Here is a 72,089-nt window from a genome sequence, read left to right as displayed (position 1 = left end):
AATCGTGACGAGATACTCTGGAAATGAGAGAGAAAATGGTGTTTCGGACCGGTTCGCCGGTAAGTGCTTCAGGTTCATCGCCAAGAGGGCAATGTGGTGGATGGAAGGGATCACCTTCTTCTTGTCTCCAATTATTGAGGAGGCTACGAACCTATCCCCAATTCATCCAGAATAGATGATGGCTAATTGGTTGATCCATTCCGGTCACACTGCTTTTGGAGCTTGAGTGGGATTCCATATCGGAATTCGAGAGACTTGAACTAATGACGAATTCCATTTCGTTCGATTGAATAAAGGATTTTTCGATATGAAATGATTTTTCGGCTATCGGGTGGTATTCTAATTACATAGAATATCTATATATATAGCGCAAAAGATTTCGTAGATTACGGAGGAATTTACGAAATATGTCAGGCAAAGTTTACAGTAACAGATACGTTAAGATATGAATTAGCAGATACGCTAAGATATGAATTTTGTCTATACACTATTCATGCAATCAATGCAATAAGATGTGTCTAGACTAAGAATGATAAGCAAGTAATTTCTGACAAGAATGATGAGCAAAACTTTTGACATGCAGACACGGTCGAAGTCCAGACTCACTAATGCATCCTAACGACTATCAGTTAGACACACTAATGCAGACCTGGTTCGCTAAGACCACCTCTCTGATACCAACTGAAATGACCCGTTCATATACATTATAAACGATTCATAATAGTTGATTACATCGCGAGGTATTTGACCTCTATATGATACATTTTACAAACATTACATTCGTTTTTAAAAGACAAACTTTCTTTACAACGAAAGTTGACGGCATGCATACCATTTCATAATACATCCAACTATAATTGACTTAAAAATAATCTTGATGAACTCAATGACTCGAATGCAACGTCTTTCAAAATATGCCATGAATGACTCCAAGTAATATCCTTAAAATGAGCTAATGCATAGCGGAAAATTTCTTTAATACCCGAGAATAAACATGCTTTAAAGTGTCAACCAAAAGGTTGGTGAGTTCATAGGTTTATCATAACAATCATTTCAATATATTAATAGACCACAAGATTTTCGTTTATAAATATATGTACACTCGCAAGTGTATAAAAGTATTCAATAAGTTGTAGGCACCCGGTAACAAGCCTTAACGTTCATGTTTTACCCTCTGAAGTACACCAGATCAGGTGTGTTTAAAATAACCTCGAAGTACTAAAGCATCCCATAGTCAGGATGGGGTTTGTCAGGCCCAATAGATCTATCTTTAGGATTCGCGCCTACCGTACATAGACAAGTAGTTTAATGTTACCAAGCTAAGGGTATATTTCTGGTTTAAACCCACGTAGAATTAGTTTTAGTACTTGTGCCTATTCCGTAAAACATTTATAAAAACAGCGCATGTATTCTCAGTCCCAAAAAATATATATAAAAGGGAGCAAATGAAACTCACCATACTGTATTTCGCAGTAAAAATACATATAACATCATTTAACAAGTGCAAGGTTGGCCTCGGATTCACGAACGTATCAATATTGAGATTTAATATTGCAGGAAAGTACGTAGACGCAACGGAGATGATAAACACTAGATTGACCTCACGAGCATACCCATGAACCATACCCATCACCTCCATAGCTATAACCCATAATTTCCTTAGCTTCGACTCATTCAAAAAACTATTTTTCAAGTTTCTATGAAATAATGAAACCTACTGAATTCTATTTATAATAGATTTTTGAATTATTAAAGTGAATTATTAAAGTATGAATTATTAAAGTGAATTATTAAAGTGAATTATTAATGTATGAATTATTAAAGTGAATTATTAAAGTATGAATTATTAAAGTGAATTATTAAAGTTAAAGTAAAGTAAAGGTAAAGTTAAAGTATAGTAAAAGTATAAAAACTATGTATGTATAATACGCGTATAAATATATATAATATTAATTTAAATCGTTATATATATTTAATGAAATAAAATATAAATATCGTTATATTTATTATACTAGTTAAGTAATGAGTTGTCAAAAGTGATTCTAGATATTTATAAAAGTTATATACATTTTAATAATAAAGTTCTTTTTAAACTGAAAATGTTTTTGTACGTTTGAAAATAGATTAATAGATTATTATGGAAACCAATTTTCCACTAGCTTTTGTCTAACTTTCATAAATGACACTTTTTATTTTTATTTATAAATAGCTTTACAAATTATTTCGAATATCGTTAAGAGGAATAGATTTTCTCAAATCATAGTGGACCTCTCAACAGAGACTTGTATTTATAATTCAATGTTTCTGATAATTCAATCATTTAATATATATTTTTTTAATTTCGTCGATAATCATATTGAAACAAATACGTTCATATAAAGCATTATACGTTTAAATACTTTGTTGACATTTTCAATTTATAACATATACACATATACATACATATTCATATATGTTCATTTAATGGTTCGTGAATCATTGGAATTTGGTCGAGGTTTAAATGAATGTATAAACATAGTTTAAAATCCTTGAGATTTAACTTAACAAACATTGCTTATCGTGTCAGAATAATATAAAGATAAAGTTTAAATTTAGTCGGAAATTTCTGGGTCGTCACACAAACTTACCATCAAAAACCGTTATCCACTGCCGAGAATTGACGACTTATTTGATCAACTACAAGGCTCGTCAGTTTATTCGAAGATCGATTTACGTTCTGGATATCATCAAATGCGAGTAAAGGAGGATGATATTCCAAAAACTGCTTTTAGGACGCGTTATGGTCATTACGAGTTTATGGTTATGCCGTTTGGATTCACTAACGCACCAGCTGTGTTCATGGAACCTTATGAACCGAGTGTGTGGGCCATATCTTGACAAGTTTGTCATTGTTTTCATCGATGACATACTTATTTACTGAAAGAATGATCAAGAGCACGAAGAACATTTGAGAAAAGTGCTAGAAGTATTGAGGAAAGAAAAACTGTACGCTAAGTTTTCAAAGTGTGCATTTTGGTTGGAAGAAGTTCAATTCCTCGGTCACATAGTGAATAAAGAAGGTATCCAGGTGGACCTGGCAAAGATCAAAACCGTTGAAAAGTGGGAAACCCCAAAAACTCCGAAGCATATACGTCAATTTTTAGGATTGGCTGGTTACTACAGAAGATTCATCCAAGATTTCTCCAAAATAGCAAAACCCTTGACTGCATTAACGCATAAAGGGAAGAAATTTGAATGGAAGGATGAACAAGAAAAGGCGTTTCAATTATTGAAGAAAAAGCTAACTACGGCACCTATATTGTCATTGCCTGAAGGAAATGATGATTTTGTGATTTATTGTGACGCATCAAAGCAAGGTCTCGGTTGTGTATTAATGCAACGGACGAAGGTGATTGCTTATGCGTCTAGACAATTGAAGATTCACGAGCAAAATTATACGACGCATGATTTGGAATTAGGCGCGGTTGTTTTTGCATTAAAGACTTGGAGGCACTACTTATATGGGGTCAAAAGTATTATATATACCGACCACTAAAGTCTTCAACACATATTTAATCAGAAACAACTGAATATGAGGCAGCGTAGGTGGATTGAATTGTTGAATGATTACGACTTTGAGAATCGTTACCACCCGGGGAAGGCAAATGTGGTAGCCGACGCCTTGAGCAGAAAGGACAGAGAACCCATTCGAGTAAAATCTATGAATATAATGATTCACACTAACCTTACTACTCAAATAAAGGAGGCGCAACAAGGAGTTATAAAAGAGGGAAATTTAAAGGATGAAATACCCAAAGGATCGGAGAAGCATCGTAATATTCGAAAAGACAGAACCCGGTATAGGGCTGAAAGAATTTGGGTACCAAAATTTGGAGATATGAGAGAAATGGTACTTAGTGAATCTCATAAAACCAGATACTCAATACATCCTGGAACGGGGAAGATGTACAAGGATCTCAAGAAACATTTTTGGTGGCCAGGTATGAAAGACGATGTTGCTAAATACGTAGGAGAATGTTTGACGTGTTCTAAGGTCAAAGCTGAGCATCAGAAACTATCAGGTCTACTTCAACAACCCGAAATCCCGGAATGGAAATGGGAAAATATTACCATGGATTTCATCACTAAATTGCAAAGGACTGCAAGTGGTTTTGATACTCTTTGGGTAATAGTTGATCGTCTCACCAAATCAGCACACTTCCTGCCAATAAGAGAAGATGACAAGATGGAGAAGTTAGCACGATTGTATTTGAAGGAAGTCGTCTCCAGACATGGAATACCAATCTCTATTATCTCTGATAGGGATGACAGATTTATTTCAAGATTCTGGCAGACATTACAGCAAGCATTGGGAACTCGTCTAGATATGAGTACTGCCTATCATCCACAAACTGATGGACAGAGCGAAAGGACGATACAAACGCTTGAAGACATGCTACGAGCATGTGTTATTGATTTCGGAAACAGTTGGGATCGACATCTACCGTTAGCAGAATTTTCCTACAACAACAGCTACCATTCAAGCATTGAGATGGCGCCGTTTGAAACACTTTATGGTAGAAAGTGCAAGTCTCCGATTTATTGGAGTGAAGTGGAGGATAGACAGATTACGGGTCCGGAGATAATACAAGAAACTACCGAGAAAATCATCCAAATTCAACAAAGATTGAAAACCGCCCAGAGTCGACAAAAGAGCTACGCGGACAGTAAAAGAAAAGATATAGAGTTTGAAATTGGAGAAATGGTCATGCTTAAGGTTTCACCTTGGAAAGTCGTTGTTCGATTTGGTAAACGGGGGAAACTACATCCAAGGTACATTGGATCATTCAAGATTATAGATCGTGTCGGACTAGTAGCTTACCAACTGGAGCTACCTCAACAACTCGCGGATGTACATAACACTTTCCACATCTCAAATTTGAAGAAATGTTTTACTAAAGAAGATCTCACTATTCCGTTGGACGAAATCCAAATCAATGAAAAACTTCAATTCATTGAAGAACCCGTCGAAATAATAGATCGTGAGGTTAAGAGACTTAAACAAAACAAGATACCGATTGTTAAGGTTCGATGGAATGCTCGTAGAGGACCCGAGTTCACCTGGGAGCGTGAAGATCAGATGAAGAAGAAATAGCCGCATTTATTTCCAGAAGATACGTCAACACCTCCAACTGCTTACAATTTCGGGACGAAATTTATTTAACGGGTAGGTACTGTAGTGACCCGAACTTTTCCATGTTTATATATATATTAAATGAAATTGTTATTTACATGATTAAGTGTTTCCAACATGTTAAGCAATCAAACTTGTTAAGACTTGATTAATTGAAATAGGTTTCATATAGAAAATTGACCACCCAAGTTGACCGGTGATTCACGAACGTTAAAACTTGTAAAAACTATACGATGACATATATATGGTTATATATATAGTTAACATGATTTTATTATAAGTATGTATCTCATTAGGTATTTTAACAATGAGTTATATACATAAAAATGAGACTATTAATTTAAGAAACTCGAAAACGATATATATAACGATTATCGTTATAACAACGTCTTACTAGGTACATATGAATCATATTAAGATATTGATACACTTGGTTAATTATGTTAAATGATAAGTAAATATATTATTAAGTGTATTAACAATGAAATACATATGTAAAAATAAGACTACTAATTTAATGATTTCGAAACGAGACATATATGTAACGATTATCGTTGTAACGACATTTAACTGTATATATATCATACTAAGATATATTATATATCATAATATCAAGATAATATAACAATTTAACATCTCATTTGTTATAATAAACAATGGGTTAACAACATTCCACAAGATCGTTAACCTAAAGGTTTCAAAACAACATTTACATGTAACGACTAACGATGACTTAACGACTCAGTTAAAATGTATATACATGTAGTGTTTTAATATGTATTCATACACTTTTGAAATACTTCAAGACACTTATCAAAATACTTCTACTTAACAAAAATGCTTACAATTACATCCTCGTTCAGTTTCATCAACAATTCTACTCGTATGCACCCGTATTCGTACTCGTACAATACACAGCTTTTAGATGTATGTACTATTGGTATATACACTCCAATGATCAACTCTTAGCAGCCCATGTGAGTCACCTAACACATGTGGGAACCATCATTTGGCAACTAGCATGAAATATCTCATAAAATTACAAAAATATGAGTAATCATTCATGACTTATTTACATGAAAACAAAATTACATATCCTTTATATCTAATCCATACACCAACGACCAAAAACACCTACAAACACTTTCATTCTTCAATTTTCTTCATCTAATTGTTCTCTCTCAAGTTCTATCTTCAAGTTCTAAGTGTTCTTCATAAATTCCAAACGTTCTAGTTTCATAAAATCAAGAATACTTCCAAGATTGCAAGTTTACTTCCAAGTTTTCTAAATCCATTCCAAGTAATCATCCAAGATCAAGAAACCTTTGTTACTTACAGTAGGTTATCTTTCTAATACAAGGTAATAATCATATTCAAACTTTAATTCAATTTCTATAACTATAACAATCTTATTTCGAGTGGAAATCTTACGTGAAATTGTTTTCGTGTCATGATTCTGCTTCAAGAACTTTCAAGCCATCCAAGGATCCTTTGAAGCTAGATCTATTTTTCTCATTTCCAGTAGGTTTATCCAAGGAACTTGAGGTAGTAATGATGTTCATAACATCATTCGATTCATACATATAAAGCTATCCTATTCGAAGGTTTAAACTTGTAATCACTAGAACATAGTTTAGTTAATTCTAAACTTGTTCGCAAATAAAAGTTAATCCTTCTAACTTGACTTTTAAAATCAACTAAACACATGTTCTATATCTATATGATATGCTAACTTAATGATTTAAAACCTGGAAACACGAAAAACACCGTAAAACCGGATTTACGCCGTCGTAGTAACACCGCGGGCTGTTTTGGGTTAGTTAATTAAAAACTATGATAAACTTTAATTTAAAAGTTGTTATTCTGGGAAAATGATTTTTATTATGAACATGAAACAATATCCAAAAATTATGGTTAAACTCAAAGTGGAAGTATGTTTTCTAAAATGGTCATCTAGACGTCGTTCTTTCTAAAAATCATTAAATTAGTAGTCTTATTTTTACATATGTATTTCATTGTTAATACACTTAATAATATATTTACTTATCATTTAACATAATTAACCAAGTGTATCAATATCTTAATATGATTCATATGTACCTAGTAAGACGTTGTTATAACGATAATCGTTATATATATCGTTTTCGAGTTTCTTGAATTAATAGTCTCATTTTTATGTATATAACTCATTGTTAAATACCTAATGAGATACATACTCATAATAAAATCATGTTAACTATATATATAACCATATATATGTTATCGTATAGTTTTTACAATTTTTAACGTTCGTGAATCACCGGTCAACTTGGGTGGTCAATTGTCTATATGAAACCTATTTCAATTAATCAAGTCTTAACAAGTTTGATTGCTTAACATGTTGGAAACACTTAATCATGTAAATAACAATTTCATTTAATATATATATATAAACATGGAAAAGTTCGGGTCACTACAGTACCTACCCGTTAAATAAATTTCGTCCCGAAATTTTAAGCAGTTGGAGGTGTTGACGTATCTTCTGGAAATAAATGAGGGTATTTCTTCTTCATCTGATGTTCACGCTCCCAGGTGAACTCGGGTCCTCTACGAGCATTCCATCGAACCTTAACAATCGGTATCTTGTTTTGTTTAAGTCTCTTAACCTCACGATCCATTATTTTGACGGGTTCTTCAATGAATTGAAGTTTTTCATTGATTTGGATTTCGTCCAACGGAATAGTGAGATCTTCTTTAGCAAAATATTTCTTCAAATTTGAGACGTGGAAAGTGTTATGTACAGCCGCGAGTTGTTGAGGTAGCTCCAGTTGGTAAGCTACTGGTCCAACACGATCTATAATCTTGAATGGTCCAATGTACCTTGGATTTAGTTTCCCCCGTTTACCAAATCGAACAGCGCCTTTCCAAGGTGAAACCTTAAGCATGACCATTTCTCCAATTTCAAACTCTATATCTTTTCTTTTACTGTCCGCGTAGCTCTTTTGTCGACTCTGGGCGGTTTTCAATCTTTGTTGAATTTGGATGATTTTCTCGGTAGTTTCTTGTATTATCTCCAGACCCGTAATCTGTCTATTCCCCACTTCACTCCAACAAATCGGAGACCTGCACTTTCTACCATAAAGTGCTTCAAACGGCGCCATCTCAATGCTTGAATGGTAGCTGTTGTTGTAGGAAAATTCTGCTAACGGTAGATGTCGATCCCAACTGTTTCCGAAATCAATAACACATGCTCGTAGCATGTCTTCAAGCGTTTGTATCGTCCTTTCGCTCTGTCCATCAGTTTGTGGATGATAGGCAGTACTCATATCTAGACGAGTTCCCAATGGTTACTGTAATGTCTGCCAGAATCTTGAAATAAATCTGCCATCCCTATCAGAGATAATAGAGATTGGTATTCCATGTCTGGAGACGACTTCCTTCAAATACAATCGTGCTAACTTCTCCATCTTGTCATCTTCTCTTATTGGCAGGAAGTGTGCTGATTTGGTGAGACGATCAACTATTACCCAAAGAGTATCAAAACCACTTGCAGTCCTTCGCAATTTAGTGATGAAATCCATGGTAATATTTTCCCATTTCCATTCCGGGATTTCGGGTTGTTGAAGTAGACCTGATGGTTTCTGATGCTCAGCTTTGACCTTAGAACACGTCAAACATTCTCCTACGTATTTAGCAACATCGGCTTTCATACCCGGCCACCAAAAATGTTTCTTGAGATCCTTGTACATCTTCCCCGTTCCAGGATATATTGAGTATCTGGTTTTATGAGATTCTCTAAGTACCATTTCTCTCATATCTCCAAATTTTGGTACCCAAATTCTTTCAGCCCTATACCGGGTTCCGTCTTCCCGAATATTAAGATGCTTCTCCGATCCTTTGGGTATTTCATCCTTTAAATTTCCCTCTTTTAAAACTCCTTGTTGCGCCTCCTTTATTTGAGTAGTAAGGTTAGTGTGAATCATTATATTCATAGATTTTACTCGAATGGGTTCTCTGTCCTTTCTGCTCAAGGCGTCGGATACCACATTTGCCTTCCCCGGGTGGTAACGAATCTCAAAGTCGTAATCATTCAACAATTCAATCCACCTACGCTGCCTCATATTCAGTTGTTTCTGATTAAATATGTGTTGAAGACTTTAGTGGTCGGTATATATAATACTTTTGACCCCATATAAGTAGTGCCTCCAAGTCTTTAATGCAAAAACAACCGCGCCTAATTCCAAATCATGCGTCGTATAATTTTGCTCGTGAATCTTCAATTGTCTAGACGCATAAGCAATCACCTTCGTCCGTTGCATTAATACACAACCGAGACCTTGCTTTGATGCGTCACAATAAATCACAAAATCATCATTCCCTTCAGGCAATGACAATATAGGTGCCGTAGTTAGCTTTTTCTTCAATAATTGAAACGCCTTTTCTTGTTCATCCTTCCATTCAAATTTCTTCCCTTTATGCGTTAATGCAGTCAAGGGTTTTGCTATTTTGGAGAAATCTTGGATGAATCTTCTGTAGTAACCAGCCAATCCTAAAAATTGACGTATATGCTTCGGAGTTTTTGGGGTTTCCCACTTTTCAACGGTTTTGATCTTTGCCAGGTCCACCTGGATACCTTCTTTGTTCACTATGTGACCGAGGAATTGAACTTCTTCCAACCAAAATGCACACTTTGAAAACTTAGCGTACAGTTTTTCTTTCCTCAATACTTCTAGCACTTTTCTCAAATGTTCTTCGTGCTCTTGATCATTCTTTGAGTAAATAAGTATGTCATCGATGAAAACAATGACAAACTTGTCAAGATATGGCCCACACACTCGGTTCATAAGGTCCATGAACACAGCTGGTGCGTTAGTCAATCCAAACGGCATAACCATAAACTCGTAATGACCATAACGCGTCCTAAAAGCAGTTTTTGGAATATCATCCTCCTTTACTCGCATTTGATGATATCCAGAACGTAAATCGATCTTCGAATAAACCGACGAGCCTTGTAGTTGATCAAATAAGTCGTCAATTCTCGGCAGTGGATAACGGTTTTTGATGGTAAGTTTGTTCAACTCTCTGTAGTTAATACACAACCTAAATGTACCATCCTTCTTCTTGACAAACAAAACAGGAGCTCCCCATGGTGATGTGCTTGGTCGAATGAAACCACGTTCTAATAGTTCTTGTAGTTGGCTTTGCAGTTCTTTCATCTCGCTGGGTGCGAGTCTATAAGGAGCACGAGCTATTGGTGCAGCTCCTGGTACAAGATCTATTTGAAATTCAACAGATCGATGTGGAGGTAGTCCCGGTAATTCTTTCGGAAATACATCGGGAAATTCTTTTGCCACGGGAACATCATTGATGCTCTTTTCTTCAGTTTGTACTTTCTCGACGTGTGCTAGAATAGCATAGCAACCTTTTCTTATTAGTTTTTGTGCCTTCAAATTACTAATAAGATGTAGCTTCATGTTGCCCTTTTCTCCGTACACCATTAAGGGTTCTCCTTCTTCTCGTACAATGCGAACTGCATTTTTATAACATACGATCTCTGCTTTCACCTTCTTCAGCCAGTCCGTGCCAACTATTACATCAAAACTCCCTAACTCTACTGGTATCAAATCAATCTTAAATATTTCGCTACCCAGTTTAATTTCTCGATTCCAGCATATATTATCTGCTGAAATTAATTTACCGTTTGCTAATTCGAGTAAAAATTTACTATCCAACGGCGTCAATGGACAACTTAATTTAGCACAAAATTCTCTACTCATATAGCTTCTATCCGCACCTGAATCAAATAAAACGTAAGCAGATTTATTGTCAATAAGAAACGTACCCGTAACAAGCTCCAGGTCTTCCTGTGCCTCTGCCGTATTAATATTGAAAACTCTTCCGCGGCCTTGTCCATTCGTGTTCTCCTGGTTTGGGCAATTTCTAATAATGTGGCCCGGTTTTCCACATTTATAACAAATTACATTGGCATAACTTGCTCCGACACTGCTTGCTCCGCCATTACTCGTTCTGACACCATTTGTTCCTTTCGTTCTGTTAACCCCTGGTCCATAGACCTCACACTTCACCGAGTGATACTTTTCACACCTTTGGCATAGCTGCTTCTGATTGTTGTTGTTGTTGCGGTTGTTATTGTTGTTGGGATGATTGTTGTAGTTGCTGTTGTTGTTGTTGTTGTTGAGCCATTTGTTGTAGTTACTATTGATGTTGCGATTGTTGGGATAATTGTTGCGATTATTATTGTAATTGCTGTTGTTGTTGTATTGGTAATTCTTATCACCGTTTTCCTCCCATTTTCTTTTGACTTGCTTCACATTAGCCTCTTCAGCCGTCTGTTCTTTAATTCTTTCCTCAATCTGGTTCACTAGTTTGTGATCCATTCTACATGCCTGTTGTATGGAGGCGGGCTCGTGTGAACTTATATCTTCTTGGATTCTTTCTGGTAATCCTTTCACAAACGCGTCGATCTTCTCTTCCTCATCTTCGAACGCTCCCGGACACAATAGGCACAATTCTGTGAATCGTCTTTCGTACGTGGTAATATCAAATCCTTGGGTTCGTAACCCTCTAAGTTCTGTCTTGAGCTTATTGACCTCGGTTCTGGGACGGTACTTCTCGTGCATCAAGTGCTTGAATGCTGACCACGGTAGTGCGTACGCATCATCTTGTCCCACTTGCTCTAGATAGGTATTCCACCATGTTAATGCAGAACCTGTGAAGGTATGCGTAGCGTACTTCACTTTGTCCTCTTCAGTACACTTACTTATGGAAAACACTGATTCGACCTTCTCGGTCCACCGTTTCAATCCAATCGGTCCTTCGGTTCCATCAAATTCCAAAGGTTTGCAGGCAGTGAATTCTTTGTAGGTGCATCCTACACGATTTTCTGTACTGCTAGATCCAAGGTTATTGTTGGTATGTAGCGCAGCCTGTACTGCGGCTATTTTTGAAGCTAGAAAAGTACGGAATTCCTCTTCATTCATATTCACGGTGTGTCGAGTAGTCGGTGCCATTTCCTTCAAAATAGTCAAATGGAACAAGTTAATCATACAGAATATTAAGAGTAGTTAATAGTATTTCATAGCATAATATGAACTCATTTATAAAAGCTTTTTCTTCATATTAGCGTTTTATAAGTTTAAATTCGGGTAGTACCTACCCGTTAAGTTCATACTTAGTAGCTAATATACAATTCAGCTACTACAATTCTATATGAAAAACTGATTATAATAATATTTCGCGTTCAAACTTTTATACCATATTTTACAAACTTACAATACCGCTTATTTTACATAAAGCATGAAATATAGCACACAATAACTTTGATACAAGATAGTTGTGAAAATAATTCTAGCTAGTACACAAGTCGTTCAGCAAAGGCAATAAAGACACGTAATTCATACGTCCAGAAACAAGTCATGCATTCTGGTTTTACTAGGACTACTTCCCATCCTTGGTCTTGTGGAACATAACCGTTATGGCCGTTGATAAGACAGCGTGTTTTAACGTCGTTAAAGAGACGAGGGTTACGTAATGTCCAACAGTCCCGTAACAATCTAAAAACCTCATTTCTTACTCCAATTACCGGCTCCGTTACTTATGGGAACGTTTTGTTTAATAGTTGTAGCCTGATGTTCTTGTTCTCACTTTGGTGAGAAACGAATATTACTAACCCGTAAGCATAGCATGCTTCTTTATGTTGCATGTTAGCCGCTTTTTCTAAATCATGAAGTCCTATATTCGGATACATTGAGTCAAAATAATTTCTTAACCCATTGCATAAAATAGCATTTGGGTTCCCCGCAATATATGCGTCAAAGTAAACACATCGTAACTTATGGGTTTCCCAATGTGATATCCCCCATCTTTCAAATGAAAGTCTCTTATAAACCAAGACATTCTTGGAACGTTCTTCGAATGTCTTACAAACTGATTTCGCCTTAAATAGTTGTGCCGAGAAATTCTGACCGACTCTAGACAAGATTTCATCAATCATGTCTCCGGGTAGGTCTCTTAAAATATTGGGTTGTCTATCCATTTTGTGTTTTTAAACTGTAAAATAGACAAGAGTTAGATTCATAAAAAAATTTACTTATTAATACAAGCAATTTTTACATATATCATAAAGCATAAGCACACTATATTACATATATTACACCACATGAATACAACTATCTTATTCCGACTCGCTCGTTTCTTCTTCTTCTTCGGTTTTGGTTCGTTTTGCCAAGTTTCTGGGGATATATGATGTTCCCCTAATACGAGCCGTCGTTTTCCACATTGGTTTAGAAAAACCTGGTGGTTTAGAGGTTCCCGGGTCATTGTTACAACTTAAGGGCTTCGGGGGTTGACGATACATATAAAGTTCATCGGGGTTGGAATTAGATTTCTCTATTTTTATGCCCTTTCCCTTATTATTTTCTTTTGCCCTTTTAAATTCAGTTGGGGTAATTTCTATAACATCATCAGAATTCTCGTCGGAATCCGATTCATCGGAGAATTGGTAATCCTCCCAATATTTTGCTTCCTTGGCGGAAACACCATTGACCATAATTAACCTTGGTCGGTTGGTTGAGGATTTTCTTTTACTTAACCATTTTATTATTTCCCCCACCGGTTCTATTTCCTCCTCCGGTTCCTCCTCTTCCGGTTCTGATTCTTCTTCCGGTTCTTCTTCGGGAAATTGTGAATCAGTCCAATATATATTCGACTCTTCGTTATTATTAGGTGAGTCAATGGGATTTGTGCTAGAGGTAGACATCTATCACACAATATCAAACGCGTTAAGAGATTAATATATCACATAATATTCACATGTTTAAAATATATAGTTTCCAACAAAATTTGTTAAGCAATCATTTTTCAAGTAAACATGGTCGAAGTCCAGACTCACTAATGCATCCTAACAAACTCGATAAGACACACTAATGCAAAATTCTGGTTCTCTAAGACCAACGCTCGGATACCAACTGAAATTTCCCGTTCTTATTGATTAAAAACGTTCCATATTAATTTATTTCGTTGCGAGGTTTTGACCTCTATATGTGTGAGACCCAGAAATTTCCGACCAAATTTAAACTTAATCTTTATATGATTTCGATACGATAAGCAAAGTATGTAATGCTGAGTCTAGAAAATTTGGAAACGATGTTCATATATTCAATTGACCTTCGACTGCTCTCGACGATTCACGAACAATTAATTGTAAATAGATATGTGTGTATATATATATAAATAATAATTCAAAATATAATTTGAAGTATTATATGTTGTTGTTATTAAAAATTAATAAAATAAATATAGGATATTATAATAATAATAATTATTATTTAAAATATATCTCTATATATAAATAAAGTATATTAAAAATAAATATTAAAGGATTGTAATACTCATTTGATGTTTTGATTGATATTAAGCAAGTTAAATTCAAACTTATATAATTTTAAAATAAACGGTGATACGAAAATGAGCTCTATAAATTTTAGGCTTATTAAAAATGTATTTAGGAACTATTTGTTAAGTTTTAACACTTTTTATATTTTACCCAGAAATGAGAGGGACAGTTGATGTAATTTTTATTTATTAAATTAATGATTGATTTTTGTATCATAATGACTTAAATAAATAAAGATAATTACTATAAAAATTTAAGATTTTTCTGAAGACTTTTTCATCCGCCACTGGTTAATGACGGAGTACGAAATCCAGTCCGTGTAAGGCGATGGCTAACTGTATCACACGTTTAATTTCAATTCATTATTATAATTATTACTTTATATTAAATAATGTTGTTGATTGAAATAATACCTATTGATGATTGAGTATAGATACTGTTTTTTTGATTGAGAATAATCAATTTTCTATAGTCACATAAACATGTAACTATATATAATAGATATACATTCAATGATATATGATCGACCTATATATTCTATTATATATTTATCTATAATTAAGTAATCCAAACACTAGCATACAATCACCTCCCCACTTATTCCTCTTTTCATCCGTGAATGAATTGAGTTTACTGTGCACCTCCCCATTTATTCTTCTTTTCATCCGTGAATGAATTGAGTTTACTGTGCCTACTTCTTTTCATTTCACTCACAAGTATTATAATCATTATTGTACGTTACCACATAATTATATCCATATATATATATATATATATATATATATATATATATATATATATATATATATATATATATATATATATATATATATATATACATATATATAATAGTACTTATATGAATATGAATATTGAATACCCTCTCAACATAATCATCTCTCACTTCTAAATTTTTCTTTCTCGAGCACTACTAGATCATCACCATCCTCCGGTAATACAACATCGCCGACCACCTTGCACCACTCCACCTCGCCACCATCATCTTTGATCACCATGCAAGATCGCCTTCGAACCACTAAACAACCTCCACCATTCAGTCACCCTTACTTCCACCACCGTTACCACCTTTGAACCTCAACCACCATCCTCACTAAACAAAATCCACTTGATCAAGCCTTTCCTACACTGAAGAACCACCCCACAAAACCCACCACTTAACGATCACCACCATGTTCCCTTTCTAATATTGACTAACCATCACCTTAAACCCTAGCAACTATCATGACCGACACTCTTCAAATCTCTCTCTTGTTTCACGAATATGATCTGTTTCTGTTTTAGTTACAACAGCTCGATAATATTGAAAAATGCACCACGAAACAATTGGTACTCGCTCGTTATTTTTTTCTGCAACAAGCTCTACGTAATAAAGATGATGATTGATATGATCATTTAACTTAAAGGGGTGCTATAGGTGTTGCTACTTTTACTTTGTGGCCAACATGGATCAAACAACCCACCCCACTTAAATATTAAAGTGAAAGCAAACAACCACTTGCAAACAAATTGAATCCTTATACGTTTCCAATTGGGACTAGTGAGTGGATGATGACATATTTTTTTTTTCTTTTCCCTTCATCACTATATCCATCGAATTCTAGTTGGCTGCTTGTTATTTTTTTTCTTTCCAAACCCAAATCTACGAAGTTCGTTTGCATAGGGCTGCTGGGCCGTAATATTTTATATGGGCGTTTGTTGGGCTCTGAATTGTTGGGTCATAACAAGAACCTTATTGTTTTTCTATTTTAATCCAAGCCCAAACCTCATACTACAGCGAGCGATCCTGCTACTTTTGTGCAAAACGTTTTCTGTCTTCTTCTTCTAATACAAGTGATGATGATGATTGTTAGTTATGATAATGATGATGAACGGGTCACAATGAAGTTAATGAAGCTCGACGATGAAAAGAAGTGATGGTGATGTCAACTGTGATGATGTATGATAATGGTTTCGATGATGGGGATGATGTACGTTAATGAGGATGATTACGATTATGTTTTTTTTTGATAATGATAAAGATAAAGATATCAAATGATAGATGATGAGGACTTTTACTGTGTGGATAAAATAATGTTGATGATGGAATAAAAGTTGGTATTATTTAGCTGATGTACCATCTCTTCTTCAGATGAATTTTTTTTGTGAAAACCATAGGACCCACGAAATTCTACTTGGGCCGTAACTTTTGATTTAGTTGTTAGTGGGCTAGCTAGTGGATCCTACATGGACTACACAATTAAGCTTGATTATTGGACCTTTTATTTAGGCCGTGTATTGTTTGTGTTGATTGGGCCGAAACCATCTGTGACGACTACGTCAAAACACTTAACGGCTCCGTCACTTGGTCCCACAGCTTGATCGAAAATCTATATGAATTTAATAAAACAACCTTGCATTCTTTATTTAAAAATGATTTCCTATAAAGGAAATCTACTAAAATGTATAAGTTTAGAAAAACTATACAATAATACTTTAACCAAAAGTTGACCAAAATAAAGTCAACAAACAACCACTTTTTAATGTAACAAAATAGAATGCAAGTTAATGTTTAACAAAAGCTGCCATCATAAATATGCAGACTCTCTAAGCACAGCGAAAGCAATCAATCATGAACCTGAGAATAAAACATGCGAGTAACTGTCAACAAAAATGTTGAGTGAATTATAGGTTTAATATTGCAAACAATATTTAATTTAAACAATAAAAATTTATGTTTGAAAACATAAAAACTCCTTTTTGAACCACCAAATTATATGCTAGAAAACATATAATAAAACATTATTCCATTTTCCGTGAGCCACCTGGTAATCACTTAACCATTTATTTACCCTTGCCAAACACAATAAATAATATACACCGAACAAGTGTATCTACAACAAAATACGAAGTACTAAACATTCCGATTATAAATTGCTAGCGCGACTAGCTCGAAATGGGGTTGTCAAACCCGATAGATCTATCCATAGGATTCGCGTTCACCAGTAGAAACCAGTGATTACAATTACCAGATTAGGGAATATTTTTGTTCGACTCACAATGAATAATTTAAACCAACTTCCACTTGTGTCCAAAATATAAAATAAATTGCATGTATTCTCATCCCAAAAGATTTAAAATAGAAAAATGGGACTATAACTCACCTTAATAGCAACTGAAGAAATCTCACAAACAAGCGAATAGCAAATAAAGTAAAGTGATCAAGAAAGATCACAACGCCGACCTATAAATAAAGCAGGCCGATATAAATAACTAACTTAGGTCAAGTCTTAGTATGATAGCTATTGTACATGTTGCAAGTAGACATAGAATAACACTCGGCAAGCATCGGTTTGACTGGAACAGCATACGGACACACACTTTCTATTTTTAGAAAGTTTCTATTTTTAGCAGGTTTCCATTTTTGGAAAGTTTTCTATTTTAGGAAAGTTTCTATTTTTGGAAAGTTTCTATTTTTGGAAAGTTTCTATTTTTGGAAAGTTTTCAAATTTAGAAAGTTCTATTTTTAGAAAGTTTTGAAGTTAGGAAAGTTTCCTTATTTAGAAAGTCAACAGAAGTCAACTAAAAGTCAAAGTCAACCGAAAGTCAACTCAAAAGTCAACCTTGGTCAAACATAGTCAACATTAATTTGAAAAGTGTAAGTTATAATAATAACATAGGTTATAATGTTTATTAAAGTCAAAAGTGTATAATTATGTCTTAACATAAGTTTAATTAAATAAAAATGAATTATTAAAGTTTAGATAAGTTTAAATGATATAATTAATATAACATAAGTAATTAATTAATTAATTAAATATTAGTCATAATATAAGTATTATTAATTAATAATAAATTTTAAATCATATCATAAGTATTATTAATTAATAATGAATTATTAATCATATCATAAATTTCTAATTATACTTATTAAATCATAAGTATTTAATAATTAAATAATAACTAAGTCTTATAATAATTAAATAATTATTTAATCCTTATTATAAGTCCTATAATAATAATAATCTCATAATATAAGTTTAATACTTATCATAAGTATTTTTCATTAATAATAAAAGTATTATTAATCATAAGTTTAATTAAAATGTTAATTAAATCATAAGTCATAATTAAATGATATAATAAATATATATCATAAGTCTTAAATAATAATAATTACTTCTTATATCATAAGTAATTAATCAATAATGAAAATCATTATTTTTCTCATAAGTTTTAATATTTAACCATAAGTTTTAATCAAAAGTTCATCGGGTCGTATCTTGAGCCCCGGGTGTCGGTTTTCGGCGAGCCTTACATATATCTCCGCCTAAGCAAACCACCCGACACTTTGGTACACTCAAGAACACACCAAGAACAGCCCACAAGTCGTGATATACAGCCAATACACTACTTGGAACTTTAATTCAATCAAAAACGTGTTTTAGACGTAACGGGTGATTCGTGGCTTGGATTGAGATGACCCGAACATGAAAGTTCGCCCCACCATCAGTTCTAACACACTAACACACCCTAAAGTCACCAAATATGGTCACAAAGTCAGACCAAACCTGGTTCATACCAAAATCACATTTCAATCTTAACAAAATACCACTTTGATCATAATTAGGGTTCCGGGAATCGAAACGACATGAATCCGGAGTCTAAAATTAACGTATTGATGAGAGGAACTCATCTAGATACTTTATTTTAACATTTATATCAGTCATCATATCAGAAACACACGAAAAAGCTGCTGTCCAGAATTTTACAAACCGAAAACATGTGATTATGAGTACATCTATGCATACAAACACCATTACAATAATCCACAAACATCATACTACTAAATAATCATAAAAATACAGAAAATAAATGAAAAATCAAAAGTTCTAGGGTTAGGGTTTATACCCTAATCAATAATCAATGGATGTTATCGCGTAGAGGAGATTGAGAGGAACGCGTTGGTGTTAATCAATCCTTGATCCAAGCTTTAAAATTAATTAATGATGATGATGTTGGTGGTGGAAGTGGCGACGGCTCAAGGGAGCAAAAGGGGAGGAAGAGAGCAAATATCTAAAATTAGGTTTGATAAAATTAGGAATAAAATGTAAAAATGAGGAGTATTGCAAAAATGAATGGGGTATACCCCCCCTCCTTGACAATTTCGGCCAAGAACTGAATGGGGTGGGCCCCATAGTGGCCCAATTTGATAAATGACAAAATCCTAGTGGCCCGAACGCCCGAACGAAACCCGAAACGCGAAAACGCCGCTACGCGATTGATTTTTCGAAGAGATAATAAATACGCGACGAATAAAATATATAAACACTATATATAATCATATGACATCAAAATATCATATTTAAAATAATAAGGACTTAAAAATTCCAAAAGTTCGACCGTTGGTTTGAAAACCAAAAAGATTCGCCGGATAGAAATTCGCGACACGTAGAAACGTACAATTAAAGATATGAATACAAATATTCATATAACACATAATAATTAATATATTATTACAAAAATAATAATATAGGTCATAGAAATGACGTGGCACGAAAAATAATTAACGGTCGTTAAATAATTAACGGCAAAAGATAACGGAAAAAGTAGGGTCGTTACACCATCACACACTCTTGCTTCAAAATTTAGATGTTGATAGTTAAGATTAAGATTATGATAAGGAGTATATTAGTTGATGACAGTGTTAGACAATTAGGATAGATCGATAATGATGTTAAAGATGTAGCGACCCCGACAAATCGTCAAGTGACGGCGTCGTCTACGTAGGTCCCATTGCATGGTCATAAGTCTTTAAGACAAAGTTTGACCAAAATATGTCGCCTTCATTTCAAAATAAAGATTGTTTCCAAAGTTTACAAGAATTGTTCAACCAAAAGTTAAGTTACAAGGTTATAAGTACAAAGGAAATCTAGGTGACACGGTTTAAAGTAAAGTCATAAGACGCTCCATGAAAAGCATGTATACTCGACATCCAATGCAAGTATCAAATAATGATCGGAAGCATGTATCACATATCGTGCAAGACCTGAGAAAAACATAGAAATCTGTCAACGAAAACATTGGTGAAATCATAGGTTTAAGTAAGTTTGTGAGTAAAAGTAAAGTAAGTCGAACCACAAGGTTTGCAAAGTTGAAATAATAGTAATACATTCTAAAAGTTAATATTCACGAGCACCCAATTATCAAAGCTTAACATTCCATCCATTGTATACCCCATCCATAGTGCTAGAACAAACACTGATTCTCGAAAATATATTTCATCCGTAGACGGTAGCGAACCGTCAAAGATGAGGGTTGTCAACCCATATGGCCATATAACATAAGTTCTCGCTTACACCATCTGATGTAACTAATGATAATCGGATTGAGGATTTTCGTTCTAAACTCGTATGTAGAATGTTTGTTTTCCCATTCTTGTGTTCACTTAGTTCAAAAGAATCGTTTATGTTTTCTCATCCCAAAAGTAAGTTTAAAAGAGTAAAAGTGGGACTATGATCTCACCTTGTATGCACGAACAAAAAGTACTTCGACAAGTAACGTGTGCAAAGAACAATGCTAGTCTTGACCTAAACAAATAGGTTGTATCAATAACGATAGTCACGAAGGGTCAAAGATGTTCAATTAGTCCTATGGCTCGTTACGACTCGATTAATATAGCACGTGGATCAATTTGTCAAGTTTCATGCACGACACAAGTAGTTAAGCATGTTAGAACGATTGTATAATCGTTTGGTTAAGTTTGACTAAAAGTCAAACTTGGTCAAAGTCAAAGTCAACGGGGTCGGGTCGGGTGTCCGACAATTTTCTCATGATGAGAAGTCATATACGAGCATAATAGTCAAGTTTCATGGTAAACGGGGTTATAGTAAAGCGGGAAACATTTTTGTGACATGAAAAACAAAGACAAAATGAGCTGAGCAGTATGCGCGGCGCGCTATGGGTTGCGCGGCGTGCACCCAAGTGTAAATCCTGGTCAGAACTTAACCACGAAGGCAAACATCTGGGATTTCTAATTCTGTGCGGCGCGCGGTATATGCGCGGCGCGCAATACCTGGGAAACATGCAGTTTGCAGAAAAATGGTCCAAGTCACGAACCAAAATACAATTTAACACATCTCATGCACCGAAAACACTTAAAACGCATATCATATATCATTAGAAAGGTAATTTGACAAGGAGAATAACTAAACGCATTTACTCAATCAAAACCAAACAAACTCATATCAAAATCACCATTAATGCTCATCATTTATTACTCCAATTTCATAAATGCCATATTATGATTCGGGAAATTAATGCACATGTGTAATACGCCGTTTTGAGGATAATCAAGCATACAATACAACTAAACGCAAACAAAACAACATGGCAATCATTCAATGCATCTAAGATTCATTTCAAGTTCATCAAACCCTAAACTAAATTCACCAAATTTCATAATCAAGTTTAGGAGGTTTCCTTAATCAAACTTTACATCAAAATAAAGCTAGTAACACTAGGAGCATAATTAAAACATGAAGTCTTAGCATCTAACAACATATAAACACTCAAATCTCAAGGTTAAGCATGTTATCTTTCAATATGAACTAGTTACATCAAAATAACAAGAACAAGCATACAAATCACATAATCATACTAGACTTGAGCCATAGACACTAATCAACAACCTTTTAACTCAAAAATCTCAAGAACACATAAAATTAGTGATTTTAGAAAGTTACCCAAATGAAATGAGATTGGTATGGAATCGAAGAGGAGATCACGAGGAGTTCGAATATGTAATTTGTTTGGCCCGAAGCTTGATCGTTTGAATATGGATGATGAATTGCTTTATGAAGAATTTGAGAAAAATATGAAAGTGTTAGATGAAAAGGAAAATGAAAATGAAGAAATGAGGTGGAAGTGTTGACTAGTCAAGTGGCTAGTCACCACTTTAGTGTTTTGGCAAAACAAGTCCCTCTACTTCCAATCGGGTGCGTTAAATTACCTAAACAAGATTAATCGAAACGCGTATTAACGGGAGATGTTATAAACATATAACGGAGTTTAAAATAGTTAAACGGAAAAGTTGACGGAAAAAGGCGGGATGTTACATTACCTACACCTTAAAATAAATTTCGTCCCGAAATTTAGGTAGGCGTAGTAGTCGTTGTTTCTTCCTCGGAATCTGACGTTTCCGGAACCGGGAATAGATGAGGGTGTTTCTTTCGCATTTGATCTTCTCTTTCCCAAGTAAACTCGGGTCCCCTTTTGGCGTTCCAACGGACCTTGACAATCGGGATCCGGCTTTGTTTCAATTCCTTCTCGACGTAGTCCACAATTTCAACCTGTTCCTCCACAAAATGAAGTTTGTCATTAATAGTAAGTTCCTCGAGAGGAACGACGATATCGGGCTCGGCAAGACATTTCTTCAAGTTAGATACATGAAAAGTAGGATGGACGGAGCTTAGTTGAGGCGGAAGATCCAAACGATACGCAACGGTTCCAACACGTTCTAAGATTTCGAAAGGACCAACGTACCGCGGATTTAGTTTCCCACGTTTCCCAAAACGGATGACACCTTTCCAAGGTGCGACTTTTAACATGACGCGGTCACCGACTTGAAATTCGAGGTCTTTGCGTCTTTTGTCGGTATAGCATTTTTGACGACTCCGGGCCGTCCGAAGCCTATCTCGGATTTGAAGAATCTTCTCGGTGGTTTCGTGAATGAGGTCGGGCCCGGAAATTTGCACGTCACCCACTTCGGCCCAACAAAGAGGAGAGCGACATTTTCGGCCATATAATGCTTCAAAAGGTGCGGCCTTAATACTCGCGCGATAACTATTGTTATATGAGAACTCGGCGAGGGGTAAGTGCTTGTCCCAAGCTTTTCCAAAATCAACAACGCAAGCCCGTAACATATCCTCCAATGTTTGTATGGTACGTTCACTTTGCCCATCGGTTTGGGGATGATATGCGGTTCTCATGTCTAAACGCGTTCCCAAGGTTTCTTGTAACACTAGAAGTGAAACGAGTATTTCGATACAGGATAAATGACGAAGATACACCGTGTTGGTGTAGAATCTCTTAAGATATGTTTGAACAAGTCAGTTAGGGTTCGAAAATTGTTCGTTAGGACTATTCACCCTCGTGGCGAATACTAATGTAATATAAGGAGTTTCTCTATCCATGGAGAAATGTTACAAGGAGTTTCCTTAAACGGAAATGCGAGCGATAAAGATAGGAGTGAAATGAGGACCTAGAATAGGATGAGCTTACATCTCGAGGTTGCCATAACGTGCCTCTAGTTGTCAAAAGTTGAAGTCTGAAAGAGAAACGAGGTAGTACACGTAGTTGTATAGTTCGGGGTTGAACAATAGTTGACCGATTATCAGAAACACAAGGGCATTAAGTCAAAGAAGAGTGAAGTATCGTTGGATTGTGTGTTATCTTAAATTCCAGTAATATCAGACGATGATCGTGAAATAACAGAGGTAGGTAGTGTGGTACGGGATGACGAGAAAATTGATCGGATCCACAATTTAGTATTCGAATTCTTCGTGCAAAATAACGAATTTTAGTTATGTTGATTTTTGAGTCGAGAGAGTATGCCTTTCGTCGTTCAAGTAGAAATATTTCCATGTTTGAGTTCCATCTGTTGCTATACGATTTTTAACTAGAAATGTTGGTGTGAAGAATCACGCTCAAGGTGCGAACACGGAGAGGTTTAAAGTTTTCCTTAGTGAGTTAACGAGTTTAAAAGTCGTGTAACACGAGAAAAGTCAGAAATGAATCTTCGGTAATAACAGACGAGATCTAAGATTTTTACGAATACAAGTCCGAGTTGGTAGAGTTTCCTGATTACATGTGGCTTGATTTCGAGATTGATTGTAATGCCTTGACCATTAACATCATGGTCTAGAAAATTGGACTTCGTTCAACAGAAATTCTCACTCGGAGAACTTGGTATAGAGTTGCTCTTTTCTCAAAAGTTCGAGCGTAAGATGGTGATGTTGTTCGTTTTCCTTCTTTACTTAAATAAGTTAAGATGTCATCCATAAATACGATAACAGATTTGTCTAGATAAGTTGCATACGTGGTTTAGGAGGTTCATGAATACGGACGGAGTCCTAAATAAATCAAACGGTACTAAGAGAGATTTACAACTACGTTGCGAGTTCGGAAAAATGGCTTAGGAGACATCGTCTCCCTTAACCCCCAATTGATGATAACCGGAACGGAGGTTGATTTGGAATACACGGGATCCACGCAAATAATCATGAGGTAATGGATACGAGGAAGAGGGTATCGGCTTCCAACCGAAAATTACTCGGTTCACAATAATCTATACCTAGTTGTAGGGAAATAATTTCTCCCTAACGAATAGGTTCTGAGCTCCTTAGTTCTATAGGTGCCGAGTCCAATTCCTTAACGCATATCCTCCGATAAAATTTATAGACACACAATATCTTTCCGTTGGTCGCTTACATTGCCTAAGTAGTATCTAGGGGAAAAAGGTGGAATGTAAAGAGTACAAGTCAAGGTCTCGGTTGTAAAACGTCTAGCGGTAATCGAATCGAATAAGTATGAAATATACGGTTTGTTGTGAAGAAACGTACCCGTGACTAGTCCATCGTCGTCTCGGGCATCCTAGGCATTGATGTTGAAAGTTCAACGGCGTGCGTTGGGGTTGATTTCTTCTTTGGGCACACATTCCTAAAATGACCCAGTTGACCACATTCGAAGCAAGCACCCGTCCTGTGTGCGTTGGGCATCATTCGAGCGACGGGGGTGGTACTTCCACAACGTTTGGCGACGTGACCACTTCCTTGGCGCCGGTGGCGAAACCTGCCACATCCTTCAAAGTGATGCTTGTGGCATTCGTTACAAAAAGGTAGTTTTCCGACATAGCCTTTCTTGTCGTTGGAGGTGAAAGGCTTCTTGGCGGGGTTGTTATTATTGTTGTGGTTGCTAAATTAAGAGGCTCCCCATGTTCTTTTGTTGTTACTCGGGTGGTTCTCGACCATTAGTGCCGGTGCTTCCATTTCATTCACCGTTTCCAAAGTTTGGTGGGCCTTTGCTAAAGCCTCTTGTAGGTTAGTGGGTTGGGATGTCATTATCCCGTGTTGAATGCTCTTAGGGAGGCCATCCATGTAAAGTTCGACTCTTAGGGATTCGGGAGTCATGAGATTGGGACACATTGAGGCTAGTTCGGTAAACCGTTGATTATAAGCTTCGAGGTCATTCCCGACCGTTTTTAAATTCCTTAGACCGTGTTCGAGCCTTCGAGTCTCGTCGCGCAGAAAATATTCGGTGATCATTCTTTCTCTTAATTCGGTCCATGAGAGTGTGTGGGCTCCATCGATACCCACCGATTGTACGTACTTGTTCCACCACGAGAGAGCAATGCCGGTGAAAGTGAGGGTGGAAAACTTGACCTTATCTTGGTCTCGACAACCGCTTGTGTTAAAAACGGTCTCCGTTTGTTCAAACCATCGGGTGAGAACAACCGGTCCTCCGGTTCCATCGAAAGTGGGAGGGTTGTACTTCATGAAGTTCTTGAAGGAGCAACCTTCGCTTGAATTACCGGCTCCACGATTGGTGTTATTAGAAAAGTGATCGGCCACGGCCGTACCCACGGCGGTGGTTATCATGCGTTGAAGAGCTTGTTCTAGAGTTTCGAGAGGAGTATTGTGTTGACCTTGGTGAGCCATTGTTCCTTCATGACACAAGAATATCGTTGGTTAGTATTTTCAACAATACTAACCGGAGTATGGAATAAGGATAAAGAAAAAAATTTCCTTGACTCGCCTTAAATTCTCTATGTCATAGTGTCGGAACGTCCATGTGAATCACCGTAATATAATCCCGGAAATTATATAACCCTGATTCTCATGTGCATTTAACATTACTTCATAAAGTCAAGGTGGCGCATCAACAAAATTTATCAACGTAAGATCAAGATCGAATACGAGTTAGATATGATAGAAGAGTTCGAGTATAAATGCACAAATAGTCAAGTAATTCCTACTTCAGTCTATATGCCGGTTGTAGTCTAGATTCACCTATGTACCCTATGACTCGGGGTGGACACAAATGAACTCTAAATCCCTACAACCAATGCTCTGATACCACTTGTAGCGACCCCGACAAATCGTCAAGTGACGGCGTCGTCTACGTAGGTCCCATTGCATGGTCATAAGTCTTTAAGACAAAGTTTGACCAAAATATGTCGCCTTCATTTCAAAATAAAGATTGTTTCCAAAGTTTACAAGAATTGTTCAACCAAAAGTTAAGTTACAAGGTTATAAGTACAAAGGAAATCTAGGCGACACGGTTTAAAGTAAAGTCATAAGACGCTCCATGAAAAGCATGTATACTCGACATCCAATGCAAGTATCAAATAATGAGCGGAAGCATGTATCACATATCGTGCAAGACCTGAGAAAAACATAGAAATCTGTCAACGAAAACGTTGGTGAAATCATAGGTTTAAGTAAGTTTGTGAGTAAAAGTAAATTTAGTCGAACCACAAGGTTTGCAAAGTTGAAATAATAGTAATACATTCTAAAAGTTAATATTCACGAGCACCCAATTATCAAAGCTTAACATTCCATCCATTGTATACCCCATCCATAGTGCTAGAACAAACACTGATTCTCGAAAATATATTTCATCCGTAGACGGTAGCGAACCGTCAAAGATGAGGGTTGTCAACCCATATGGCCATATAACATAAGTTCTCGCTTACACCATCTGATGTAACTAATGATAATCGGATTGAGGATTTTCGTTCTAAACTCGTATGTAGAATGTTTGTTTTCCCATTCTTGTGTTCACTTAGTTCAAAAGAATCGTTTATGTTTTCTCATCCCAAAAGTAATTTTAAAAGAGTAAAAGTGGGACTATGATCTCACCTTGTATGCACGAACAAAAAGTACTTCGACAAGTAACGTGTGCAAAGAACAATGCTAGTCTTGACCTAAACAAATAGGTTGTATCAATAACGATAGTCACGAAGGGTCAAAGATGTTCAATTAGTCCTATGGCTCGTTACGACTCGATTAATATAGCACGTGGATCAATTTGTCAAGTTTCATGCACGACACAAGTAGTTAAGCATGTTAGAACGATTGTATAATCGTTTGGTTAAGTTTGACTAAAAGTCAAACTTGGTCAAAGTCAAAGTCAACGGGGTCGGGTCGGGTGTCCGACAATTTTCTCATGATGAGAAGTCATATACGAGCATAATAGTCAAGTTTCATGGTAAACGGGGTTATAGTAAAGCGGGAAACATTTTTGTGACATGAAAAACAAAGACAAAATGAGCTGGGCAGTATGCGCGGCGCGCTATGGGTTGCGCGGCGCGCACGCAAGTGTAAATCCTGGTCAGAACTTAACCACGAAGGCAAACATCTGGTATTTCTAATTCTGCGCGGCGCGCGGGTATATGCGCGGCGCGCAATACCTGGGAAACATGCAGTTTGCAGAAAAATGGTCCAAGTCACGAACCAAAATACAATTTAACACATCTCATGCACCGAAAACACTTAAAACGCATATCATATATCATTAGAAAGGTAATTTGACAAGGAGAATAACTAAATGCATTTACTCAATCAAAACCAAACAAACTCATATCAAAATCACCATTAATGCTCATCATTTATTACTCCAATTTCATAAATGCCATATTATGATTCGGGAAATTAATGCACATGTGTAATACGCCGTTTTGAGGATAATCAAGCATACAATACAACTAAACGCAAACAAAACAACATGGCAATCATTCAATGCATCTAAGATTCATTTCAAGTTCATCAAACCCTAAACTAAATTCACCAAATTTCATAATCAAGTTTAGGAGGTTTCCTTAATCAAACTTTACATCAAAATAAAGCTAGTAACACTAGGAGCATAATTAAAACATGAAGTCTTAGCATCTAACAACATATAAACACTCAAATCTCAAGGTTAAGCATGTTATCTTTCAATATGAACTAGTTACATCAAAATAACAAGAACAAGCATACAAATCACATAATCATACTAGACTTGAGCCATAGACACTAATCAACAACCTTTTAACTCAAAAATCTCAAGAACACATAAAATTAGTGATTTTAGAAAGTTACCCAAATGAAATGAGATTGGTATGGAATCGAAGAGGAGATCACGAGGAGTTCGAATATGTAATTTGTTTGGCCCGAAGCTTGATCGTTTGAATATGGATGATGAATTGCTTTATGAAGAATTTGAGAAAAATATGAAAGTGTTAGATGAAAAGGAAAATGAAAATGAAGAAATGAGGTGGAAGTGTTGACTAGTCAAGTGGCTAGTCACCACTTTAGTGTTTTGGCAAAACAAGTCCCTCTACTTCCAATCGGGTGCGTTAAATTACCTAAACAAGATAAATCGAAACGCGTATTAACGGGAGATGTTATAAACATATAACGGAGTTTAAAATAGTTAAACGGAAAAGTTGACGGAAAAAGGCGGGATGTTACAAAAGATTTGATTAAGATATGACTATGATCGATGTTATATTAAATAATGATGATTATGATGTTAGTAATTATAATGATGATGAGGTTATGTGAAAATAATAACGATATGTGAATCATCATGGTGATGATAATGAAACATAGTATGATAAGAGTGTTATGATTATGATGATGATTATAATGATGATGGTATTATGAACATAAAATGATCATGACGATTTCATGTGAACTATGAAGAAGAAGGAAGCATATTCATTTGAGTTTAAATGATTTAGGGTAGTGGTTAAATCAGAAATGAAATGGCGATGCAATGTTTGGGATATTATCGAGTTAGCGGGACGTCGCGGGTTCAAACCCGGGCATGGGCATTTTTTTTAGGACAACTTCTCTGAGGTAGTTTACTCATTACTTATTATTATTATTATTATTATTATTATTATTATTATTATTATTATTATTATTATTATTATTAGTAAAGCAATATTATCAAAACTATCATTCTAATAAATAAATATGTTGTACATTAAAAATATATATTACACATACTAGAATTATATTAATATTTCATATAACTATATATATCAAAAAATAATAACATTATTTATACAAATACTTACATATTACAAACTAATGATAATTTATATATATTAATGTAACTAAATGTATAGATATTATTCATTTTAAATATATATACAAAATATATATATATATATATATATATATATATATATATATATATATATATATATATATATATATATATATATATATATATATATATATACATATATATATATATATAACATATAATTTAAGATGTAAAATAAGTATACGTTTTTAAATGGAATTTAGTATAAATTCTATATAACTACAAATATATAAGTTATATATATATTAATAAATGAAATTATGTAATTTCCATTATATGTGTTAATAAATATACAATTGATATAGGTTCGTGAATCCGAGGCCAACCTTGCATTGTTCAGTTCCGTCGTATACATATTTTTACTGCAAAATATCGTATCGTGAGTTCATTTGCTCCCTTTTACTCTTTACATTTTTGGGACTGAGAATACATGCGCTGTTTTTACAACTGCTTTATTAAATGCTTTTGAAATATATTTTGAACTGTGAATACATGAAATGATTTTATAAATGTTTGACGAGATAGACACAAGCAAAACATTCCTCGAATGAATTATTATGCAGACAGAAGTTCTGCGGATTATTATTGAATTATGTGGACATGATAATTGCCACCATTGAATTATGTGGACATGATAATTGCCACCATTGAATTATGTGGACATGATAATTGCCACCAATTGATGTGAATGTTATGTATCGAGAGAATGATTTTATACACAGGTTATGTGTATGTTAATTTTGTGCACGAGATATGTGTACGGTTACTAAGATTTATGAAAGATGATTTCGTACACGAGAAAGGTGTACTGTATTTAAAAGATATCGCATGTACATTACAGGTGGGTATAGGATTCTGGCCCATTTGTACCATGCAGCATTTAAATCTTGTGGTCTATCAAAATGATGAATTTTATTGTTTATGATAAACTTATGAACTCACCAACCTTTTTGGTTGACACTTTAAAGCATGTTTATTCTCAGGTATGAAAGAAATCTTCCGCTGTGCATTTGCTCATTTTAAAGATATCACATGGAGTCGTTCATGGCATATAGAGGTCAGAACCTCGCAATGGGACCATCTAATGAAGACTTCGTCTAGGTGGATTAGGACGGGTCACTACAGGTGGTATCAGAGCGGTGGTCTTAGCGAACCAGGTCTTGCATTAGTGTGTCTAACTGATAGTTGTTTAGATGCATTAGTGGGTCTGGACTTCGACCATGTCTGCATGTCAAAAGTTTTGCTTATCATTTTGTGTCGAAAATCATCTGCTTATCATCCTTAGAAAATTACCTGCTTATCATTCTTAGGGAATCACTTGCTTATCATTCTTAGTCTAGACACGTTTTACTGCATTGACTGCATGAAAAGTGTATAGACAAAATTCATATCTTAGCGTATCTGTTACTGTAGACTTTGCCTGACAGCTTCCGTAGATTCCTCCGTAACTTATGGGATTTTAGTATTATATATGCATATGTAAATTATGTATTGCAGGATACTAATCTACATCCTATAATCTAATTCATATCAAAAATCCTCCATCTGATCGTACGAGATGGATCCCTCAACCAGTTCGAATTCCTCGGATTCCGATAGCTATTCCGATATGGATATCCACCTGAGCTCCGAAAGCAGTGTAACCGGAATGGATCAACCGATTAGTCATCTTTAATTATGGATGAATTGGAGATGGGTTCATAATCGACTTAATCAATGGAGACGCGAAGAAGGGGACCCTTTCCAGCAAACAAATTTCTTTCTTGGCGATGAACCTGAAGCACTCACCGGCGAACCTGTCCGAAACACCATTTTCAGCCTCATTTCTAGAGTAGCTCGACACGATTATATTCTATCCACAATTCTAAACCTTATTCATCCGCTCGTTCCGACCGACAATCATCCCGGAATAATAGAAGAAGTCAACGAACTTCGCGCTCGAGTAATCAATTTGAAAAAATAAGGTGCAAAACGTACCAGCTTCAGCAACATCACTGGCACCAACAGTACCACTAACAACAACATCCGCATCCCAAGCCTCAACATCACAATCTGTCCCACTAACATCATCATACGCACCATAGATATCAATGAGTACCAACAACAATGAACGATGAAGTATTGATCCATAACTTCATTGAAAAAATATTCTGCGAAGAATATGTGATTCCTAATAGTTTTAGAGATTAATTATTCCAGATCAAACCGAAAATCATATGAGTTTAATATCATATTAACTCATTAAATCCAGGATTACATTTGAATAAAATATATATGTATATATGTTTTCATAAAGATTGTAATTAAAAATTCTTTTGTACAAACTGTTAATGGTGAAAATATTTTAACGGGTAGATAATACTCGAGGAATATTTAGATTTCACATTAATAAGTTACACTGTACATTTTTCGAATCTGATTCAACAGTCATTTACTATCCTACTTACATCCACAGATATACGAATCCGTTCACCACAGAGTAACCAATTTTATTCGATTTCATATTTGGATTTTGACTTATCAGAATCCAACAAGAGGCACAATGAAGAAAACATTGGACAATTAAAATGAATTGAAATATTGATTATAATATATGAAACTAAACAATTCTTCAAGTCTGCCACCTAATTTCATCTTAAATCTCATTTGTATATTGATGATTCCAATCTGCGATCAAACATTTCATAATTCTTGAAAACACTTCAATCGAGAGGATGAACCAACCACACTTCCTCTATGGAAGAAAAGATTGATGCATATAGTTATGCACCTGAAAATACTCGGAACCTGAGTAAATGTTTAAAACGTATCTGTTCTACCTCTTTGGGAGTTGTTATTACGAAAAATAACTTTGCAATCCCTTTTCAAATTAGCCAATTTTGTCACAGCTCCAGTAAATCAACTTCGATCTCCGACAAATCACTATATTTATCTATTGAAGTCTTATCATGAACTCATCCGCACTTTGTAACGAGAATTGCCATACCAACTACCAGAAATCAGCATTTAATCATCTAAAAACACAATTCTCTTGAAACCCCTCGACTTGATAACCAAAGATCCAGATCCATTAAAATTGAAAATGCTGATGAAGCAGCATGTAGTAAATGGTCTTAATGGCCAAAAGTGATGATAAAAGAATGGAGTGCTGGGGACACTCGATAGAAAATTTGGTACTGAAAAATGGATTGAACAAACCATGAAGGAGACCAAGGACAAATACAAGGATCATACCCTATATTCAAAGAATCCAGGTAATTCTGTATCCAATGAAGTCTTCAGCGTATATCATGCCCCGAAGTCATTTTAAAATCTTGCGGGAAAAAAAATTTCTTCATAAACCTTCGAACTTAGAAATTCCCAAAATATCATCATAAATATCTTTGATATTTCTGAAGATATTTTCATAAATATTTTCATTCGAAATTATCTATCTCCTTGTGCTATCTATGTTACATCATAAAAGAAACTATTTTAGTTTCTATCCTTCTATAAATTTAAGTATAAATTATGAATGATTTCTGGAGAAGTGTTGGGAATTGAAGCATGAGTTAGTATAATATAATGATGCTTGGCCAACGTGATTATATTACAGTAAGTCATGCTGAGTTTCTAATGGAATGTGATAAAGGTTCACAGATTACACCCTCATCATGTGCCATGTTACATAACTCTTTCATTCTACTTAACCTCTGAACATATCAAGAAAATATATTCTTGATAGTTCTATATTTTTCGGATATTCTGGTAATTTGACAAATCGAATCGTGCTATCACCTTTCCTTTCTGTATAGTATATCATGATCATTTGAAACTTCATACCTATGAATTCTAGACCATTATTCGCTTGAATTAAAGTCGAGAAGAAGAAACAAAAGCATGGAGCAAAAAAAAAGGGAAGATATAAAACTCGACAACAACACAGAAATCACAAACCGTATACATTAATACGAATAGAAATATAAAGACACGGGAGTATGATAAACACAATAATCCCAAGAGCGAAGTAGAAGTAAACAGATTCCTCCAGTGGGGGTTGGAATAGAAGAATGATTGTTGCGATAGACAGAATGAGGTTGAGAACCAGAATTGGATTAAGCATTTTCACAATCATTGAAAGTATGGATCGAGGAAGAAAGGATTGGAGTGGTGAAAATAATAGAACGGAAAAGGTAAATTTATAGTGAAAATATCAGACAAAGCAATCGAGCAAGATGATCACAATTAATTAAAAAGATCTTAATTTCCTTAAATCCCGAAGAATCAGATCTTATAGATTTCCAAGATTTTCTTTTAAATTCCTTGAATTCCAGATATTCAATCGAGACAACGTCAAAAGTTAAGACGAACCTTATTTTCCTAAATTCAATCGTGACTACGTCAGCAGTTAAGACGAAACTTTATTTTTTTTCTTATTTCACTCTTTTGTGGTAGCTTCACTCCTACGCTTCGAGTACTTGAATTATTTTATCCATATTACTCAACGAAGATAAAACTCTATTTATCGACTCATATTAGTCATGAAAACATTTTTATTGCTAGCCATGACGACCACACTCAAATTTCGGGACGAAATTTCTTTAACGGGTAGGTACTGTGAGACCCGAAAATTTCCGACCAAATTTAAACTTAATCTTTATATGATTTCGATATGATAAGCAAAGTATGTAATGCTGAGTGTAGAAAATTTGGAAACGATGTTCATATATTCAATTGACCTTCGACTGCTCTCGACGATTCACGAACAATTAATTATAAATAGATATGTTTGTATATATATATAAATAATAATTCAAAATATAATTTGAAGTATTATATGTTGTTGTTATTAAAAATTTATAAAATAAATATAGGATATTATAATAATTATTATTTAAAATATATCTCTATATATAAATAAAGTATATTAAAAATAAATATTAAAGGATTGTAATACTCATTTGATGTTTCGATTGATATTAAGCAAGTTAAATTCAAACTTATATAATTTTAAAATAAACGGTGATACGAAAATGAGCTCTATAAATTTAGGCTTATTAAAAATGTATTTAGGAACTATTTGTTAAGTTTTAACACTTTTTATATTTTACCCAGAAATGAGAGGGACAGTTGATGTAATTTTTATTTATTAAATTAATGATTGAATTTTGTATCATAATGACTTAAATAAATAAAGATAATTACTATAAAAATTTAAGATTTTTCTGAAGACTTTTTCATTTGCCACTGGTTAATGACGGAGTAAGAAATCCAGTCCGTGTAAGGCGATGGCTAACTGTAACACACGTTTAATTTCAATTCATTATTATAATTATTACATTATATTAAATACTGTTGTTGATTGAAATAATACCTATTGATGATTGAGTATAGATACTGTTTTTTTGATTGAGAATAATCAATTTTCTATAGTCACATAAACATGTAACTATATATAATAGATATACATTCAATGATATATGATCGATCTATATATTCTATTATATATTTATCTATAATTAAGTAATCCAAACACTAGCATACAATCACCTCCCCACTTATTCTTCTTTTCATCCGTGAATGAATTGAGTTTACTGTGCACCTCGCCACTTATTCTTCTTTTCATCCGTGAATGAATTGAGTTTACTGTGCCTACTTCTTTTCATTTCACTCACAAGTATTATAATCATTATTGTACGTTACCACATAATTATATCCATATATATATATATATATATATATATATATATATATATATATATATATATATATATATATATATATATAATAGTACTTATATGAATATGAATATTGAATACCCTCTCAACATAATCATCTCTCCACTTCTAAATTTTTCTTTCTCGAGCACTACTAGATCATCACCATCCACCGGCAATACAACACCGCCGACCACCTTGCACCACTCCACCTCGTCACCATCATCTTTGATCACCATGCAAGATCGCCTTCGAACCACTAAACAACCTCCACCATTCAGTCACCCTTACTTCCACCACCGTTACCACATTTGAACCTCAACCACCATCCTCACTAAACAAAATCCACTTGATCAAGCCTTTCCTACACCGAAGAACCACCCAACAAAACCCACCACTTAATGATCACCACCATGTTCCCTTTCTAATATTGACTAACCATCACCTTAAACCCTAGCAACTATCATGACCGACACTCTTCAAATCTCTCTCTTGTTTCACGAATATGATCTGTTTCTGTTTTAGTTACAACAGCTCGATAATATTGAAAAACGCACCACGAAACAATTGGTACTCGCTCATTATTTTTTTCTGCAACAAGCTCTACGTAATAAAGATGATGATTGATATGATCATTTAACTTAAAGGGGTGCTATAGGTGTTGCTACTTTTACTTTGTGGCCAACATGGATCAAACAACCCACCCCACTTAAATATTAAAGTGAAAGCAAACAACCACTTGCAAACAAATTGAATCCTTATACGTTTCCAATTGGGACTAGTGAGTGGATGATGACATATTTTTTTTTCTTTTCCCTTCATCACTATATCCATCGAATTCTAGTTGGCTGCTTGTTATTTTTTTTCTTTCCAAACCCAAATCTACGAAGTTCGTTTGCATAGGGCTGCTGGGTCGTAATATTTTATATGGGCGTTTGTTGGGCTCTGAATTTTTGGGTCATAACAAGAACCTTATTGTTTTTCTATTTTAATCCAAGCCCAAACCTCATACTACTGCAAGCGATCCTGCTACTTTTGTGCAAAACGTTTTCTATCTTCTTCTTCTAATACAAGTGATGATGATGATCGTTAGTTATGATAATGATGATGAACGGGTCACAATGAAGTTAATGAAGCTCGACGATGAAAAGAAGTTATGGTGATGTCAACTGTGATGATGTATGATAATGGTTTCGATGATGGGGATGACGTACGTTAATGAGGATGATTACGATTATGTTTTCTTTTGATAATGATGGAGATAAAGATATCAAATGATAGATGATGAGGACTTTTACTGTGTGGATAAAATAATGTTGATGATGGAATAAAAGTTGGTATTATTTAGCTGATGTACCATCTCTTCTTCAGATGAATTTTTTTTGTGAAAACCATAGGACCCACGAAATTCTACTTGGGCCGTAACTTTTGATTTAGTTGTTAGTGGGCTAGCTAGTGGATCCTACATGGACTACACAATTAAGCTTGATTATTGGACCTTCTATTTGGGCCGTGTATTGTTTGTGTTGATTGGGCCGAAACCATCACACACTCTTGCTTCAAAATTTAGATGTTGATAGTTAAGATTAAGATTATGATAAGGAGTATATTAGTTGATGACAGTGTTAGACAATTAGGATAGATCGATAATGATGTTAAAGATTTGATTAAGATATGACTATGATCGATGTTATATTAAATAATGATGATTATGATGTTAGTAATTATAATGATGATGAGGTTATGTGAAAATAATAACGATATGTGAATCATCATGGTGATGATAATGAAACATAGTATGATAAGAGTGTTATGATTATGATGATTATTATAATGATGATGGTATTATGAACATAAAATGATCATGACGATTTCATGTGAACTATGAAGAAGAAGGAAGCAGATTCATTTGAGTTTAAATGATTTAGGGTAGTGGTTAAATCAGAAATGAAATGGCGAGGGAATGTTTGGGATATTATCCAGTTAGCGGGACGTCGCGAGTTCAAACCCGGGCATGGGCATTTTTTTTAGGACAACTTCTCTGAGGTAGTTTACTCATTACTTATTATTATTATTATTATTATTATTATTATTATTATTATTATTATTATTATTATTATTATTATTATTAGTAAAGCAATATTATCAAAACTATCATTCTAATAAATAATTATGTTGTACATTAAAAATATATATTACACATACTAGAATTATATTAATATTTCATATAACTATATATATCAAAAAATAATAACATTATTTATACAAATACTTACATATTACAAACTAATGATAATTTATATATATTAATGTAACTAAATGTATGGATATTATTCATTTTAAATATATATACAAAATATATATATATATAACATATAATTTAAGATGTAAAATAAGTATACGTTTTTAAATGGAATTTAGTATAAATTCTATATAACTACAAATATATAAGTTATATATATATATTAATAAATGAAATTATGTAATTTCCATTATATGTGTTAATAAATATACAATTGATATAGGTTCGTGAATCCGAGGCCAACCTTGCATTGTTCAGTTCCGTTGTATACATATTTTTACTGCAAAATATCGTATCGTGAGTTCATTTGCTCCCTTTTACTCTTTACATTTTTGGGACTGAGAATACATGCGCTGTTTTTACAACTGCTTTATTAAATGCTTTTGAAATATATTTTGAACTGCGAACACATGAAATGCTTTTATAAATGTTTGACGAGATAGACACAAGCAAAACATTCCTCGAATGAATTATTATGCAGACAGAAGTTCTGCGGATTATTATTGAATTATGTGGACATGATAATTGCCACCATTGAATTATGTGGACATGATAATTGCCACCATTGAATTATGTCGACATGATAATTGCCACCAATTGATGTGAATGTTATGTATCGAGAGAATGATTTTATACACAGGTTATGTGTATGTTAATTTTGTGCACGAGATATGTGTACGGTTACTAAGATTTATGAAAGATGATTTCGTACACGAGAAAGGTGTACTGTATTTAAAAGATATCGCATGTACATTACAGGTGGGTATAGGATTCGGGCCCATTTGTACCATGCAGCATTTAAATCTTGTGGTCTATCAAAATGATGAATTTTATTGTTTATGATAAACTTATGAACACACCAACCTTTTTGGTTGACACTTTAAAGCATGTTTATTCTCAGTTATGAAAGAAATCTTTCGCTGTGCATTTGCTCATTTTAAAGATATCACATGGAGTCGTTCATGGCATATAGAGGTCAGAACCTCGCAATGGGACCATCTGATGAAGACTTCGTCCAGGTGGATTAGGACGGGTCACTACAATATGAGACGTTTTTCAAAGACTGCATTCATTTTTAAAACAAACCATAACCTTTATTTCATAAATAAAGGTTTAAAAAGCTTTACGTAGATTATCAAATAATGATAATCTAAAATATCCTGTTTACACACGACCATTACATAATGGTTTACAATACAAATATGTTACATCGAAATCAGTTTCTTGAATGCAGTTTTTACACAATATCATACAAACATGGACTCCAAATCTCGTCCTTATTTTAGTATGCAACAGCGGAAGCTCTTAGTATTCACCTGAGAATAAACATGCTTTAAACGTCAACAAAAATGTTGGTGAGTTATAGGTTTAACCTATATATATCAAATCGTAACAATAGACCAGAAGATTTCATATTTCAATACACATCTCATACATAGAGATAAAAATCATTCATATGGTGAACACCTGGTAACCGACATTAACAAGATGCATATATATGAATATCCCCATCATTCTGGGACACCCTTCGGATATGATATAAATTTCGAAGTACTAAAGCATCCGGTACTTTGGATGGGGTTTGTTAGGCCCAATAGATCTATCTTTAGGATTCACGTCAATTAGGGTGTCTGTTCCCTAATTCTTAGATTACCAGACTTAATAAAAAGGAGCATATTCGATTTCGATAATTCAACCATAGAATGTAGTTTCACGTACTTGTGTCTATTTTGTAAATCATTTATAAAACCTGCATGTATTCTCATCCCAAAAATATTAGATTTTAAAAGTGGGACTATAACTCACTTTCACTGATTTTTACTTCATCGGGAAGTAAGACTTTGAAGGTATTTCGTATGCCCGAGAGACATATTAAATTAATGTGGCCAACATGTTATGATCCAAGTCAGGTCATACCCAATAACAAGCTTACCGACACCTTATAAGTATTTAATCATAACGAATGGATCGTTAAATAAATACGCGACACTTGGATTTCAGAAAATCGGTTTTCTGAAATATTATTACGTGAAATAAATTATTTGGATAATTTATATATATATTAAGGATTTAATTATTTATAGGTTTAAATAATTAAATTGTGTTGTATTTTATAAAAGGATTTATAAAAATGTGAAAGTGACATAAAAATGCATGGGTTTAATTCCTAGTTTTATAAAAAAATTAATAAGGTTTTATAAACCTTATGGGAGGCCGGTTTCTTTGGGGTTTCCAAGGACCTCACCCATGTTTGGTTGTTGCTTTTGAACTTCACAATTCCTTAAGAGCATGCTTGACAATTTTCAAGACACACATCCATTGCAACTTCAAGTAAAATAACAAAAACTCTCTCTCAACATTCTGCACCATTGCTGGCCGAATTTCACAGCAGAAACAAGAGTGTTCTTGAGCTTGTTTTGAAGCTTATATTCACGTGTTATCAAATCCTAACCAAGTACTAGGTGTTGGTACATAGTTTGGGGTATTATCTCTTGAGGTCTCATTGTTTCGAGGCTCCATTTAGCATCATCTTTGAAGTTTACTGCTGCTGAATTTTCCAGCAACATTCAAGAGGCTTTCAAGCTTGTGTTTGAAGTGTTTAAGGGTTCTAAACATTAGCAAACCTAAAGGTATTATTGGTGCATCAAAGGGTTGAAGTTTAAGACACTTGAAGGTTCAAGTTGGAGCTCATTTCATCATCTTAATCACCAAACTTTCTGCCCATTTATAGCAGCCCTCAAACCTTAGTTTGAGGAGGTATAACATCTTTCCTTCTCTTGTTAATATGTAAGCATAATGTTCACAACTTGATCCATGGGATTTAGCTTTAAATTGGTTGAAGTTTAACAAGTAAATCTTGATAATTACACGCTTCCGTTTATAATGATTCATAAAATGTTTTAGAACTTATGAACTTGTTAAATCCCTACAATGGTATCTAGAGCCGAAGTTGTTGAAATATGCTTCGAATTGTTGCTTTAAAACCCATCAACTTTGCATTCTAAGTACATGCATGAAAGAAGAATGCAAAAATTGTTGGATTTGGGTGGGTTTAAGGAGGATGCCAAATTGTTGAAGGTTCAAAAGTGGGTTTGGACTCTTCCATTTGGTCATATTTTGGTTGCATGTTAATGTTCACAATGTATGCCTAGACCTTGTGTTGATTGCATGTGTGTTTGAATGATTTATGATTCATTTGGTATGTAATTATTAATCATTCATATGGTTGTAATATTTATTCATTTGGCATGTAATAATTCATTCATAAGGTCATGTAATTCATTTTATATTTGGTATGTAAAATAGAATAGGTTGTATTTTCATTTTCTAGATAAAAATGTATTAGGATATATATTTTGTAAAATGAAGATACAAGATGATGAATGAAGATACAAGATGATGAAGACTTGAAGAACACAAGGTGCATTTGGATGCAAGATTAAGTGGGAGATTGAAAATCTCTTACTTTATGCTTTAACCCCTTAACCGGTGGCATTTGTTTTCGGCTAAACAAATGTCCACCAAAATGGCTAGATTGTGAACATACTTATTTTGCATGTGTGGTTGCTTGTATGTTTATTATGTTTGTGTGATTTAGATGATACAATTAATCACTAGATAACAACAAGCAAAAAGACTATTTAATCGGTTAAATTAGACGTATTAAGTGCATGCAAAACGGCAATTTAAATGGTTAAATTGAAAAGGAAACTAAAGAACTTAATAAATGGTTATTAAGAACAAGAAAAGGATAACACATATAAAATGGTTTATATTAAGTAATTGGCTCAATTACAAGGTATGAAATTGGTTTTTCATAAGTACCATACACTAAATGCATGTTGGTGTATGGCATACAAGTTTTCTCAAACTAGAATTAACGAAAACTTAAAATCCCTTTTACAAACAAGGCAACAAGTTTAACGCCATCCTTTTGTGTGACACTTGAACATATTAGGGAACTCATGATGGGATAAAGGTCACCTAACCCTCATGAACAAACTAATGTGGTTAAGGTGAATTTGACATGCTTGTGGGATAAAGGCCACCTAACCATTTGTATGTTAAATTCACATGTTTACACAAGTAGGATGACTTGATTTGGGAATCATGAACTTAGGGTCACCGAAGCATGAGGAACAAATAGGTGTTGATGGGATAAATATGCCATGCAAAAGGATTGCATGATCCCATACTCTAGAAGTTGCAAATGGATTGCAATTGTCATTTATTGACTACCTAGCTAAATCAAATTGCGGGATAAAGGTTACCTAACCGAAATTTAGTTTACCGTTGGATTCTAGAATTTAATAGTTCAATTTGATTTAAAGGGTATTGAATGTTAAATTAAAATCGATACTTAAACGAACTTTGTTAATTTTGTAGATGGCCGCCAATAACAACAACAACATACCAAACGCACCACTTAACCTAAACAACCTATCATTAAGGTCTCTCTTAGAGAAAGACAAACTCAACCATACCAACTTTATGGATTGGTTCCGCAATCTTCGGATTGTCCTCAAACAAGAGGATAAAGCGTATGTACTTGAGGACCCCATTCCCGATCAACCGGATGAGGATGATGAGGAGGCAATGGCCTTTTACGATAAGTATTGCCGCGACTCCCTTCAAGTCTCATGCCTAATGCTTGGGACTATGATTCCCGAACTCCAAAAGGATTTCGAGCATCATAGTGCATACGACATGAAAACCCAATTGAAGGAGATGTTCCTTCAACAAGCGCGTGTCGAGCGTTTCGAGACCGTTCAGGCGCTACATGCTTGTCGTATGGACGATACCCAATCGGTTTCATCTTATGTGCTTAAGATGAAAAGCCTTATTGATCGTGCTAACCGTCTTAACCTAAACATATCAAATGAGTTAGCCACCGATCTTATCCTTAACTCCCTATCAAAAAGGTTTGATCAATTTGTAATTAATTACAATATGAATGGGATGGATAAGAGCATAGGTGAGCTTCACGGTATGCTTAGAACGGCGGAAACTAGCATGGGTAAAAGGGCTTTACTCGTGTTAGCAATCGATCAAGGTGGATCCAAAGGTAAGACCTCTAAGCCAAAGGTGGCTAAGAGAAAAGGACCCACCTATCAAGGCAAAGGGAAGTTGAAGATGGTTACCCCAACCATCAACAAGGCTAAGAAGCAAAAGGTAGCTGAGAAGGAAAACCCTAAAGAAGACCCGTGTTTCGGTTGCGGTGAAATGGGTCACTGGAAGCGAAATTGCCCGGTCTATCTTAAGGAGTTGAAGGACAAGAGGGATGCAGGGCAAACCTCAGGTAACATATATATGGTATATATTGAGCTTAATATTACTTCTTCTAATACATGGGTATTAGACACAGGATGTGGAACTCATATTTGCAATTCTTTGCAGGGGTTCAAAAGAAGTGATCATATGGCGGGAACATTAAGTCTCTATATGGGCAATGGTGCAAAGGTGCATGTTAAAGCTCAAGGAGATTTTGTTTTGAAGCTTCCAAGCGGATTGGAACTTATTTTAGAAAATGTTTTGTATGCTCCAGATTTGTATAGAAACATTATTTCTATTTCTCGCTTAAAACAATGTGGTTTTAATCTTAATTTTGTTAATGATGATATCCATGTTTATTTAGATAATGTATTCTATTTCAAGGCTTCGCCTTCAAATGGAATTTATGAATTGGTTCATGATGATGCATCATCTAGTAGCTCAATGTACCATACTAGCACCAAGAAACTCAAAAGGGATTTGAGTGATTCCTACTTATGGCATTGTCGCCTTGGTCACATAAACAAGAATCGTATGCATACACTTCAAAGGAATGGACTTTTGAAATCAAATGAAATGGACTCGTTTGATGTATGTGAATCTTGTTTACAAGGCAAAATGACTAAAGCGCCTTTCAAAGGGACCTATGAAAGGGCTAAAGACTTATTGGGATTAATACATTCGGATGTATGTGGACCCTTTAAGCCCATGACTAGGAATGGTGAAAGATACTTCGTTACTTTCATTGATGACTTTAGTCGTTTCGGATATGTCTACTTATTAAGACACAAGGACGAAACGTTTGAAGCATTCAAAGAATATCAAAACGAAGTACAAAATCAACTCAATAAGACAATTAAGGTACTTCGTACCGACAGAGGAGGTGAATACCTAAGTGATGCTTTCCAAGATCATCTTAGGAGTTGTGGGATTATCTCACAACTTACTCCACCCGGAACACCCCAACTTAATGGAGTTTCCGAAAGGAGAAACCGAACCCTAATGGATATGGTTCGATCTATGATGGCAAGAAGCTCGTTACCTCTATCATTTTGGGGTTATTGTCTAAGCTCCGCGGCTCGTATTTTAAATATGGCCCCAACCAAGAAAGTGGAACGAACTCCTCACGAGATGTGGTTTGGAAAACCTCCATCTCTATTATACTTAAAGGTATGGGGATGTGAAGCTTATCCTAAGCGTTACGTCCCTAATAAGTTGAATGCTCGATCCACGAAGTGTATCTTCATAGGATATCCCAAGGATGATATGGGATACTATTTCTATGATCCAACCGAGCAAAATGTATTTGTTGCTCGAAAGGCTGAATTCCTTGAAACTAAGTTCCTAATGGAAGGAGATAGTGAAAGGAAGATAGATCTTGAAGAGGTTCAAGATCAAGTAGATGATACACAATTGGCTGACACTAGCACTCAACATGAAAATGTTGAGAGTGATCAGATGGATGATCAAAATACACAAGACGTTCGCAAATCTAGTAGGATTGGTAATCCTCCTGAGAGATATGGGTTTCTCATGGATGGTTGCTATGCGGTTGATTTGGATGAACCAACAAACTACCAAGATGCTTTATCAAGGATTGATAAAGATAAATGGCAGGAAGCCATGAAATCTGAGATGCAATCCATGTATGACAACCAAGTTTGGGAACTTGTTACGCAACCTCCTGGCTCTAGGCTAGTTGATTGTAAATGGCTTTTCAAAATGAAAACCGACATACATGGAAACTTGGATACATACAAAGCTAGACTTGTAGCAAAAGGTTTCACTCAAACTCAAGGGATTGATTATGATGAAACTTTCTCGCCAGTGGCAATGCTAAAGTCTATTAGGATATTATTTGCCATTGCTGCTCACTATGACTATGAAATATGGCAAATGGATGTCAAAACCGCTTTCCTAAATGGATATCTTGAGGAAGATGTTTATATGGTACAGCCCGAAGGTTTTGTTGATCCGAAAAATCCTAAAAAGGTATGCAAGTTAAAGAAATCAATCTACGGATTGAAACAAGCATCTAGAATGTGGAATCATCGTTTTAATTAAGAGGCAAAGAAATTTGGCTTCATTAAAAATGGTGATGAAGCTTGTGTATACAAGAAGGCTAGTGGGAGCTCTATAATGTTCCTTGTGCTATATGTGGATGATATATTATTGTTTGGGAATGATATAACCACAATGCAAGAGGTCAAAACTTGGCTAAAAGGTTGCTTCTCCATTAAGGATCTTGGAGAAGCACAATACATATTGGGGATTGGGATCTATAGGAATAGATCCAAGAGATTGATAGGTTTAAGTCAAAATACATACATTGACAAAATCTTGAAAAGGTTCAAGATGGAAAACCTTAAGAAAGGTTTGGTACCTATTCAAAGAGGAACCATTCTCAGTTCATCTCAGTGTCCTACCACGAAAGATGAACAAGAGAGAATGAAGAAAGTCCCATACGCATCTGCTATTGGGTCTATCATGTATGCAATGATATGTACTAGACCGGATGTGTCATGCGCTCTAAGCTTGACAAGTAGATACCAGAATAACCCAGGAAACAGTCATTAGATTGCTGTTAAAAGTATATTGAAATACCTTAGGAGGACTAAGGATATGTTTCTAATATATGGGTCTGGTGAGGAGGAACTCGCTGTAAAAGGTTACGTGGACGCGAATTTCCAAACTGATCGAGATGACTCTCGATCACAATCCGGTTATGTCTTCATGTTAAATGGTGGTGCGGTCTCTTGGAAGAGTTCAAAACAGGAGGTTGTTGCGTTATCCACTACAGAGTCAGAGTACATTGCCGCCTCACTGGCAGCTCAGGAAGCTGCATGGATGAAGAAATTCAAAGACGACTTAGGAGTGGTCCCTTCCATTCAGGACCCTCTTGAGATCTTTTGTGACAACGAGGGTGCGATTGATCAAATCAAGGAACCTCGTGCTCATCAAAAGACTCGTCACATTGAGCGGAGATTCAACTACATCAGGGATGAGGTTGAAAAGGGAAAGATATGTATTCACAAAGTTCACACAGATCAAAATGTTGCGGATCCACTCACGAAGCTTTTACATGGGCCAAAACATGAGGGACATGTTTGTGCATTGGGGCTTCGATATTCTAGTGATTGGAAATGATCTATTTTATGTATTGTAACGGAACGAATTAGTTCAAACTCATTAATATAATTATGGTATTAATTTAATTATGAGTCATGTTCCAATTTTGCATATTTTATCCATGAATAAACTATTATTCTAAATTCCGTAGTCGATCACATTTGTGGGAACAAGTGTGAGGTTTAAACTATTATGAACTCGGATTGGTATACATTCAGGGTGAATGTGGGGCAAGGTTGCAACCAAGGTTCATAGATATTTGTGGGATACAAATATTGGAAGACCCGCTCTCAAGAATTACTGTATAGAGCCTTTGTGGTTGATCACATGTAATCTTGAGTAAAGGAGAATATCATTGTATCCTCTGACCTGAGATACATATTGGGTTCGGATATTCACCAAATATTGTGCCTTGATTCTTTCCTTCACTATTCTGAAATATGGTAGTACATAAGGGAGTACTCAGGTATAATGTAAAGTGTATATCTTGGACGTATGTAGTCAAGATGGAATTTGTCCCTCTTATTCGTTGAGAGTCAGATGTCTAAGGCCTGATAAAGTTAAATCTATAAGAGAGTGATCACTCTGTATCTCTTGGATTTAACATGACATCTAGGACGAAAGGAAATAATGAAAGATTCACCTATTCATGTTCGAGACGGGAACTCGAAAAGGATGATGTTATTGAATGGCACAAAGTCATAACATATTGGGGGTGATGGACGGTCGTTAGGTGGTATTCGTCACTTGCATTAATTTCTTATGTTTCTCGTGCAAGTGGGAGATTGAAGGTATTTCGTATGCCCGAGAGACATATTAAATTAATGTGGCCAACATGTTATGATCCAAGTCGGGTCATACCCAATAACAAGCTTACCGACACCTTATAAGTATTTAATCATAACGAATGGATCGTTAAATAAATACGCGACACTTGGATTTCAGAAAATCGGTTTTCTGAAATATTATTACTTGAAATAAATTATTTGGATAATTTATATATATTTTAAGGATTTAATTATTTATAGGTTTAAATAATTAAATTGTGTTGTATTTTATAAAAGGATTTATAAAAATGTGAAAGTGACATAAAAATGCATGGGTTTAATTCCTAGTTTTATAAAAAAATTAATAAGGTTTTATAAACCTTATGGGAGGCCGGTTTCTTTGGGGTTTCCAAGGACCTCACCCATGCTTGACAATTTTCAAGACACACATGCATTGCAACTTCAAGTAAAATAACAAAAACTCTCTCTCAACATTCTGCACCATTGCTGGCCGAATTTCATAGCAGAAACAAGAGTGTTCTTGAGCTTGTTTTGAAGCTTATATTCAAGTGTTATCAAATCCTAACCAAGTACTAGGTGTTGGTACATAGTTTGGGGTATTATCTCTTGAGGTCTCATTGTTTTGAGGCTCCATTTAGCATCATCTTTGAAGCTTACTGCTGCTGAATTTTCCAGCAACATTCAAGAGGCTTTCAAGCTTGTGTTTGAAGTGTTTAAGGGTTCTAAACATTAGCAAACCTAAAGGTATTGTTGGTGCATCAAAGGGTTGAAGTTTAAGACACTTGAAGGTTCAAGTTGGAGCTCATTTCATCATCTTAATCACCAAACTTTCTGCCCATTTATAGCAGCCCTCAAACCTTAGTTTGAGGAGGTATAACATCTTTCCTTCTCTTGTTAATATGTAAGCATAATGTTCACAACTTGATCCATGGGATTTAGCTTTAAATTGGTTGAAGTTTAACAAGTAAATCTTGATAATTACACGCTTCCGTTTATAATGATTCATAAAATGTTTTAGAACTTATGAACTTGTTAAATCCCTACAGACTTGGCCACTGGTTGATTCACGAACCTATAACAATATATACATATATATCAAAGTATGTTCAAAATATATTTACAACACCTTTAATATATTTTGATGTTTTAAGTTTATTAAGTCAGCTGTCCTCGTTAGTAACCTACAACTAGTTGTCCACAGTTAGATGTACAGAAATAAATCGATAAATATTATCTTGAATCAATCCACGACCCAGTGTATACGTATCTCAGTATTGATCACAACTCAAACTATATATATTTTGGAATCAACCTCAACCCTGTATAGCTAACTCCAACATTCACATATAGAGTGTCTATGTTTGTTCCGAAATATATATAGATGTGTCGACATGATAGGTCGAAACATTGTATACGTGTCTATGGTATCTCAAGATTACATAATATACAATACAAGTTGATTAAGTTATGGTTGGAATAGATTTGTTACCAATTTTCACGTAGCTAAAATGAGGAAAATTATCCAATCTTGTTTTACCCATATCTTCTTCATTTTAAATCCATTTTGAGTGAATCAAATTTCTATGGTTTCATATTAAACTCTATTTTATGAATCTAAATAGAAAAAGTATAGGTTTATAGTCGGAAAAATAAGTTACAAGTCGTTTTTATAAAGTTAGTCATTTCAGTCGAAAGAACGACGTCTAGATGACCATTTTAGAAAACATACTTCCACTTTGAGTTTAACCATAATTTTTGGATATAGTTTCATGTTCATAACAAAAATCATTTTCCCAGAATAACAACTTTTAAATCAAAGTTTATCATAGTTTTTAATTAACTAACCCAAAACAGCCCGCGGTGTTACTACGACGGCGTAAATCCGATTTTACGGTGTTTTTCGTGTTTCTAGGTTTTAAATCATTAAGTTAGCATATCATATAGATATAGAAAATGTGTTTAGTTGATTTTAAAAGTCAAGTTAGAAGGATTAACTTTTATTTGCGAACAAGTTTAGAATTAACTAAACTATGTTCTAGTGATTACAAGTTTAAACCTTCGAATAAGATAGCTTTATATGTATGAATCGAATGATGTTATGAACATAATTACTACCTAAAGTTCCTTGGATAAACCTACTGGAAATGAGAAAATTAGATCTAGCTTCAAAGGATCCTTGGATGGCTTGAAAGTTCTTGAAGCAGAATCATGACACGAAAACAATTTCAAGTAAGATTTCCACTCGAAATAAGATTGTTATAGTTATAGAAATTGAATTAAAGTTTGAATATGATTATTATCTTGTATTAGAAAGATAACCTACTGTAAGTAACAAAGGTTTCTTAATCTTGGATGATTACTTGGAATGGATTTAGAAAACTTGGAAGTAAACTTGCAATCTTGGAAGTATTCTTGATTATGAAACTAGAACTTTTGGAATTTATGAAGAACACTTAGAACTTGAAGATAGAACTTGAGAGAGATCAATTAGATGAAGAAAATTGAAGAATGAAAGTGTTTTTAGGTGTTTTTGGTCGTTGGTGTATGGATTAGATATAAAGGATATGTAATTTTGTTTTCATGTAAATAAGTCATGAGTAATCAAATAAGTCATGAATGATTACTCATATTTTTGTAATTTTATGAGATATTTCATGCTAGTTGCCAAATGATGGTTCCCATATGTGTTAGGTGACTCACATGGGCTGCTAAGAGCTGATCATTGGAGTGTATATACCAATAGTACATACATCTAAAAGCTGTGTATTGTACGAGTACGAATACAGGTGCATACGAGTAGATTTGTTGATGAAACTGAACGAGGATGTAATTGTAAGAATTTTTGTTAAGTAGAAGTATTTTGATAAGTGTCTTGAAGTCTTTCAAAAGTGTATGAATACATATTAAAACACTACGTGTATATACATTTTAACTGAGTCGTTAAGTCATCGTTAGTCGTTACATTTAAATGTTGTTTTGAAACCTTTAGGTTAACGATCTTGTGGAATGTTGTTAACCCATTGTTTATTATAACAAATGAGATGTTAAATTGTTTATATTATCATGATACTATGATATATAATATATCTTAGTATGATATATATACAGTTAAATGTCGTTACAACGATAATCGTTACATATATGTCTCGTTTCGAAATCATTAAGTTAGTAGTCTTATTTTTACATATGTATTTCATTGTTAATACACTTAATAATATATTTACTTATCATTTAACATAATTAACCAAGTGTATCAATATCTTAATATGATTCATATGTACCTAGTAAGACGTTGTTATAACGATAATCGTTATATATATCGTTTTCGAGTTTCTTAAATTAATAGTCTCATTTTTATGTATATAACTCATTGTTAAAATACCTAATGAGATACATACTTATAATAAAATCATGTTAACTATATATATAACCATATATATGTCATCGTATAGTTTTTACAAGTTTTAACGTTCGTGAATCACCGGTCAACTTGGGTGGTCAATTGTCTATATGAAACCTATTTCAATTAATCAAGTCTTAACAAGTTTGATTGCTTAACATGTTGGAAACACTTAATCATGTAAATAACAATTTCATTTAATATATATATAAACATGGAAAAGTTCGGGTCACTACATATCGTATGTTATATAGTTCGTGATATCATCGGTGATATTGGACGGTCAAACGTTGCGTAAAACTCTTTTCAAAAACACAAGTCTCAACAATTTGAAGTGCTTATCATGTTGGTATGGTTTAATTTATGTAAATATTAATCTCATAAGTATAATTTGGTCAGAAAATTCCGGGTCATTACAGTACCTACCCGTTAAAGAAATTTCGTCCCCGAAATTTGATCGAGGTTGTTATGGATAACAATAAGAAGGTTTTCATGACAAATATAAGGTGATAATGGAGTTTTATCATCATTGAGTAATGTAGATAAAACGATTCGATTATACGAAAAATATATATGAGAGTATCGTAAAAGAGTGAGATGAGTAAAATATATTCGTCTTAACCGATGACGTAGTTATATTTGATTTCCGAGATTTAAGGGATTTAAAGAGAATCTTACGTAATAAGATTTGGTTCTTTGGTGATTAAGGAAATCAGGATCTTCTTTGATTATATGCAATAATCTGTTTCGATTGCTCTGTCGGATATTTCACTATAAATTCACCCCTTCGTTTCCTTATTTTCCACGACTCACACCTTCTATTCTTTCTCCCTTGATTCTTACTTTAAAGAATTCATCAATATGCTCCATCCAGTCCTGATTCTTGATATACTCCTAACTTTTATATCTGTCATTCTTCTTTTTCATCTACCACCAGAAGAATCTATTTACCTCTACTATACTCTTGTGTTTATAGTGTTTCTAATTCTCCCGTGTCTCTATATTGCTATCTGCATCGATATACACGGTTTGAAATTTTAGGGTTATTATCGAAGTTTATATTCTTCATTATTTTTCGGAGCTTCATGCTTTCATTTTCTCTTCCCGACTTCGAGTCAAGCGAGTAATGGTCCGGAATTCGTAGATATGAAATTCAGAATGAACTTAGCTAATGCTCTAAGAAGAAAATGGTAATAGAACGATTTTGATTTGTTAAATTACCAGAATACTCTAGAGAAGACCGAGTCATCCAGAAAAATATTCTCTTGATATGTTTAGAGATTAGATAGAATGTAAGAGTCGTGTAAATGGCACATGATGATGGTACTGTGAATCATCATGCTTCATTAGAAACTCAGCATGACTTATTGTAATATAATGACGTTGATCAAGTGTCATTATATTATACTAATCCATACTTCAGTTCCCAACACTACTTCAAAACATTCATATTTTAAACTCGAAGGTTTCAGAATTTAGAAACTAACACAGTTTCTTTTATGTTGCAGATATTACGGAGAGATAAATGATCTCAGATAAGAATAGTTGTGAAAATATCTCCAGAAATATGCAGGATATTTATAATAGAACATACGAGAATATCTTAGAATTTCTAATATCAATGGATGATGAACAAGATTTGTCTGTGAAGGTTTAGAATGAGAAATAAGATGTTTGCTAACGATTTCAGCAGGCACAGAATCATTTGGATTCTTTGAAGGCAAACTTATTCTTTGTGATTTGTCCACGGCTTTCTTCATAGTTTCACATAATCCGCTTTTCGGTACTAAATTTTCTATCGAGCGTTCCTAACACTCCTTTCTTTATCATCAAACTTTTGGCCATTAAGATCATCTACAACATGCTGCTTCGTCAGCATTTTCAAAGTTAACTGATCTGGGTCATCGGTAATCAAACCGAGGTAGTTTCAGGAGAATTGTGTTTTTAGAATGATTAATCGCTGATGGTAATATTGTTGAATATAAAAGGTTCCCCAGTAACAATAAAGAGTACGCATATATATCGCGGTTATAATAAAGTTGTTTCGGATGAAAAGTTGGAGTTGACTTGCTGGAGCTGTGACAAAATTAGCTACTTTGGAAAGGGATTGCAAAACGATCTTCGGTAATAAAAATGTCAAAGGAACTAGAACAGATATGTGTCAAATGTTTACTCAATTTCCGAGGGTTTTTCAGGTGCATAACTATATGCATCAATCTTTTCTTCCGTAGATGAAGTGCGGTTGGTTTATCCTCTCGATTGAGGTGTTTTTAAGAATCATGATAGATTTGAACGCTGATTGTAATCGTCGAGATACAATGAGGTTTAAAATGAAATCAAGTGGCAATCTTGAAGAAATGTTTAGTTTCATATGTTATAATCAATATTTTAATTCATTTTAATTGTCCAATGTCATTAGTCCACAGTCGATAGTCCACAGTAACAGTCCAATAATTCATATATAGTTTAATATATAATATACGAATTAATTAATACGTGTCGTGACCCATATACCTCTCAGACTCGATCACAACTCAAACTATATATATTATTGTAGAATCAACCTCAACCCTGTATAGAGAACTCGATCATTACTGCATATAGAGTGTCTATGGTGATTCCAAATAGTATATATAGATGCGTCGATATGATATGTCAAAACATTGTATACGTGTCCCGATATTTAAAGTGCGTAAAATAATTACAGAAATTAAATGACGATAAATAAAAGTGCGATAATTAAATTGCGATAAATAAACTGCGATAAATAAAATGTAATCAGTTAGCTAGGAACAGTTAGCTGGAACAGTTAGCGTGGATTCTTAACAAAATTTTTCATAGTTAATTTGTTTGTTTCTAACAGATTTTATTTTGTCATATGTTTTCTTCATATGCCACTTTTTGGATTCTGGGAAGTCAAAATCCAAATATGAAATTGAATGAAAATGGTTATTCTGCGGTGAACGGATACGTATATTGGTGGTTGTAAGTAGGATAGTAAATGACTATTGAATCAGCTTCGACGAATGTACAATGTAACTTATTAAGATGAAATCTAATTATTCCTCGGGTATTACCTACCCGTTAAAAAAAAAATTTCACCATTAATATTTTGTAAAAAAGAACTTTTAATTACAATCTTTATGAAAACATATATACATATATATTTTCTTTAGATGAAATCATGAATTTAATGAGTTAATATGATATTAATCTCATTTGCTTTTCGGTTTGAGCTAGAATAAGAAATCTCTAAAACTTTTTGAAACCACATATTCTTCGCAGAATATCAATGAAGTTATGGATCAATACTTCATCGTTCATTATTGTTGGTACTCCTTGGTATCTATGGTGCGTATGATGTTGATGGTTGTGGGACAGATTATGATGTCGAGACGTATGATGAGAATGTTGTTTGTTAGTGGTGATGATGGTATTGTTGATGTTATTGATGGTGGTGCTGATTATGCTGCTGGTGCTGCTGCTGGTGTTTGCAACCTTCACACCATGTTCTCCAAAGCCGTCACGCGAGCGCGAAGTTCGTTAACTTCTGCTAGTACACCGAGATGATTGGCGGTTGGAGCGAGCGAATGAACAAGATTTGTAATATGGGATAGTATATAATAGTGACGAGATACTCTAGAAATGAGAGAGAAAATGGTGTTTCGAATAGGTTCACCGGTAAGTGCTTCAGGTTCATCGCCAAGAGGGCAATTTAGTGGATGGAATGGATCACCTTCTTCTTGTCTCCAGTGATTTAGTATATTACGAACCCATCCCTAATTCATCCAGAATAGATGATGGGAAATTGGTTGATCCATTCCGGTAAAGCTGCTTTCGGAGCCCGAATGGAAATCCATATCGGCATAACTGTCGGAATCTGAAGAATTCGAACTAGATGCGGAATCCATCTTGTATAATGGGGAAAATGAATTTTTGGTATGGAATATATTATAGGAGTTAGATTTGGTACTCTTCAATACATAATTTACATATGTATATATAATACCAAAATCCCGTAAATTACGGAGAATCTTTGAAAAGATATCAGTCAAAGTTCGCAATAACAGATATGCTAAGATAAGAATTCGTCTATACACTACCAATGCAGTAAATGCAGTAAAACGTGTCTAGACTTATGAATGATAAGCAGGTAATTTCCTAAGGATGATAAGCAGATGATTTCCGACTAGAAATGATAAGCAAAACTTTTGACATGTAGACACGGTCGAAGTCCATACTCATTAATGCATCCTAACAACTACTAGTTAGACACACTAATGCAAGACCTGGTTCGCTGTAGTGACCCGAACTTTTCCATGTTTATATATATTAATTGAGATTGATGTTTACATGATTAAATGTTTCCAACATGTTAAGCAATCAAACTTGTTAAGACTTGATTAATTGAAATAGGTTTCATATAGACAATTGACCACCCAAGTTGACCGGTGATTCACGAACGTTAAAACTTGTAAAAAACTATATGATGACATATATATGGTTATATATATAGTTAACATGATATTATGATAAGTAAACATATCATTAATTATATTAACAATGAACTACATATGTAAAAACAAGACTACTAACTTAATGATTTTGAAACGAGACATATATGTAACGTTTATCGTTGTAACGACATTTAATGTATATATATCATATTAAGAGATATTCGTACATCATAATATCATGATAATATAATAATTTAAAATCTCTTTTGTTATTATAAACATTGGGTTAACAACATTTAACAAGATCGTTAACCTAAAGGTTTCAAAACAACACTTACATGTAACGACTAACGATGACTTAACGACTCAGTTAAAATGTATATACATGTAGTGTTTTAATATGTATTTATACACTTTTGAAAGACTTCAATACACTTATCAAAATACTTCTACTTAACAAAAATGCTTACAATTACATTCTCGTTCAGTTTCATCAACAATTCTACTCGTATGCACCCGTATTCGTACTCGTACAATACACAGCTTTTAGATGTATGTACTATTGGTATATACACTCCAATGATCAGCTCTTAGCAGCCCATGTGAGTCACCTAACACATGTGGGAACCATCATTTGGCAACTAGCATGAAATATCTCATAAGATTACAAAAATATGAGTAATCATTCATGACTTATTTACATGAAAACAAAATTACATATCCTTTATATCTAATCCATACACCAACGACCAAAAACACCTACAAACACTTTCATTCTTCAATTTTCTTCATCTAATTGAACTCTCTCAAGTTCTATCTTCAAGTTCTAAGTGTTCTTCATAAATTCCAAAAGTTCTAGTTTCATAAAATCAAGAATACTTTCAAGTTTGCTAGCTCACTTCCAATCTTGTAAGGTGATCATCCAACCTCAAGAAATATTTGTTTCTTACAGTAGGTTATCATTCTAATACAAGGTAATAATCATATTCAAACTTTGGTTTAATTTCTATAACTATAACAATCTTATTTCAAGTGATGATCTTACTTGAACTTGTTTTCGTGTCATGATTTTGCTTCAAGAACTTTGAGCCATCCAAGGATCCATTGAAGCTAGATCCATTTTTCTCTTTTCCAGTAGGTTCATCCAAGGAACTTAAGGTAGTAATGATGTTCATAACATCATTCGATTCATACATATAAAGCTATCTTATTCGAAGGTTTAAACTTGTAATCACTAGAACATAGTTTAGTTAATTCTAAACTTGTTCGCAAACAAAAGTTAATCCTTCTAACTTGACTTTTAAAATCAACTAAACACATGTTCTATATCTATATGATATGCTAACTTAATGATTTAAAACCTGGAAACACGAAAAACACCGTAAAACCGGATTTACGCCGTCGTAGTAACACCGCGGGCTGTTTTGGGTTAGTTAATTAAAAACTATGATAAACTTTGATCTAAAAGTTGTTATTCTGAGAAAATGATTTTTATTATGAACATGAAACTATATCCAAAAATTATGGTTAAACTCAAAGTGGAAGTATGTTTTCTAAAATGGTCATCTAGACGTCGTTCTTTCGACTGAAATGACTACCTTTACAAAAACGACTTGTAACTTATTTTTCCGACTAGAAACCTATACTTTTTTTGTTTAGATTCATAAAATAGAGTTCAATATGAAACCATAGCAATTTGATTCACTCAAAACGGATTTAAAATGAAGAAGTTATGGGTAAAACAAGATTGGATAATTTTTCTCATTTTAGCTACGTGAAAATTGGTAACAAATCTATTCCAACCATAACTTAATCAACTTGTATTATATATTATGAAATCTTGAGATACCATAGACACGTATACAATGTTTCGACCTATCATGTCGACACATCTATATATATTTCGGAACAACCATAGACACTCTATATGTGAATGTTGGAGTTAGCTATACAGGGTTGAGGTTGATTCCAAAATATATATAGTTTGAGTTGTGATCAATACTGAGATACGTATACACTGGGTCGTGGATTGATTCAAGATAATATTTATCGATTTATTTCTGTACATCTAACTGTGGACAACTAGTTGTAGGTTACTAACGAGGACAGCTGACTTAATAAACTTAAAACATCAAAATATATTAAAAGTGTTGTAAATATATTTTGAACATACTTTGATATATATGTATATATTGTTATAGGTTCGTGAATCAACCAGTGGCCAAGTCTTACTTCCCGACGAAGTAAAAATCTGTGAAAGTGAGTTATAGTCCCACTTTTAAAATCTAATATTTTTGGGATGAGAATACATGCAGGTTTTATAAATGTTTTACAAAATAGACACAAGTACGTGAAATTACATTCTATGGTTGAATTATCGAAATCGAATATGCCCCTTTTTATTAAGTCTGGTAATCTAAGAATTAGGGAACAGACACCCTAATTGACGCGAATCCTAAAGATAGATCTATTGGGCCTAACAAACCCCATCCAAAGTACCGGATGCTTTAGTACTTCGAAATTTATATCATATCCGAAGGGTGTCCCGGAATGATGGGGATATTCTTATATATGCATCTTGTTATTGTCGGTTACCAGGTGTTCACCATATGAATGATTTTTATCTCTATGTATGGGATGTGTATTGAAATATGAAATCTTGTGGTCTATTGTTACGATTTGATATATATAGGTTAAACCTATAACTCACCAACATTTTTGTTGACGTTTTAAGCATGTTTATTCTCAGGTGATTATTAAGAGCTTCCGCTGTCGCATACTTAAATAAGGACAAGATTTGGAGTCCATGCTTGTATGATATTGTGTAAAAACTACATTCAAGAAACTTATTTTGTTGTAACATATTTGTATTGTAAACCATTATGTAATGGTCGTGTGTAAACAGGATATATTAGATTATCATTATTTGATAATCTACGTAAAGCTTTTTAAACCTTTATTGATGAAATAAAGGTTATGGTTTGTTTAAAAATGAATGCAGTCTTTGAAAAACGTCTCATATAGAGGTCAAAACCTCGCAACGAAATCAATTAATATGGAACGTTTTTAATCAATAAGAACGGGACATTTCAGTTGGTATCCGAGCGTTGGTCTTAGAGAACCAGAAAATTTGCATTAGTGTGTCTTATCGAGTTTGTTAGGATGCATTAGTGAGTCTGGACTTCGACCGTGTTTTCTTTAAAAATGATTGCTTAACATTTTTGTTGGAAACTATATATTTTTAACATATGAATATTATGTGATATATTAATCTCTTAACGTGTTTGATATTATGTGATAGATGTCTACCTCTAGAACAAGTCCCATTGACTCACCTAATAATAATGAAGAGTCAAATGTAAATTGGAATAATTTGTGGACTGATTCACAAGTTCCCGAAGAGGAACCGGAAGAAGAGTCGGAACCGGAAGAAGAATCGGAACCGGAAGAAGAATCGGAACCGGATGAAGAAATAGAACCGGTGGGGGAAATAATAAAACGGTTAAGTAAAAGAAAATCCTCAACCAACCGACCAAAGTTAATTATGGTCAATGGTGTTTCCGCCAAGGAAGCAAAATATTGGGAGGATTACCAATTCTCCGATGAATCGGATTCCGACGAGAATTCCGATGATGTTATAGAAATTACCCCAACTGAATTTAAAAAGGCAAAAGAAAATAATAAGGGAAAGGGCATAAAAATAGAGAAATCTAATTCCAACCCCGATGAACTTTATATGTATCGTCAACCCCCGAAGTCCTTAAGTTGTAACAATGACCCGGGAACCTCTAAACCACCAGGTTTTTCTAAACCAATGTGGACAACGACGGTTCGTATTAGGGGAACATCATATATCCCTAGAAACTTGGCAAAACGAACCAAAACCGAAGAAGAAGAAACGAGCGAGTCGGAATAAGATAGTTGTATTCGTGTGGTGTAATATATGGAATATAGTGTTCTTATGCTTTATGATATATGTAAAAATTGCTTGTATTAATAAGTATTTTTTTTTTATGAATCTAACTCTTGTCTATTTTACAGTTTAAAAATACAAAATGGATAGACAACCCAATATTTTAAGAGACCTACCCGGAGACATGATTGATGAAATCTTGTCTAGAGTCGGCCAGAATTCTTCGGCACAACTATTTAAGGCGAGATCAGTTTGTAAGACATTCGAAGAACGTTCCAAGAATGTCTTGGTTTATAAGAGACTTTCGTTTGAAAGATGGGGGATATCACATTGGGAAACCCATAAGTTACGATGTGTTTACTTTGACGCATATATTGCGGGGAACCCAAATGCTATTTTACGCAACGGGTTAAGAAATTATTTTGACTCAATATATCCGAATATTGGACTTCGTGATTTAGAAAAAGCGGCTAACATGCAACATAAAGAAGCATGTTATGCTTACGGATTAGTAATGTTCGCTTCTCACCAAAGTGAGAACAAGAACATCGGGCTACAACTATTAAACAAAACGTTTCCACAAGTGACGGAGTCGGTAATTGGGGTAAGAAATGAGGTTTTTAGATTATTACGGGACTGTTGGACATTACGTAACCCTCGTCCCTTTGATGACGTTACAACACGCTGTCTTATCAACGGCCATAACGGTTATGTTGCACAAGACCAAGGATAGGAAGTAGTCCTAGTAAAACCAGAATGCATGACTTGTTTCTGGACGTATGAATTACGTGTATTTATTGCCTTTGCTGAACGACTTGTGTACTAGCTAGAATTGTCTTCACAACTATCTTGTATCAAAGTTATTGTGTGCTATATTTCATGCTTTATGTAAAATAAGCGGTATTGTAAGTTTGTAAAATATTGTATAAAAGTTTGAACGCGAAATATTATTATAATCAGTTTTTCATATAGAATTGTAGTAGTTGAATTGTATATTAGCTACTAAGTATGAACTTAACGGGTAGGTACTACCCGAATTTAAACTTATAAAACGCTAATATGAAGAAAAAGCTTTTATAAATGAGTTCATATTATGCTACGAAATACTATTAACTACTCTTAATATTCTGTATGATTAACTTGTTCCATTTAACTATTTTGAAGGAAATGGCACCGACTACTAGACACACCGTGAATATGAATGAAGAGGAATTCCGTACTTTTCTAGCTTCAAACATAGCCGCAGTACAGGCTGCGCTACATACCAACAATAACCTTGGATCTAGCAGTACAGGAAATCGTGTAGGATGCACCTACAAAGAATTCACTGCCTGCAAACCTTTGGAATTTGATGGAACCGAAGGACCGATCGGATTGAAACGGTGGACCGAGAAGGTTGAATCGGTGTTTGCCATAAGTAAGTGTACTGAAGAGGACAAAGTGAAGTACGCTACGCATACCTTCACAGGTTCTGCGTTAACATGGTGGAATACCTATCTAGAGCAAGTGGGACAAGATGATGCGTACGCACTACCGTGGTCAGCATTCAAGCACTTGATGAACGAGAAGTACCGTCCCAGAACCGAGGTCAATAAGCTCAAGACAGAACTTAGAGGGTTACGAACCCAAGGATTTGATATTACCACGTACGAAAGACGATTCACAGAATTGTGCCTATTGTGTCCGGGAGCATTCGAAGATGAGGAAGAGAAGATCGACGCGTTTGTGAAAGGATTACCGGAAAGAATCCAAGAAGATATAAGTTCACACGAGCCCGCCTCCATACAACAGGCATGTAGAATGGCTCACAAACTAGTGAACCAGATTGAAGAAAGAATTAAAGAACAGACTGCTGAAGAGGCCAATGTGAAGCAAGTCAAAAGAAAGTGGGAGGAAAACGGTGATAAGAATCACCAATACAACAACAACAGCAATTACAACAATAATCGCAACAATTATCCCAACAATCGCAACATCAATCGCAACTACAACAAACGGCCCAACAACAACAACAACAACAACAACAACAACAACAGCAACTACAACAATCATCCCAACAACAATAATAACCGCAACAACAACAACAATCAGAAGCAACTATGCCAAAGGTGTGAAAAGAATCACTCGGGGTTCTGCACCAAATTTTGCAACAAGTGTAAAAGAAATGGTCATAGCGCGGCGAAGTGTGAGGTCTACGGACCAGGGGTTAATAGAACGAAAGGAACAAATGGTGTCGGAACGAGTAATGGCGGAGCAAGTAGTGTCGGAGCAAGTTATGCCAATGTAGTTTGTTATAAATGTGGAAAACCAGGCCACATTATTAGAAATTGCCCGAACCAGGAGAACACGAATGGACAAGGCCATGGAAGAGTTTTCAATATTAATGCGGTAGAGGCACAGGAAGACCCGGAGCTTGTTACGGGTACGTTTCTTATTGACAATAAATCTGCTTACGTTTTATTTGATTCGGGTGCGGATAGAAGCTATATGAGTAGAGATTTTTGTGCTAAATTAAGTTGTCCATTGACGCCTTTGGATAGTAAATTTTTACTCGAATTAGCAAATGGTAAATTAATTTCAGCAGATAATATATGTCGGAATCGAGAAATTAAACTGGTTAGCGAAACATTTAAGATTGATTTGATACCAGTAGAGTTAGGGAGTTTTGATGTGATAATCGGTATGGACTGGTTGAAAGAAGTGAAAGCGGAGATCGTTTGTTACAAAAATGCAATTCGCATTATACGAGAAAAAGGAAAACCCTTAATGGTGTACGGAGAAAAGGGCAACACGAAGCTACATCTTATTAGTAATTTGAAGGCACAAAAACTAATAAGAAAAGGTTGCTATGCTGTTCTAGCACACGTCGAGAAAGTACAAACTGAAGAAAAGAGCATCAATGATGTTCCCATTGCAAAAGAATTTCCCGATGTATTTCCGAAAGAATTACCGGGATTACCCCCACATCGATCCGTTGAATTTCAAATAGATCTTGTACCAGGAGCTGCACCAATAGCTCGTGCTCCTTACAGACTCGCACCCAGTGAGATGAAAGAACTGCAAAGCCAATTACAAGAACTTTTAGAGCGTGGTTTCATTCGACCAAGCACATCACCGTGGGGAGCTCCTGTTTTGTTTGTCAAGAAGAAAGATGGTACATTCAGGTTGTGTATCGACTACCGAGAGTTGAACAAACTTACCATCAAGAACCGCTACCCACTACCGAGAATCGACGACTTATTTGATCAACTACAAGGCTCGTCTGTTTATTCAAAGATTGACTTACGTTCCGGGTATCATCAAATGCGGGTGAAAGAAGATGATATTCCAAAGACTGCTTTCAGAACACGTTACGGTCATTACGAGTTTATGGTCATGCCGTTTGGTTTAACTAATGCACCAGCTGTGTTCATGGACCTTATGAACCGAGTGTGTGGACCATACCTTGACAAGTTTGTCATTGTTTTCATTGATGACATACTTATTTACTCAAAGAATGACCAAGAACACGGTGAACATTTGAGAAAAGTGTTAGAAGTATTGAGGAAGGAAGAATTGTACGCTAAGTTTTCAAAGTGTGCATTTTGGTTGGAAGAAGTTCAATTCCTCGGTCACATAGTGAACAAAGAAGGTATTAAGGTGGATCCGGCAAAGATAGAAACTGTTGAAAAGTGGGAAACCCCGAAAACTCCGAAACACATACGCCAGTTTTTAGGACTAGCTGGTTACTACAGAAGGTTCATCCAAGACTTTTCCAGAATAGCAAAACCCTTGACTGCATTAACGCATAAAGGGAAGAAATTTGAATGGAATGATGAACAAGAGAAAGCGTTTCAGTTATTGAAGAAAAAGCTAACTACGGCACCTATATTGTCATTGCCTGAAGGGAATGATGATTTTGTGATTTATTGTGACGCATCAAAGCAAGGTCTCGGTTGTGTATTAATGCAACGAACGAAGGTGATTGCTTATGCGTCTAGACAATTGAAGATTCACGAACAAAATTATACGACGCATGATTTGGAATTAGGCGCGGTTGTTTTTGCATTAAAGACTTGGAGGCACTACTTATATGGGGTCAAAAGTATTATATATACCGACCACAAAAGTCTTCAACACATATTTAATCAGAAACAACTGAATATGAGGCAGCGTAGGTGGATTGAATTATTGAATGATTACGATTTTGAGATTCGTTACCACCCGGGGAAGGCAAATGTGGTAGCCGATGCCTTGAGCAGGAAGGATAGAGAACCCATTCGAGTAAAATCTATGAATATAATGATTCATAATAACATTACTACTCAAATAAAGGAGGCACAACAAGGAGTTTTAAAAGAGGGAAATTTAAAGGATGAAATACCCAAAGGATCGGAGAAACATCTTAATATTCGGGAAGACGGAACCCGGTATAGGTCTGAAAGGATTTGGGTACCAAAATTTGGAGATATGAGAGAAATGGTACTTAGAGAAGCTCATAAAACCAGATACTCAATACATCCTGGAACGGGGAAGATGTACAAGGATCTCAAGAAACATTTTTGGTGGCCGGGTATGAAAGCCGATGTTGCTAAATACGTAGGAGAATGTTTGACGTGTTCTAAGGTCAAAGCTGAGCATCAGAAACCATCAGGTCTACTTCAACAACCCGAAATCCCGGAATGGAAATGGGAAAACATTACCATGGATTTCATCACTAAATTGCCAAGGACTGCAAGTGGTTTTGATACTATTTGGGTAATAGTTGATCGTCTCACCAAATCAGCACACTTCCTACCAATAAGAGAAGATGACAAGATGGAGAAGTTAGCACGACTGTATTTGAAGGAAGTCGTCTCCAGACATGGAATACCAATCTCTATTATCTCTGATAGGGATGGCAGATTTATTTCAAGATTCTGGCAGACATTACAGCAAGCATTAGGAACTCGTCTAGACATGAGTACTGCCTATCATCCACAAACTGATGGGCAGAGCGAAAGGACGATACAAACGCTTGAAGACATGCTACGAGCATGTGTTATTGATTTCGGAAACAGTTGGGATCGACATCTACCGTTAGCAGAATTTTCCTACAACAACAGCTACCATTCAAGCATTGAGATGGCGCCGTTTGAAGCACTTTATGGTAGAAAGTGCAGGTCTCCGATTTGTTGGAGTGAGGTGGGGGATAGACAGATTACGGGTCCGGAGATTATACAAGAAACTACCGAGAAGATCATCCAAATTCAACAACGGTTGAAAACCGCCCAAAGTCGACAAAAGAGCTACGCTGACATTAAAAGAAAAGATATAGAATTTGAAATTGGAGAGATGGTCATGCTTAAAGTTTCACCTTGGAAAGGCGTTGTTCGATTTGGTAAACGGGGGAAATTAAATCCAAGGTATATTGGACCATTCAAGATTATTGATCGTGTCGGACCAGTAGCTTACCGACTTGAGTTACCTCAACAACTCGCGGCTGTACATAACACTTTCCACGTCTCGAATTTGAAGAAATGTTTTGCTAAAGAAGATCTCACTATTCCGTTAGATGAAATCCAAATCAACGAAAAACTCCAATTCATCGAAGAACCCGTCGAAATAATGGATCGTGAGGTTAAAAGACTTAAGCAAAACAAGATACCAATTGTTAAGGTTCGATGGAATGCTCGTAGAGGACCCGAGTTCACCTGGGAGCGTGAAGATCAGATGAAGAAGAAATACCCGCATCTATTTCCAGAAGATTCGTCAACACCTTCAACAGCTTAAAATTTCGGGACGAAATTTATTTAACGGGTAGGTACTGTAGTGACCCGAACTTTTCCATGTTTATATATATTAATTGAGATTGATGTTTACATGATTAAATGTTTCCAACATGTTAAGCAATCAAACTTGTTAAGACTTGATTAATTGAAATAGGTTTCATATAGACAATTGACCACCCAAGTTGACCGGTGATTCACGAACGTTAAAACTTGTAAAAAACTATATGATGACATATATATGGTTATATATATAGTTAACATGATATTATGATAAGTAAACATATCATTAATTATATTAACAATGAACTACATATGTAAAAACAAGACTACTAACTTAATGATTTTGAAACGAGACATATATGTAACGTTTATCGTTGTAACGACATTTAATGTATATATATCATATTAAGAGATATTCGTACATCATAATATCATGATAATATAATAATTTAAAATCTCTTTTGTTATTATAAACATTGGGTTAACAACATTTAACAAGATCGTTAACCTAAAGGTTTCAAAACAACACTTACATGTAACGACTAACGATGACTTAACGACTCAGTTAAAATGTATATACATGTAGTGTTTTAATATGTATTTATACACTTTTGAAAGACTTCAATACACTTATCAAAATACTTCTACTTAACAAAAATGCTTACAATTACATTCTCGTTCAGTTTCATCAACAATTCTACTCGTATGCACCCGTATTCGTACTCGTACAATACACAGCTTTTAGATGTATGTACTATTGGTATATACACTCCAATGATCAGCTCTTAGCAGCCCATGTGAGTCACCTAACACATGTGGGAACCATCATTTGGCAACTAGCATGAAATATCTCATAAGATTACAAAAATATGAGTAATCATTCATGACTTATTTACATGAAAACAAAATTACATATCCTTTATATCTAATCCATACACCAACGACCAAAAACACCTACAAACACTTTCATTCTTCAATTTTCTTCATCTAATTGAACTCTCTCAAGTTCTATCTTCAAGTTCTAAGTGTTCTTCATAAATTCCAAAAGTTCTAGTTTCATAAAATCAAGAATACTTTCAAGTTTGCTAGCTCACTTCCAATCTTGTAAGGTGATCATCCAACCTCAAGAAATATTTGTTTCTTACAGTAGGTTATCATTCTAATACAAGGTAATAATCATATTCAAACTTTGGTTTAATTTCTATAACTATAACAATCTTATTTCAAGTGATGATCTTACTTGAACTTGTTTTCGTGTCATGATTTTGCTTCAAGAACTTTGAGCCATCCAAGGATCCATTGAAGCTAGATCCATTTTTCTCTTTTCCAGTAGGTTCATCCAAGGAACTTAAGGTAGTAATGATGTTCATAACATCATTCGATTCATACATATAAAGCTATCTTATTCGAAGGTTTAAACTTGTAATCACTAGAACATAGTTTAGTTAATTCTAAACTTGTTCGCAAACAAAAGTTAATCCTTCTAACTTGACTTTTAAAATCAACTAAACACATGTTCTATATATATATGATATGCTAACTTAATGATTTAAAACCTGGAAACACGAAAAACACCGTAAAACCGGATTTACGCCGTCGTAGTAACACCGCGGGCTGTTTTGGGTTAGTTAATTAAAAACTATGATAAACTTTGATCTAAAAGTTGTTATTCTGAGAAAATGATTTTTATTATGAACATGAAACTATATCCAAAAATTATGGTTAAACTCAAAGTGGAAGTATGTTTTCTAAAATGGTCATCTAGACGTCGTTCTTTCGACTGAAATGACTACCTTTACAAAAACGACTTGTAACTTATTTTTCCGACTAGAAACCTATACTTTTTTTGTTTAGATTCATAAAATAGAGTTCAATATGAAACCATAGCAATTTGATTCACTCAAAACGGATTTAAAATGAAGAAGTTATGGGTAAAACAAGATTGGATAATTTTTCTCATTTTAGCTACGTGAAAATTGGTAACAAATCTATTCCAACCATAACTTAATCAACTTGTATTATATATTATGTAATCTTGAGATACCATAGACACGTATACAATGTTTCGACCTATCATGTCGACACATCTATATATATTTCGGAACAACCATAGACACTCTATATGTGAATGTTGGAGTTAGCTATACAGGGTTGAGGTTGATTCCAAAATATATATAGTTTGAGTTGTGATCAATACTGAGATACGTATACACTGGGTCGTGGATTGATTCAAGATAATATTTATCGATTTATTTCTGTACATCTAACTGTGGACAACTAGTTGTAGGTTACTAACGAGGACAGCTGACTTAATAAACTTAAAACATCAAAATATATTAAAAGTGTTGTAAATATATTTTGAACATACTTTGATATATATGTATATATTGTTATAGGTTCGTGAATCAACCAGTGGCCAAGTCTTACTTCCCGACGAAGTAAAAATCTGTGAAAGTGAGTTATAGTCCCACTTTTAAAATCTAATATTTTTGGGATGAGAATACATGCAGGTTTTATAAATGTTTTACAAAATAGACACAAGTACGTGAAATTACATTCTATGGTTGAATTATCGAAATCGAATATGCCCCTTTTTATTAAGTCTGGTAATCTAAGAATTAGGGAACAGACACCCTAATTGACGCGAATCCTAAAGATAGATCTATTGGGCCTAACAAACCCCATCCAAAGTACCGGATGCTTTAGTACTTCGAAATTTATATCATATCCGAAGGGTGTCCCGGAATGATGGGGATATTCTTATATATGCATCTTGTTATTGTCGGTTACCAGGTGTTCACCATATGAATGATTTTTATCTCTATGTATGGGATGTGTATTGAAATATGAAATCTTGTGGTCTATTGTTACGATTTGATATATATAGGTTAAACCTATAACTCACCAACATTTTTGTTGACGTTTTAAGCATGTTTATTCTCAGGTGATTATTAAGAGCTTCCGCTGTCGCATACTTAAATAAGGACAAGATTTGGAGTCCATGCTTGTATGATATTGTGTAAAAACTGCATTCAAGAAACTTATTTTGTTGTAACATATTTGTATTGTAAACCATTATGTAATGGTCGTGTGTAAACAGGATATATTAGATTATCATTATTTGATAATCTACGTAAAGCTTTTTAAACCTTTATTGATGAAATAAAGGTTATGGTTTGTTTAAAAATGAATGCAGTCTTTGAAAAACGTCTCATATAGAGGTCAAAACCTCGCAACGAAATCAATTAATATGGAACGTTTTTAATCAATAAGAACGGGACATTTCATTCGCTACGACCACCGCTCTGATACCAACTACCAACTGAAAGGACCCGTCCTAATCCACCTGGACGAAGTCATCAACATTTGGTCCCATTGCGATGATCGGCTCCAAGTAATGTCCTTATATTGAGCAAATGCACAGCGGAAGACTTAATTCGTACCTGAGAATAAACATGCTTTAAAGTGTCAACCAAAAGGTTGGTGAGTTCATAGGTTTATCATAACAATCATTTCAATATGTTAATAGACCACAAGATTTCATAATCATAAACATAATACACTCGCAAGTGTATGTAAAGCATTCTAAGTGGTTGAGCACTTGGTAACCATACTTAACATTTAATCAATGTCGTATATTCCCTTTAATATGAAATCTCACTACACCGTACCAAGTGTAATCACCAAAACGAAGTACTGTGCAACTGTTGAATACTGGTCGTCCAGTCCGGTTGGGGTTGTCAGGCCCGATAGATCTATCAACAGGATTCGCGTTTACAATACCCATGTAAATAGTAGTTACCAAGCTACAGGGAAATATGCCAGTGGTACAACTCAACGTAGAATATATTTTTAAGTACTTGTGTCTATTTTGTAAACATTTATAAAAGCAGCGCGTGTATTCTCAGCCCAAAAATATATATTGCAAAAGCAATTAAAAAGGGAGCAAATGAAACTCACTTTTGCCTTGAAGGTATTTAATTCGACTTGGCCTCCGATAGATATCACGAACCTAACCATATATATAATATATCAACATATTTTCTTTTTAAGTAATCGTTACATATATATATATATATATATATATATATATATATATATATATATATATATATATATATATATATATATATATATATATATATATATACTTTTAATACTTTTAATATTTTCTTAGTCCGTAGTTAGCAGTCCGATGTTAGTGGTCCACAATTAGTTGCTTAAATAAAATAAATAAAGACCCCATCGTATTCGTATTGATCAGAATTAATCTCGACCCATGGTACCATGTTGTCAAATGACGTGTTGCGTACATAAAGTACCGTGTTGTCAAATGACGTGTTGCGTACAATCATGAGGTCTTATGATTGATCTTCTCGTGTTGTTTACTGGTGGTCCTGAAATATATATAATAAAATCATAAGTAATTATATATAAAATATCATATTAATTAGAAAAGATATGATTAATTTACTTTTTCTCTAAATATTTTCGTAGCTAAACTAGCTTCGGATACCCAATCTTGTTTTAGTGGTAGTTTCTTCATTACAACTCCGTTTTTGTTGGTTCAACTTGCCACTTCCTTGGATCGAGTCAAATTTTAAGAATATGAACTGAAAATACCTTAGTTTGTATTCGAAATCATAGGTTATAGGTCAAACTTTGATGAAACTTATGAAAGTGATCATTTTTCATCATAAAAACAACATTTAATGATCATTTTTCTAAAAATACTTACACTTTGAGTTAAACCATGAAATTTTTATGTGTTAACATATTCATAAGAAATATCATTTTTCCAGAACATGAACTTCCAATTCAAAGTTCAAGATGGTTTTTAATTATCCAACCCAAAACAGCCCCCGGTTGCACTCCGACGACGGAGATTCAGTTTTTAAGATGTTCTTTGTAAGACCAAGTTATATTTTGTTAGGTTAGCATATCATTATGATATATTACAGGTCTTGAAGTGTTTTAAAAGTCAAGTTAGAAGGATATATTTAGTTTGCGAACAAGTTTGAAATTATTCAAACTATGTTCTTGTTGTTAAAATTTTATACCACAAAATAAGATAGCTATATGAATATGAATTGAATAAGATTATGAACAAGGTTACTACCTCAAGTTACTTGGACAAAGTTACTGCAAAAGATAAGAAATAATCTTGGAATCAAAGAGTGGTGGAGTTAGATCAAAAGGTTGGAAGTAAACTTCTTCAAATGTGTGGTTATTTTGATATGTTCTTGAAAGAGTTTTCTTATGGTGTTTAAGGCTTGTAATTGAAGCTAAATGATGGAGAAAATGCTTAGAGATGATCAAGTATGAAGTTAGGAGTATTTGAGAGAAAAATGAGGGTGTAGGTATGAGAAAATGGAGTGAAGAAATGGTGTTCATTTATAAAAACGTTTTTAGTTTATAAAGAAAGAAACGGATTCCTAATTTTGTTTTCTTACTAATAATTCATACTACTTGACAAATTCTAGTTACCTCATATCTAGGGTAGTAAAAATGTTGATTTGAATGTTGATTTGATGTGTATATACCAATAGTAAATACGTATAGAAGCTGGGTATGATACGGGTACATATACCCTAGATATACGTATAGAAATCTTGAGGAAACGTAACCAGAATTCAAATATAGCTATCTTTTGTGAATATACTTATATTGTTTTATGTATTTAAGTCCTTAAAAAGTGATTAAATACATTATATATAAGATACGTGTATAAGCATTATAGATTATAAGTATATATATCAAAGAATGTTACGTATAGTTATCGTTTTGAAAACTTAAGTTAGTAGTTTCAAAATATACTTATAACTCATTGTCATTAGTACACAATGAGATGTTAAACCATCCTTAGATCATGTTAAATATATATAAATACATATATATACATAAACGTATAATTATCGTATGTTATATAGTTCGTGATATCATCGGTCATATTGGACGGTCAAACGTTGTGTAAAACTCTTTTCAAAAACACAAGTCTCAACAATTTGAATTGCTTATCATGTTGGTATGGTTTGATTTATGTAAATATTAATCTCATAAGTATAATTTGGTCGGAAAATTCTGGGTCATTACAGTTGCAAAAAGGTTGAGTTCCGGCATAACCTTTCTTGCCGTCGTTGGTGAAAGACTTTTTGGTGAAGGTGTTGTTGTTGTAGTTGCTTGATGGAGTGGCTTCCCATTTTTTTTTGTTGCCGTCCGTTTTATCCTCGGCCTTAGGAGCCGGCACTACTACTTCATCCACCGTTTCTATTAATTGGCGGGCCATGTTCAAAGCGGCTTGGTGATTAGCGGGTTTGGAGGACATCACACCTTGTTTGATGCTCTTTGGAAGACCATCCATATAGAGTTCAACCCTTTGAGATTCGGGGTTCACAAGATTAGGACACATCAAGGATAATTCAGCGAAACGTTGGTTATAGGCCTTGAGATCATTTCCGACCGCCTTCAAAGTTCTTAGCTCTTGTTCGAGCTTTCGGGTCTCTTCGCGAGGGAAATATTCAACAATCATCTTTTCCCTTAAATCGGCCCAAGAGAGGGCATGAGCTTCATCGGTACCCACCGATTGTACATAGGTGTTCCACCATGTAAGAGCGACACCGGTGAGAGTGTGGGTGGAGTACTTGACCTTATCTTGGTCCCGACAGCCGCTTATGCTAAAGACGGCCTCCGTTTGTTCGAACCATCGAGTGAGAGTAACCGGTCCCCCGGTTCCATCATAAGTGTGAGGTTTGCACCCCATAAAAGCCTTGTAGGAGCACCCTTCGCTAGAGTTACCGGCTCCTTGGTTGTTATTGTTGTGGTTGTTGTTATTTTTGTTGTTGGAGGAGTGACCGGCCATGGACGCCTCTACGACGGTGGCCACCATTCGTTGTAGTGCTTGTTCGGGAGTCTAATGGCGTGGCACGCGACGAGGAGGCATTGTTCCTTCAAAACACAAGAATACCGTTGGTTAGTATTCTAAATAATACTAACCGTGATATGGAAATAAGATAGAGAGAAAATTTTCCTTGACTCGCCTTAAATTCTTTATGTCATAATGTCGGAATATTCATATGAGTCACCGTAATATAATCCCGGAAATTATATTACCCTAATTCATATGTGCATTCGACACTATTTCATATAGTCAAGGTGGCGCGTCAATTAAATCAAGTAACGTGAGATTAAGATTGGATAAGAATTAGATATCATAGAAGAGTTCGAGTATAATGTACAAGTAGTCAAGTAATTCCTACTTCAAGTCTATATGCCGGTTGTAGTCTAGACTAACCAATGTACCCTATGACTCGGGATTGACACCAATGAACTCTAAATCCCTACAACCAAAGCTCTGATACCATCTGTAGCGACCCGACCAAAGCATGTTTGACGTCGCCGTCTACGTAGGTCCCATTACATGGTCATAAGTCTTTAAGACAAAGTTTGACCGAAAATATGTTTCATTCATTTCATAAGTGTTGATGTTTCAAAGTTTACAAAAGTAGTTTCCATAACTAGTACATAACAATGTTTAAAGTACAAATGAAACACGTGCGACACAGTTTAAAGTAGTCAAAAGACGCTCCACATATGCAAGTATACTCGACATCCAAAGCAAGTATCAAAAGAATGAGTGGAAGCATGTATCACCTAATGTTCA

Source organism: Rutidosis leptorrhynchoides, chromosome 2 (assembly GCF_046630445.1).
Source record: "Rutidosis leptorrhynchoides isolate AG116_Rl617_1_P2 chromosome 2, CSIRO_AGI_Rlap_v1, whole genome shotgun sequence".
In the NCBI taxonomy this organism is placed as follows: Eukaryota; Viridiplantae; Streptophyta; class Magnoliopsida; order Asterales; family Asteraceae; genus Rutidosis; species Rutidosis leptorrhynchoides.
The sequence above is the reverse complement of the archived record's forward strand: the minus strand, read 5'-3'. Positions refer to the sequence as shown.